This window comes from Fundulus heteroclitus, unplaced genomic scaffold, assembly GCF_011125445.2.
Source record: "Fundulus heteroclitus isolate FHET01 unplaced genomic scaffold, MU-UCD_Fhet_4.1 scaffold_206, whole genome shotgun sequence".
Lineage (NCBI taxonomy): Eukaryota > Metazoa > Chordata > Actinopteri > Cyprinodontiformes > Fundulidae > Fundulus > Fundulus heteroclitus.
The window spans coordinates 178,960-250,728 of record NW_023396618.1 but is presented as its reverse complement, the minus strand read 5'-3'; the positions used below and the strand labels follow the sequence as shown (position 1 = coordinate 250,728).

Sequence of the window (71,769 nt, the reverse complement as noted above, 5' to 3'; positions counted from 1 at the left end):
TCAGTGCCATCTAAGTGTGCCATGCAGTTCTGGGATAAACAGCTCGTTCCACTTGACCTTGTTGATATCCTAACAGACCCCCTGATGATGTGTCATTATGGCACATCACCAAAGATGATCAACCAGTGGAACGACAGCTCTCAGTCTGTCCCTCTCCCAGAACAGTCGGTCATTCCGTCCAGTCCAAGCAATCCAATCACGTCAGCTTCCGGCTTCCAGAGTCCATCCATCTGTGATCTCCACGGCAGTCGATAGTGCGGTTCAGTCTCTGGGGTCACACAGTCTCTGCTGGTGTGACTGAAAAGCACTTTGTAAAAACAGTCCAGTTGTCCGTTAGCCCCCCCTGTTGGTGTGCCCCAAAGGCACATCACAACGAAAATAGTTCCAAGAAAAGGGCCGGACAAACCACAATGGAAACATCTTAGCATCAATCAGCATGAATACTTCATAATTCAGCATTTTTTACTCAAGCCCACAGTCCAAGCATTTTATCTACAATTTAGGGTTCAACTATTCGAGCTAGGCCTGTTTTAGGTTCCTATGCGCACATTATTTTAAGTTTACTTTAGACTATATAAGCTAAAGATGTACCTTAATCAAGGCCAAATTCGTCTACTCTACCCCCACCCCAAGAAACCTCCTACTCGGTCCTCCACTCTCCATTCCTATGGACAACGATCCATCGCCTTCATACCACACAAATCCAAGAGTACCAGTAGGGGGCATCAGAGGGCAGGCTGAGTCTTCATCACAAAAAACCATCTCTAAGAAATGGCAAAAAAGTGATGGAGCCCAGTCTAGGGGAATCCCACTCTGGGCCAATCTGAGCGAGAAGACACCCTGTATTGAATCTAAAAATTAGCCTTACCGAGTAATTTATGGATCTGTGATAGCCATCAGATCCTGGTTCTCTATATAACAAAGCAAAAAGATTGCAAGAACTGTAGGTCTTGGTGTGTGTGTCTGTAACAGAGAGTTTCCATTCTTAGTCATAAAGCCATAGCGATCATCATAATGCAACATCACAGTATAAACATCATAACACATAAAATCAAACATGGTGATGGAAGTCAGTGGAGAAGAGAAAGGAAAAAATCAGTTTTGTGATATAAAAAGAGTCTGTACGTCAATAACGCAAAGTTAAGGAAGCCTTCAGGCCATTCAGGCACAAGGCAGAAAATAATCTAATCGCGCTTAGGGTCTCTTCAGGCAACTCCTCCCGTTGAAGAATAAGGAATCAGAGGTCTCTGGCTTCTTCATCCCCAGTCCTTTTCTTGGTTCCTCCGCATGGACAAAAACGATTTAGTTGGATGGTAATGAGAGTCCTGTCCTTTTTTAGGCAATAAGCATTTTATCCCCAGTAAAATGCTCTGTTGAGATGGTTGGCAGACACCAGGCCTTGTTTACTGTTGGATAACAGAAACAAGGTGTAATTAGTGTTCTTATCAAGACTCCCAATCCTTTTTACATTTACCTTCTTCAAACACTTTCACATCCAGATATTTCCGTTCACAATTATTGTGCTCTTAGCTTAACCTCCTTTACTGTAATCATTAGATCTTGCATTACTCTTATATAAAAGAAAAATCTGAAAGTTCAACGTTATCTGCAGCAGCATTTCTCTATAATTCTTTCCCATGTGTGTCTCACCTTACAATTGTCCAACAGTTGAACAATCTCTGCAATAGAAATTTATCATCATATGTTTCATGGCTACTGTGACTAGTTTATCTCAATTTATTTAGCACACAAGGAATTGTATTAAAACCTTTCAGAAACTTCTTACTGAACCAGCTGCAAAATACTTCACATTTTTCTAAAAAGTCCAACAGAAAAACCCTTAAGTTTGTAAAAGAAAGCTCCACTATATATATTTGCAGAATAATGTTGTGATATTAATAAGAAGCAGCCCTATGTACTTCTTGTCTTATTTTGAAAAGCTCTGCTAAGAGAAAGGAAGTGTGTGCATGCCCCTCGCCCACACGGAGTTGTGATTGGTTGCTATTCAGGAAGTGGGTGTAGCCCAGGGCGGAGACAGGAAGTAGTTCTGTGAATCACTTTCAGCTTGACGTGCATCAACCCAAAAGACTTGTAGTTGAATGCGCCCTTCACCTGACTCGAAGAGCAATTCTAACCCCATTAATTCTTGATTTTTTTAATCACTTCTGCTTGTTTTAACACACAGCTTTTGTAAGCGACCCTGGTTTTATCTTATGTCCCCCTGTTTGAATCTTGTTTGAAACAAACCTTTAAACTGTAATATGCTGTGAGCAGTAACTCATTGTTGCTTATTAGACACATCGCCCCCTGACCATGTAAGTAGCTCCATACTGCTCTAGGTCTTTAAACCTTTTTCAGTCTTTCAACATTAGTTTAATTGATAATACATCCAAGCATAATTTTATCCCCAAGTAAATCAACCCTTTAACAAGTATCTAGTTCTTGTTCTCATGTGTTTAGTTTATCCTTGAAAAACCTTAAGCAGACATTACTCCGAGTGATTTTCTTACATTCTCATACATTTATCCATTATTACTACTGTTGCTTTTTCTACAGTTTGTCCAAATTTAGGATCTGTGTTTTGTTAACTTATATCACCTAGTGATCTATAAATCCTTATTTTATGTTTGCACCGTCTTGTCCCAGCAGATTAAAAATTCCCATTCTAGAATTTGCTTTTTTGTTTCATCAATCACTGTCTGTTGTGATTATTGAAGAAATTGTGCAGTTCCTTTAAACCCTCTTAAATATTGACCACCCGTTGGTAAATGATCAGCTTTAAGTTTTGCCCTTCTTCTAATTCTTTGTTTAGCCTTAGTATCTGCACCTTAAATTGACGAATAGTGGAATTCTTTGTATAAACACTTCTCTATGTCCGTATTTGTTTTGGCCTCTATAATTTTGTTCTTTGCATTTTAAGTGTGAACCTGGTCAGGATAGAGAAAGTCATCTCCGATGCTCCTTCTGGCAACCCCAGCAAACCCAAACATAAAATTGTTCACAGTCAGTGTTAGGTTACAGGTAATCCCTGTGGGAACACGACGTCGTCTCCTTTGTTCCAAGCGCCTGGGTCATCGAAACACTCAACCACCTGCGACAAATCTCTGACATTTTCAAACCACAGCAGCCATTCCTGGGTGTCCCACACCCCCTGTCTGTGAAATGTCCCCTTGTCGTAAGCCCAGGCTTTCAGTTTCTCTCCTGTTAAGTGTCCCCCTTTAGAGCCCATTTACCCCAAAGAGTCCAAGAGTGTGTTTTAGGTGCGTTTCCTGAACGCCAACCTCTCCATGTCATGTTCGTGAAACCTTGTAGTTGAATTCCATCACCTGTGAAGCAAAGCAGTCATGCATAGTTCTTTTCAAGATTTTCTTTATCACAGCAGTAGTGTCACTGTCTGATGCCATTGCAGCTCTGATGTTCCTCAGAGCCAACCTTCATGCATTGATATCATGTTGGAGCTGTTATCCTCATCTTGTGTCCAGGAGGGCTTCTGCTGTCCTGACCAGATACCAAACGTCCAACTAATCTAATTGACCTCATTACTTTTCTGCATGTACAAGAGGACGATCGTTAGATTATCCTGGTCTAAAAGACCACTAGGTTAATAGATGGCTAAACTATGTTTATGTGTTCTTTTCTTCTGGATGTTTTAACATTTAGTTAAAGAACAACTATTGTGCTATTTTGTGTTCAAACAGATAGTTGTTAAGTCTCCTCACACCTTTTAGGTAACTGCGTACAATTCCAAACTATTTACATTGGTGCTTTAATCCTAATTTACCCAAGTTATTTATTAGAATAAGGCATTATTATTCTAAACTTCCCGTTTTATCCATTTAAGTCCTTAACCTTTGTGTTGCTTTACATCCTAATAATTAATTTCTTAGTTGCGCCTCTGCTTACTTTAAGATACCCAGTAAATGTTGTGCTCACAATTTATCCTTCGGTTGAACAAGGTTAAAAGGTTTAGAGTTTATTCTGCTTATATTGAAAAATTAGCTTGCTCACTCGTTAGGTCATTCGTTTATGCTATTAACTGTTGCTGTAATGCCTACTTTAACTTTTTCGCCCACTAGTTTTTTAATGATCATAATTATCGCCCATTGATGTAATAGCATACATTGTTCTTATCCACTTTCCTTTTACGTTTAGACGGCCCCTCTATGTAATTCCCTTACTGTAATCCCCAATATAAGTTGTCAAACCTTTTAGGTTTAGCATAATTACTTAAGCTGCTCTATGCTCTCATCCCGTAACTTAATATTTTGGTGCAAAATGGATGTCTTTTAGCGGTTCCCCCTATTTCTTCTCATGCATGATGTATTTTATGAAGCTTATTGTATCTTAAAGGTGCCTCTTTGAATCTTATTCAAAACCCCCTGTGGGGTTAATAAAATTCCAAAACATATCTATATGTACTTTAAATGATTTAAATAAAAACTTTGTTAGAAAAGTAAAAGAAAATCCCTCTTATTAGCGGCCCAAAATCTCTACCAGCTTTGTTTCCAGACCAGTACCACTTGTCCGAATGCGTTTGACCCTCTTATCGCTCGCTAATAACAGCTCTGACTTAAAACAATTAACATCCTAGGGGTTTAATAATAATCTTGATTGCTTTTAATCTGAAAGTTTTCTTCTAAGCGCATCCGCCAATGTGTATGTTTCTAATGTGTGTTTCGTGTTTTAATTATGTGCAGGAAAATCTGATGTGAAATGCAGAAGGGGTGTCTGCCAACTCATCTTTGTTTCGTGTTGCGGTCCACTGAAGGTTATCCGATGCCTCTGTCTTTTCCCCCGCAATTAGTTGTCCATTTTCAGTCCTCATGTCTCAGTTCAACAGCACAACATCGTTCCAGGACAAGCGCTGTCCATGAATATTCTTTCTTCAATCGTTGTGTCTGAAACCACAAGGAATTCTGCCAGCATTTTGCCAATATGGATTTTGTCCAAAATCAAATTTTCCAATACAAGAATTGTCTATCTTCATCCGTAGTGTAGTGTAAATAAGTTGAAAAGAAAAAATCAAAACAAAAATTACAAGAAAACTGTCTCAAAACAAAATCAACCACATCGTTCCCTCTGAAACAAAATTATTCTTGAAGTTTTTCACCTTTACCCCAGATCTTGATCCCTTAAAAATTTTTCCAAGCAAAATATTTTACAGACAGTTCAACCTCTTTGTATAAGTTCATTAATAAAAAACATTTCTCTTAACTTTGTAGCATCACATTCCCCATTAAACCTCTATGCAGCTTCTGCAAAAATTACTGATTTTTTTTTTTTTTTTTTTTTTTTGATTAAAAACTGGATTAGGCAGGAGTCAAGTACATCACCTTTTTCTCCTTGTCCCAAGGATCAGCCCCCATGGCACTGCGGCACTGTTTCTGTATTCTCTCGCATCTGAGAATGTCTAAAATGAGACTAAATCTCTATGTTAGCACATCCCTATCATATTGACCAGGTTTCTTTGCAAAGAAAAAGAAGCAGAAAGATAGAGCTGTTAATAGCAGAAAGCAACAAACAATTTTAAGACACCACCTTTCCTGCCGGAAGATCTCCTCAGTCAAAACTAAGTATAATTTAGTGTCCAAATCTGATTATAACTCCTTACCGCACTGTCTCCTCAGAGCCCCCCGTTGGCAGAAAGGTGGCGTCTCCTTTATTCTGAAAGCAATAACTCAGAGAAAAACAAGAGTGTTAATAGCATGTAGTTAAAACCCTGGTCCCCTTAGTGTCACTTTAACGTGATGTTGTTCTGCTGATCCTGGGAAATTAGATCTATTCCTCACCTTTCCCCTGAACTCCGTTCAGAACCCCTCCAACAGAAAGAAAACAAAAAACAAAAGAAATTAACAAACAAAAACAAACAAAATTGTCTTCCAAGGAGCACAATTATGTCTATTACAATATGACATAGGTTTTTGACGTACTTTTTGATATCCTTCTGGTCCTTTGACCATGTGTATTTGCTGTTAGTAATACTTTTATTCATATATAACTTTTCAATCTAAATTGGTCAAGGGTGAAACTTTAATCAATGATTTTCTCTTTTAGTTTTTTTTTTTTTTTTTTGAGCTTCTAGTGTTTTTCTGTAAATAAGTGTTTTCTCGTAAGCATATTGAGAAGGCTACCCAAAAACAAAGAGATTAGAAGTAGAATCCCTTCAAAAGCTGGCTTTATTTTATTTTTTCCCTCTGACATAGTTTTCGTGCCCCCAGGCCAGAACACACAGACCCAGCCTTGCCATAACATTCAGATGTTTACATCATGGTCAGATTTGTTTATCATATCTATTGTCCTGTTTCAGATTAAACTGACCCTCTGAGGCTTGCCTCAGCTCAGCATAACTAATAACATCAGATTCTTTTGTAACTGATGACATGCTTAATGTGGCCTTGTGATACTTCTCAAAATTTCTCATTAGCTGCATTCAAATCCCCAGTAAAAAGAAATAAAATAAATTAATACAGAACCCTTAGAAAAGCAACCATATTTAGTCCCATACAGTCTGTTTAAAGCAGTTTGTCTCATCTATTTAAATCAAAAATCATGTATATCTTAGTGCTCTTAAATTCTTCTTTTTAGGCAGCTGTAAAATCCTTTTCTCCCAAACATTCTCCCATATGCTCCCCATATGCCGTTTGCCATTTTATTAATGTTCTAAAATTACAATATAAAAGCTTTTTCTCTGTTATTATTTCAGCTGTCATGAATTCATTGACAAACACAAGCCAAACGCAATCTAATAGCATAACTGAATACAGCCCTAACGCCTCTGGTTGCTGTACTGCATATTTAAGCTCCAAACAACAAAAACTTTTATCCCCAGTCCCAAGTATTTCTTACAGCCCTGGGATATTTTCTGTTTAAGACACGTTAGCATATCTCAGTGTAACAATTTAATTTGCCCAGATATTTAATGTTAAAAAAAAACAAACTTTGTTATTTAAATCTCTCTTACTTTTACCTTTTTGTTAACCTAGTCCATGCTCAAAATGTCATTTGAATTACGGAGCTGCAGTTCTCCCAAAACAAATGATCATTTTGAAACCATGAACAATAATTTTTAACCGAATTAATTAATTCACACAGAAGAACGTTTAGTTACAAACGACACATACATACGTACAGTTACATACAGTTACATACATACCGATACATAGAAACTGACGACATTCAGACAAACAAACACACGCAGGCCTTTACTTCTGACAGGGAGGAAGGGCTGGTCAGATCCTAACGACGGTTAGGGCAGCTTCTTTCAAAATGCCCTGGGTAACCACACGTCCAGCACAAGGGCACATCATAACCTTTGGTTGGTCCCTTTCTATGATTTCTGTACTGCTGTGTATCTCTGCTGGGAATTTGTCCCCATGGAGGACTCTGATACATCTGAAATGGTACTTCTGGAGGGAGGGATCCCACAAACTGGTCTGAACCAAACACAGGTGTCGGGGCCATAACCATCTGAGCTTTTGCAACATTCTTCTTCTTCCTCCTCCTTTTACTTTGATTGTCTCTCAGCTGTTGTAGCTGTTCAGCTACGAGTTGTTGTTTTAAGTTCTGTATATCACTGCTAAGTTGCTTCATGTTTTTATCATCTATATCCAGCTGATGAACCAAAGCTGCCATCCATTGATCTAAAGGCATATCATAACTCGCAACCATTCTATACATGTTCTGCTTAACATCCTGTACCTGGCCCTTTAACATTGCTTGTTTAAAGAGTTGCTGCAGCGTGACTGATAACGGGCAAAAGCCTGTGTGATTTTCCCAAACTTTCAACATTCTGTTCACATATGCTGAAGCCGACTCCCCTGCACAACGTGTAGTGTCGTTTAAAAGGGCAGAATCCGTACTTACCGGATAAAACGCCCTCAGTGTGCTCCAAAGTTGCCGTGCCACCGGGGCCAGAGGGGCAGCTGTTCCTAGTACGTCCGTTCCAGCAGAGACTTCAACCGCATGTACCTCTTGTGGTTCCAGGTATGCTGATAAGCCAGTCCTCACATCACCAATAGCCAATACATACCCGCTTAAAATCTCCACGAATGCTTTGATCCAAAAGTGCGCCCCTTTTCTGGGATCAGGGAACATGTGCCTCAGATGAACGTTGTCAGCACATGAAAGAGGGCTGTAAACAGCTGCATTCACCTGTCCTGTAGCACTGTGAGTCTGAAACAATGGCAGTTGCACACTTTGTTTTGTTGCAGGTAAAGAAAGATCAGTTTCGCTAGAATGCAGGTTACATCTGGGTCTTACGTCACAGCTTATCTGTCCCCCACATAACACCATACCAGGCACCTGCACCGAAGGGTCTGATGAAGTCACCACACTCCTGGCCTTGGATAACAGTTCTCCCTTATCACCATGCAGATTGTTTTGCATAGTTGTGTACTTACCTTCTTGTTTGTTTGTCGAGGCCTGAGAAGCAAATGCTGAAATAATGTTCAGTTAGTTTTATCAAGCCTGCTATTTTGATTTCCTCTTTTTGGCATTTTTCTCGAGCAAACTCACCTGCATCACCCGTTTCTACTTGTGCTAGGGCTAATCTATTTTTTAACATCTGTAAATAGTAAGTGCACATTTTGGCCTCTGGTGGTGACCCTTCTGTATCACCAAAAACCCCGTCTCTCCTCATTTTTTCACACCACTCCTCAAATTGTTTTAAATGGTTTTCAGCATCTTTGTGTGGGAAGTTTGCCATTATGCTCCTTTTTCCTGTCTCCAGCAGTGTTCCTAAAGAACCCCCCTGGAGCTCATTTTCTGCCTGATTCTCAGCCATTCCAGCACTCGCACGTCTTGGCCAACCTGCTGGGACAGCGTCCTGACCCCGGTCCAATGAGAGCTTATTTTTTATCTCTCAGACACCAAAACTTATTATGTTCCTATATGCCTTATTATTGTGTTTTTACACGGCAGTTTCAATGAGCCAGTGTACTCAGGATGAGAAGGCCCTTACCCTTCACTTCACTTCCACGGCTCAATGACAATAACGTGTCTCACACACACACACACACACACATACACACTCACACTCTCTCTCGCCAATCTTTAGTTAACTCTGTAGGTACCTCCGGTCTCAATCTCATACGCGCTCGTTTTTCGAAAAAGGCTGCTTTTATATTACCGCAAAAACGAAGATTTTTATATTCGTCCTCGCGGAAAATAAGGGAGCTCTAAACCCACAATTTCTAGGCTACACGATGTTTTAGAAGCCACGCGTGTTCTCAGTCTCATACGCGCTCGTTTTTCGAAAAAGGCTGCTTTTATATTACCGCAAAGACGAAGATTTTTATGTTCGTCCTCGCGGAAAATAAGGGAGCTCTAAACCCACAATTTCTAGGCTACACGATGTTTTAGAAGCCACGCGTACAGGCGTGTCTGTCAGAATGGCCGCTTTTATGCTACGCACAGAGGAACACGTATTTTCCTCTGTGCCTAACAAGGGGACCTTTTAAACCCTAAATTCTCAAGGTGCACAGTATTTTCGGAACCCTGGCCAAGGATTCCCGGACTCTCACCTCTGTGACCGCACGCAAATCCCAAATTCTTATCGATTATCGACACGTTTGCAAACAATTATCCTCAACTTTTCTCTGCCTTTAGGAGTACAAAAAGTCGGCCCTCCAGGAAGAAAAAGACACTAGGAGATGAATGAAATCTCCTTACCTTTTTTGCGGCCGCGGGCTGTGTGTGTTTTTCTTCCGGAATGACGTCCTGGCCGGAAAACGGAAGGTGGTATGCCGCCTTTTGGGTCCGGGTGGAAACACCATTTTGTTACTGTTTCACCATGCCGTGACTACGGTGAAGCACCCTCGGTGGACCCAGTTCGTTTTACCCAGTCAGGCGACTCCCACTTACTTTTTACCTTGAATGTAGGACGCATAAAACAGACAAGTATGCTTTTAGTTATATTTTATCTAAGTAAAGACAGAGAAATAGTTACAGTCACACCAGCGCTGATGGGCCCCTGATCGGCAGGAGGCCTCGAGTGCTCATCACGCAAACATTATAAAGGGATCTCGGGACACACCTATACAAGGGCGGTACACATCCAAACTGTGACATCAGCAGGGAAGCTGCGTCACCTCCAGGGTGGTATCTGATAGATATGTGCCAATCTTTTGGGTCAGTGCCATCTAAGTGTGCCATGCAGTTCTGGGATAAACAGCTCGTTCCACTTGACCTTGTTGATATCCTAACAGTAGGGAAGGTGCACTCAGTTATATACAGTGAATCTTTATATATACAATGGATCAAAAAGAATGCCAAAAAAAAAATATACAAAAAGAAATAGGAATGGGCATATGATGTCTTATTTACATTCATAGTGGTCTATATATATATATATATATATATATATATATATATATATATATATATAAACATATATATATATATATAAACATATATATATATATATATATATATACTTATATATATACATATATCTATACGCCTACATACATATGTACCTACACGTATATATATGCATATACATTCGTGTATACATTTGTACATACATACATACATACATGTGTACTGACTTATGTTCAGGTGTTTATAGCAGCAGAAGTCACTACATCAGGATTATTGCACGAGTTGTAGTACAGTGTATTAAATAGATTATTGCACATTAGTTATTGCACATTACTTATTACAGTTATGGTCACAGTTATAGTGCAGCATTGTATAGTCTGATAGCAGCAGGAATGAATGACCTGCGGTAACGCTCCTTCTTACAGACAGGATGCCTAAGTCTGGCACTAAAGGAGCTGCTCAGCTCCTCTACAGTCTGTTGCAGGGGGTGGAAGGTGTTGTCCATGATGGATGTGAACTTGGGCAACACCCTCCTCTCAGACACTTCCTCCACTGAGTCCAGAGTGCAGCCCAGGACAGAAGTGGCCTTCCTCACCAACGTATTCAGCCTCGTTCTGTCCCGCTCTGCACTGCCAGGGGCCCAGCAGACGACAGCGTAGAGGAGGGCTGAGGCCACCACAGAGTCATAGAAAGTTTTTAGCAGAGGTCTACTTACGCCAAAGGACCTCAGCCTCCTCAGGAGGTGTCTGGCCCTTCTTATACAGGGCGTCGGTGTTGTGAGTCCAGTCCAGTTTATTGTTGACGTAAACACCCAGGTATTTGAAAATACCTGGGTGAAAATACCAGTTTCTATGTCCTTCCCCTGGATGTTCACAGGTGAGTGAGGTAGGGGTCTTCTCCTAAAGTCAATCACCATCTCCTTGGTCTTACTGGTGTTTAGGCAAAGATGGTTTCTCTCACACCAGTCCACAAAGTCCATGATGACCGACCAGTACTCCAGCTCGTTCCCCTCAGACACACAGCCCACAATGGCCGAGTCATCAGAGAACTTCTGAAGGTGGCAGCTGTCCGTGTTGTAGGTAAAGTCCGAGTTGTAAAGGGTGAAAAGAAACGGCGATAGAACGGTGCCCTGGGGGGCCCCGGTGCTGCAGAGTGCCACCTCTGACTGACAGCCGTGCAGCCGCACGTACTGAGGGCGGTTAGTGAGGTAGTCGATGGTCCAGTCAGCTAGATGTTTGTCCACCCCAGCATCCTCCAGCTTCCCCCTCAGCAGCACCGGTCTGATGGTGTTGAAAGTGCAGAAGAAAGTCAAAGAACATGACAGCGCTCCCGGTGGTTTCCAGGTGGGTGAGCGCCCGCTGCAGCAGGTAGATGATGGCATCCTCTACTCCGATGTTGGGCCGGTAGGCAAACTGCAGTGGGTCCAGAGTGGGGCTCACCACGGTGCGCAGGTGTGCTAGGATGAGGCGCTCCATGGTCTTCATCAGGTGGGAGGTCAGGGAGACTGATCTGAAGTGGGCCGGTTCCCTGGCGTGCGGCGTTTTGGGAACCGGTACCACACAGGAGGTCTTAAACAGGGTGGGGACCACCCCTAGGCTGAGGCTCAGGTTGTAGATGTAGCTGAGGACCTCACAGAGCTCATCTGCACAGGTCCTCAGCAGCCTGGGGGGGGGATGCCGTCCGGACCAGGGGCTTTCCTCTGTTTCAGCCTCGTCAGCTGACCTCTCACCTGCATTGGTGTGACTGTGAGGGGGGAGGAAGGCAGGACCGAAGGTATGGATGGGTCGGTCGTTGATAAGAGTGGCGGTGGGGGGGATGGTAGGTCTCTGGAGGGCTGGTGGTTGGAGATGTGTAGAGAGTTGACGGCAGGGAGGGGGCCAGTGTGGGGGGAGTCAAACCGAGTGAAGAATGTGTTCAACTCATCTGCAGACTTGGTGTCTCCATCTGCAGCCCTGCTGGTCCTCTGCCCGAAGCCGGAGATGTTCTTCAGACCTCTCCACACATCTCTGACGTTGTTCTGCGCCAGCTGCTCCTCCATCTTCTTCCCATAGTCCTTCTTTGCCGCCCTGATCATCCACTGGAGCTCCCGCTGGACTCTATGCTGCTCCTCTCTGTCCCCTGAGTAGAAAGCTCTCTTCTTCTGGTTCAGGAGGACTTTCAGCTCAGGGGTCATCCAGCGGGGGTTGTTTGGAAAGCATCGTAGCCATCGTGATGGCACAATGCTCTCCACACAGAAGTTCATGTAGTCAGTGATGCATTTAGTCAGGCTGTTGATGTCATCTCCATGAGAGCTTTGGAACATGCTCCAGTCTGTCATTCTGAAACAATCTCTCAGTCTCTCATTGGCCTGATCTGACCAAACTTTCACTGACTTCTTCTGTGCCTTTTGTCTTCTCACCAGTGGAATGTAGTGGGGTGGGGGGGGCAGGTAGACGAGGTTGTGGTCTGAGCGTCCCAGAGGGGGGAGGGGGGCGGAGGTGTAGGCGTCTTTAACACTGGCATAGAAAAGGTCCAGCGTTTTAGTGTCGCTTGTTTTACACGTGACGTACTGGGTGAGCGTGGGGAGGGTGGAACGGAGGGAGCCATGATTGAAGTCCCCTGTTATCAGCAGGAAGAGCGGGGGTGCTGTGTTTGCAGATTGTTTACAGCGGCGTGGATCCGCTCACACGCGGTGGCGTCGTCCGTGGAGGGAGGGATGTAAACACAGAGCATGATCACGTGGCAGAACTCTCTCGGTAAGTAATAAGGTCTCAAGCTCACTGCGAGAAGTTCAACATCCGAGCAGCATATCTGCTGCTTCACGTGAACATGCGCCGCGTTACGGCATGTATGGTTTGATGTGTGTTTGTTGCTTTTACCTATACTCATTTATACTCATTTTGTTTGCTTTTATACTCATATATGGAGAAATTTTTTGGCAGATTCTATGCTTGAGCTCTTTGGCTTTTAGATGAAGTATTTTTTTAGATTATGGACTACGTCGCTGCAGAAAAGCTCCATCTCCAGGCTCTACCTGGATCCTGAGGCTCTGTTAGCCCTAGCAGTCCAGCTACCATCTCGAGACTCCAGGCTCTAAACAGCCCAGCTACCACCTCCTGGCTCTGCTTGGATATTGAGGCCCTCCTGCCTCTCCAGGACCTGGCAGCCCAGCTTCCATCTTCTGGCTCTACTTGGATCGTGAGGCCCTGGTAGCCTCTCTAGGCCTTAGCAGTCCAGCTACCATCTCTAGGCTCCAGGCCCTAACAGCCTAGTTATCAACCTCCTTCTCTGGCTCAGCTCTAACCCTGCTACCATCTCTAGGCTTCAGGCCCTAGCAGGCCAGTTACTGTCTCTAGGTGCTGTATGGATCCTGTGGCCTTGCTGGCCCTTCCAGGTTTCACTTGGATCTTGGGGTTCTGCTGGCTTCTCGGGGCCCTGGCAGCCCAGCTAACATCTTCAGGCTCTGCGTGGATCCTGAGGCCCTGTCAGCTCATTCGGGTTTTGCAAACATCCTCTGCTAACATGGCTTTTCTTTTAATGCTGCTTTGCTCATTGTTTGTGCAAAATCTAAGATCAAGTGATTTACACTGGGTGAGTACATCTTACAACATTTATGGCTCTTTGGACGTAGCCTATGGATTCAACTGTTCAGCCTTTGTGCATTCCCCTCAAATGCCGAAAGAACTGGCAGAGGGCTTAAATTCAGCCTGGTTTCTACCCAAAGATATTCTTCAGCTTCAAAATCTCTTGATTTTAAATGACTATTTTGCATTTGATGACAGACATTTCTGGGACTCTCATTTTAAAAACTCTACAGATCTTTTGAATACTGATGGTAAACAGAGATGGTTAATATTCTTATTGCTGCTTTTGTCTGGCAATGTGCAGCCAAATCCAGGCCCTGAGTTGCAGTGTATTCCATTGCCATCTGATGTGAAATCCATGTCTGGTTTGAGTGTAATTCACCTAAATGTCCGCAGTTTGTTACCCAAAATGGATCTGCTTAGAATTTGGGTGAATTTAACAGATGCAGATATTGGTGTGCTGTCTGAAACCTGGCTGACAAAATCAATCATTGATACGGACATTGGAATGGGTGGTTATAATGTGTTTCGTACTGACAGAATAAGGAAGAGTGGTGGGATTGCTATTTATGCTAAATCTAAATTTAATATGAAGTTAGTCCATTCAGAATCAATTGGTAAGCAGCTGGAATTTTTGGCAGTGAAGGTTGGCCAAGGGCCTTTATGTTACTGTTGTTGCGTGTTATAGGCCTCCTTCTGCCCTGAGTACTGCTTTGCAGACTCTTATTCAACTCTTATCCAGATTGGACTACTCTGAAATTATTTTAGCAGGTGACCTAAACTTGGACTGGCTAAAACCTTGCTCAGATGAATTTAAGTCATTTTGTGATTCTGTCAATTTTACACAGTTAATCAACTCTCCCACTCGTTTAAATCTTAAGTGCCAGGAGAAATCCACTTTAATTGATTTAATTTTGACTAATGTCCCGCACAAATTTTCTGCTGTTGGTGTTTTTTGCAATGACCTAAGTGACCACTGCGTTATCACTGCTGTAAGGAATACTAAGTTGCCTAAAGGTAAATCTCGTGTAATATGTAAGAGGAATCTCAAAAAAATTTATGAACAGGGCTTTTGCCATGATTTGTTTAATTGTGATTGGAGTAGAATAGAGCTGATTCCCAATGTGGAGTCAGCCTGGATCTTTTTCCGGGATAGTTTTCTGCAAGTAATAAATAAACACGCCCCACTAAAGAGATTCAGAGTTAAGGGGCGGGATAATCCCTGGTTTTCCTCTGAGCTTGGAGATATTCTTCATGACCGCAATTTAGCTTGGGCCAAAGCAAGAAAAACGGGCTCTTCATATGATTGGCTTGTTTTTAGACAGCTAAGAAATAAATGTTCTTCTTCTATTAAAAAGATAAAATCTGATTTTTATCTGTCAGCCACTACTAATACCTTAAATGATCCCAGAAAATTCTGGAAGGCTATAAAATTACTTTCTCCTAACAAAGATAGTATTAATGTTCCTTCTTCTATTATGAAAGAGTTTGTAGTAGTTTATGACAAGCTGGAGATATTGAATCATTTTAATGAGCATTTTATTAAATCGGGTTCTTTGTTTGACACTGCTTGTCCTTATACTGTGACATCCTGTGGAGATGTACCAGTCACTACAAGTGTCTTCAATCTCGCTCCATTTTCAGTGGCTGATGTTCAAAAAGCCCTAAAAGGACTAGTTCCTGAAAAAACCCCAGGACCTGATCTTATAGAACCCTATTTCTTAAAAATAGCTGCTGATTGTGTAGCACAGCCTCTAACGTACCTTTTTAACCTTACTTTAAAGAGCAACACTATTCCCAAAATCTGGAAATCTGCATTTGTTTGTCCATTACTGAAAGGCGGTGACCCGTCAAACTTAAATAATTATAGACCAATTTCTAATTTGTCTGTTTTGGCTAAAACGCTTGAATCCCTGGTGAGTGATCAGATGAAAGACTTCTTACACGCACAGGATATTTTATCCCCAGTTCAGTCAGGTTTTAGGAAAAAACATAGTACCATCACAGCTGCAATGGAGGTGATAAATGATATCTCTGTTGCTCGTGACAAGAAGCAGCACTGTGCATCACTTTTTATTGATTTGTCAAAAGCTTTTGACACGGTTGATCATGATGTTTTGTAGGCTTCTTAAATCTGGGTTTTCAAAGAAAACTGTTTCTTGGTTCTCAAACTATCTTAGTGACAGAACTCAGTGCATTAAACATGATGGTGTTCAATCTGGTATTTTACCAATCTCTAAAGGGGTTCCACAAGGCTCTGTATTAGGCCCTCTTTTGTTTACTATTTATATAAATTATCTTAATCGGCATGTATCTGATGCAAACTTTAATTTTTATGCAGATGACACAGTTATTTACTGCTGTGCACCCTCTCTTAAACAAGCTTTGCACACTTACAGAATGCTTTCAATGTGGTCCAAAATACTTTGCTACAGCCGAAACTTGTGCTCAATGCAGGCAAAACTAAATGTATGCTTTTCACAGACCTTCGGAACAGGCCACTGAATGTTCCCTCAGTGGTTACTCTTGATGGACGTGAAATACAGACTGTTACAACTTATAAGTATCTTGGTATTGTTATTGATGACTGCCTATCATTTAAGCCTCATGTTCACTGTCTAGTGAGAAAGTTGAGACTAAAGTTGGGTTTTTACTTTCGAAATAAGCTGTGCTTTTCTTTTAATGTAAAAAAAACGGTTAGTGGCATCCACTTTTTTAACTGTGCTGGATTATGGTGATATATTATATATGCATTCATCTGCTCAATGCCTTCAGATGATTGACGCAGCCTATCACGCATCGTTGAGATTTATTACTAATTGTAAAGCTCACACCCATCACTGTGAGCTGTATTCTTGTGTAGGGTGGTCTGCTTTGGCTACACAGAGGCTTTGTCATTGGTATACATTTATATATAAGGCTATTCTTGGTGTGCTTTCATCTTATTTATGTTCACTTCGTATGAAAAAAAGTACTGGTCATTACTCTCTCCGTTCTCAGGCTGTTGTCTTGTTTTTTGTCCCACGTGTCAGTACTGAGCTGGGTAAAAAGGCCTTTGCTTACTCTGGTCCCTCTACGTGGAATTTGCTGCAAAACAACTTGAAACTTAGTAAATTGGTTCCTTTGAGTATTTTTAAGCTGAAAATTAGATGCTTTGAGTTGGACTCCCTCACATGTCAATGTTTTAAATGAGATTTTTATTGTAAGTGCATATTTGGCTTTTCTTGTGTGTGTCTTTGTACGTATGTAATGATGTGATGTAATTTTGATGCCTATCTTGGCCAGGTCTCCCTTGCAAAAGAGATTTTTAATCTCAATGGGTATAACCTGGTTAAATAAAGGATAAATAAAAATAAAAAAAATACACCATCTCTCATTCACCGACAGCCCTCCTCCTCTCTTTTTTCCGCTCCCCGCAAAAGTTCTGTCCGCGCGGATAAGTTTAAAGCCGTTCAGAGAGACCACTGAGTCTTGGACAGATCCATCTAACCACGTCTCCGTGAAGCACATAATACTAGCGTCTCTGTACCTACTTTGGAAACAGGTTAGTGCTGTGAGTTCTTTGATCTTGTTCCGTAGAGATCTAACGTTTCCCGTGACAACCAATGGTAAATAACCTTTCCTCCGCTTCGTCCGCCCGCCCCGACATCCTCTCCGCCTCCTCCGTATTTCTGCGGGGATGTGTAGTTTCTCAGCGTGGTGATGAGCGGGGCCGCAGCGCGAGGAGTCAAGTAGTCCGAGAAGCTGGTTCCTCGTGTAGATCAAGGGACGCTCGGCGGACAAAGAGGTCTCCACTCGCGGCATCGAAATGTGCCGAACGTAACAAAAAAATAATCACTAGAGTCCCAAAAGTTGGTTTCTTCAGGGCATCTACCCTCAGAATACCCGATCCGGTATTCAGTAATATACAAGCAATCCAGAAAACACAATAAAAAGGAGAAAGTAGGAAAAGAAGGGATACAGCCAATGTGACTGGCTGCTGCCTGTGCAGCGCCATCTTTGAAAAAAGATGGCGCTTTTACTTGTATTATGGTTTGCCTTTTATTTTTGTCGTGTTCAGTGAGGGAACTGATATTTGTTCAGACCATTATATTGAGAGGTATGGTTTTATTTTGAAAGGCTCACTTCCTGTCAAGCCGTATTGTGGAGAAAACTGTGAACTGACTGTTTAGACACGGAGCAAGACAGTTTTTGACCGTGTAGCTGTGTAGGAATTGGAAGAAGAAAAAACAGAATTGTAAAAAGATATCGACATTTTTGTATTTACATTTTTTCTACATCTTTTTCTAGATAAAGAATTTTTTTTGTTAAAAAGACACGGTTTCACGCGTCCTTTACTTTCCTTTAGTGTCTAAGGAATGACACAGATATTGATTCTGATGCCATAACATTAGTCAAAAACTGCTCCAAGAGGATAAAAGGACATTGAAGAAAGAAGGAAACGGAGCGGAGTAAGCTTTAAGAGGACGAGATGTTGAGAGCCATTCACTGGACTTGGATTGCCATGAGTAAATGACCAGCTAACATGCTAATGACGAAGCTAACTATGCTAACTGAGGGAGCTCCCATTTACCCTGCATAAGGAGCTTGCAAGAAGACATAAGAGATAGAGAAGATGTTTTACGTTTATGGACTATAAAAGCCTTTTGTAAATGTTTGACAGTTTGTCTGAAAAAAGAGAAAGAATAAATATTGGACATAGTTTGAGACTGAAGTATGGAGGAGAAAAGATAGTTTGTTGCCGCATCAGACGTAATGCAGGCAGGTGATCACAAGAGGGAGCCAAAATACACACAAAAGGCACTCGAGGAGAAACTTACCAGGCTTTTCAGTCAAAGAAGGACAAAAATGGCTCAGTTGGATTCAAGAACGTAAAAGACATGTTCAAAGTGAAGAGGAGGTTACTCCACACGACAGTGTTTCCTTGATAGCTGATATTCGTCGTCAAAGAAGTAAGAGCAGATCGAGTTCCAGGACTGGAGGTTCTTCTGTTGTGTCAAACACTAGTTCAGTGGCTCGCATTAAAGAGGAGGCTAAAAGAGCAGCTCTTCTAGCACAAGCTGAATCGCTAAAAAGGAAAAAGGCGATACAACTACAGGAAGCAAAGCTAAAGGCTGAGTTGGAGGAGCTGGAGATGGAAACTGCAATAGCAGCCTCTACTGCTAAGCTCAAGGTTTTCCAGAACCATGAAAATCCCCGAGACGCCATGAATGAATATGTGAAATACAGGTTGGAAGAACCTGCATCGGGTCTTCCAAGATCCCAGCTTGTACATGAAGTCCATGCTCCAATGACAGCAAATGATGAAGAGGAGGAAGATCATTCGATTGTTAATATGTCTGCTAGTATGACAAAACGTCCACCTCAGGCATATTTGTGTCATCAGGATCACTTAGATGGAGCTTCACCTACGGGTCTACGATTTATGAAGTGATGCATCATCAGAACCTGATCACTGAAATGTTGGTCAAGCAGCAAAGTCTGTCACTGCTTCCCAAGAGAGACAGTCCTGTGTTCTCAGGTGATCCACTCATGTATAGATCTTTTATCAGAGCATTTGACAACACTATTGACAACAAGACAGAAAATGAGAAAGAGAGCAGCAAAATCTGGTGAGAAGCTGTGAACACATGACCCCAGAGAATGGCTACAGAGAAGCTAGACAACTGCTTCATAAGCAATATGGCGATAATTTAAAAATAGCCATGGCTTACATCGAAAAGGCTTTAAAATGGCCACAAATAAGGACAGATGATGTTAAGGGCTTAAATGCTTATTCTCTCTTCCTGATTGGTTGCTGAAACACAATGCAAGATGTTGACTACATGGAAGAAATGGACAACCCAACAAACATGAGAGTCATTCTGTCCAAATTGCCATATAAGCTGAGGGAGCGATGGCGGAATGTGGCATTTGAAATGCAGGAGGCAAGAGGAAGAAGAGTAAGGTTCACACATCTGGTAGATTACATTGATAGACAAACAAAGATCATCTCAGATCCATTGTTTGGTGATCTCCAGGAAGTCAGTCTATCTACAAAACAAAAGGAAAAAAGCTGTTTTGTGAGAAAAGCAAAGGAAAGTACACCAAGAAGTAGCAGTTTTGCTACAAGTGTTGACACAGAAAGACAGACATTTTCACAGTCAAAACAAATCACAAAGACTGATAATGGCAAAGCATCTCAAAATAACGGTTTGTACTGTGACAAGAATCACAATCTTGACAACTGTGAAAAATTCCAGAAGCAAGCACACAAGGAAAAGATTGAATATTTGAAATCTAAAGGTTTGTGTTTTGGATGCCTTGTTCCAGGTCATTTGAGTACAGATTGTTCAAGAAGACTGACATGCCAGTTATGTTTGCGGAAACATCTAAGCATCCTACATGTATAAAGAGAAGAAAAGTCATCACCTAAAAAAGAAAGAAACACCACATCTGAAACTCAGACCACTACAGCTGTAAGCCAGGAGATGTGTGGATACACTGGGGCCGGAAGCAAAGAAGAAGTTTTGGACATTGTTCCGGTAAAGCTCAAGTCCAAAAAAGGCACACAGATAATTGAGACATATGCCTTCATAGATACTGGCATTTCAGCTACGTTTTGCACAGAGAAGATCAGGAGAGTACTGAACTTAAGAGGCAGAAAGACGGACATTTTGCTCCGAACTATGGTACAGGAGAAGCTTGTTCATAGTCACATCCTGTCAGACCTGGAAGTCAGTGGATTTAAGGAAGAAAAATACATTGACTTACCTTCAGTGTTCACACAACCTAAAATTCCTGTCAAAAGGGCTCACATTCCAGATCAGAAAGACCTTCGGAAGTGGACATATTTGGATGAGGTTCATCTTCCAAGTATCAAGGCAGAAATTGGTCTGTTGATCGGTGCTAATGCTCACAAAGCAATAGAGCCTTGGAAAGTCATCAATAGCCAGGGAGACGGTCCACACACAGTGAAAACATCAATTGGATGGATTGTCAATGGTCCTGTGAAGGGAGAAGAGCATGTTCCACACTGTGACAACGAGTTGCCAAGGTTAACTGTGAACAGGATTACAGTGGCAAGCATTGAGGAATTGCTGGCACAGCAATATAATTCGGATTTCACAGAGCGTAGCTGTGAAGACAAAACAGAGATGTCACAAGATGAATGGCAGTTCATGAAGGATGTGGAACAGTCTTGTCAGTTCATTGATGGACATTGCTGTATAAGTCTCCCATTTAAGAACAAGTCTCTGAAGATGCCCAATAATCGCAGTCTAGCTGAGCAAAGAGCCATCAACCTCAAGAAAAAGCTCATAAAGAACCCTGAGTTTCATGCTGACTATAAGGCTTTCTTGTCTGACATCGTAACAAAGGGTTATGCTAAAAAGGTGCCTGCAGACAGCCAGTGCAACAACAGAGAGGTGTGGTACATCCCACATCATGGGGTGTATCATCCAAAAAAGAAGATCAGAGTTGTCTTTGACTGCACTGCAACATATCAGGGAGTTTCACTGAACAACCAGTTACTTCAAGGCCCAGAACTCACAAATACTTTGATTGGGGTGTTGACAAGGTTTAGAGAGAAGATTGCACTGATTGGCCGATATAGAGGCAATGTTTTATCAAGTCAGAGTACCACCAAAGGACTCCAATTTCCTGCATTTTCCATGGTGGCCTGATGGAGATTTGAACGGAAAGCTGGAGGAGTATAGAATGACTGTGCATATTTTTAGAGCCACGTCATCTCCAAGTAGTGCATGTTTTGCCTTAAGAAAGACAGCTGGGGCCAAAGAAGGTGAGACAACAGCTGAAGCAGCTAAAACCATCAAGAGAAAGTTTTACATGGATGATTGTTTGGCAGCTGTGGCTTCAGAGGACCAAGCAATAGCACTTTTACAATCTCTGAAGGCTCTATGCCTGCAGGGTGGATTCAACCTGACAAAGTGGGTCAGTAATAGCAGAAAGGTTCTGTCATGTATTCCTGAAATCATAAAAAGATCATAAAAAACAACAACATCAGCTACCATAACTATGCAGACGACACACAGCTCTACATCACCATGTCACCAGGTGACTATGAACCCATTCAAGCACTGAGTAAATGGCTAGAAGAAATCAATACGTGGATGTGCCAAAATTTTCTTCAATTGAATAAAAACAAAACTGAAGTAATAATATTTGGACCAATAGAGGAGAGATCAAAAGTTAGCACGCAGCTTCACTCGCTTCAGCTAAAAACCACTAATCAGGCCCGAAATCTGGGAGTAGTGATGGACTCAGACCTGAACCTCCAAAAGCATCTAAAGACAGTTACAAGGTCGGCTTTCTATCACCTGAAGAACATTTCCAGGAATAAAGGACTGATGTCTCATCAGGATCTGGAAAAATTAATGCATGGGTTTATATTTAGTCGAGTTGATTAACTGTGTTTTCACAGGTCTGCCTAAAAAGTCGATCAGACAGCTGCAGCTGATCCAGAACGCTGCTGTCCGTGTCCTCACTAAGACTAAGAACGTAGAGAACATTGTTATGGGAGTTCTGAACAGATAACTGACTTCCCTGAGTTACTGAAGAAGGAGATGGTGGAGTGATACAGTTCCAGCACTTTTATTGAGAAACAGAGCAGAGATCACATAGATGGAAAGTAATCGCACCCCACGGTTCCGTTGCGGTCTGCGTCTGCCCTGTCTCTGCCTGTCTCACTTTTCGGCTCCCCCTAATACTGCACAGTGGCCTTTCCATGAGACAAAACAAAGACAGTCTATCGTAAACAATCAGTATCCCTCAGCAGCTGCAGCATTTGGCCTTGCAATCAGCAAACAGTGGATCTTATACACAGACATCAGGTCTCCAGGCCTCCTCTGTGCGAGTGGTGTGAGACCATACTGACTTCAGAATAATAATTCTTAAAACATTCCTCTTTTTTTTTTTTGATGATGGCGTCAGCATCAAGACAAAACAAGATGACCCATCATATGAAAATGTGAACAAAACACAGAGGAACCATTTCTGTAAACTCTTACAGTGGGACCCAAAGGGTTCCCGTGTTGGAACCGGGTAGTGCTGGAACTTTTAGTACAGATCAACATGAATGCTTCATAGAGGTTTAACACATCAAAGGTTTAGCTTTTATCTACAATTTAGGGTTCATCTAATTAAGTAAGGCCTGTTTAAGGTACCTATGCGCACATTATTTTAAAATTACATTAGACTAGGTAAGCTAAACCTGTTCAGTAAACAAGGTCGAATCCGTCTACTCTTCCCCAACCCTGTCAAACCCCACTTGGTTCTCCTTTCTCCATTCCCACGGACAATCATCCATCACTTTCAGACCTTATAAATCCAGGAGTGCCAGTGTGGGGTATCAGAGGGCAGGCCGGGCCCCTTTACACTTCAGAAAACATAATCCTATCTAAAGGATGATAAAAACTGACGTGACCCCAGGTGAAATCACGCTCTCGGCCAATCTGAGCAAGAAGTACCTGCATTGAAACTAGGAGTTACCATTCCAAGCTAATATTAAGGATCTTCAGAACCAATCAGATCCTGGTTCTTCCTATATCAAATCAAAAGGTGCATCAACTTTGGCTGACTTCCTGTTTGTGGTAAGGCGTATTGTGTCACTTCCTGTTGTTGCTGTGTGAATGACGGATTTTTGCTCCAGGCTCTCTCGCTTTTTATCTTTAAACCTCTTTGCTGTAACATCTGTTTCCAAACATAAGCACTTTTAAAACATTTTGTGTGGCTGCTCATCACGTTTGGGAACTCCTCGTGTTCCACACGGTTTGTTCTTTGGCGTGATAACAGGGGGCTAGCCTAGCTTTAGCCTAGCTGAAAAATAGGGTTTCTATTTGCTAGTAGGAACGTTCAGATCGCTGCGGTGAGTCCGGTTAGAACTCCGAAGAAAGCAGAGTCGTACTCCAACTGGTCTAATTTGTCCTTGCAGTTTATTTACTAATTGCCGTGACAGTGCATATGGTTTTTCTAGAAAGACAACAATAATACAATATCAGTGTCTGAATAATCCTCCACAAATAACTGAACTAATATCTCACACGAAAACTGCAATATTAATAGTTACAAACATCTTTCCTAAATAAATACACGGCAGGAGGAAGCAAACAGCATTACTTAGCTCTTAAGTGTGCACGTGTACAAAACATGTCTTAAACTAAAAGCAAACTGAAATACTCTGTCAAACAAACAATGTCACCGACTCCCAACATTACTTACTTGCATTTCACGCACACACATTGAAAGAAGGCGGCAACAAACTGCAACAGCTTGACGAAACCCACAAACCACGAACGGTAAACTCTACAGCTCCTTTCTTCTCTCTCTCCTTTTCAGTCTGCATGCTACCCTCCGGTACCTAAGCCCCGCCCCTTAAAGGGCTCTACACAGTAAACGTAAGGCAGCCTTTTTCACAGCCGCCCCCGTATTCACCTGTGAATACGAATAACAAAAAAAAGGCTGTATAAGAAAGATTAATCGTCCTTAGGCAGGGCAGGTAGGCTAACAAGCCTGGCCACGGGTCGAACATAAGATCGTCCTTTCACAGTCACTTCAGCTGATCTGATCCGAGTATCTGGTCCAGGGAAAACTTGAGAAACTTTACCCACGGGCCAGAGGGCTCGCGGAAGCTGGTTGTCCACAATCATGACCACATCTCCTACTTGTAGATTGGCCGACTCAGTCTGCCACTTCTGTCGAGCTTGGAGCCCTGGCAGGTAGTACTTCAAAAAGTTCTGCCAGAAATGGTCGGCTAGAATCTGGCTATGCCTCCATCTCCTCCGTCCAAGAATTTCTGGGCTGTCATAGATTACTTGCGGCAGCGAAGCATCCCGCCGGCCCATGAGGAGATAGTTGGGGGTCACCGGGTCAGGATCCGCTACCTCAGATGAGGTATAACCTAGGGGTTTTGAATTGAGCATTCCCTCAATTTCAACCAGAACGGTGTGCAGCACCTCTTCAGAGACGATCTGGGCTCCGATGACGACTTGAAGAGCAGTCTTCAGAGAACGAATTTCACGCTCCCAGCAGCCTCCAAAGTGTGGGGAACCAGGAGGATTGAAAATGAACTTGATCTGCTGACGAGCTAACTGCTCTCTGATGTTGGGATGAAGAGCTTGGAATGCTACCTGCAGCTCACGTTCTCCTCCCCGGAAGTTTGTCCCCTGATCACACAGGATCTCTTTAGGTTTCCCACGCCTGGCTATGAAACGTCTCAGAGCCATTAAGAATGCATCGGTGTCCATACTGGGAATCAAGTCAAGATGTACTGCTCTTGTAGTTAGACATTTAAACAGTATTCCCCACCTTTTCTCATTACTGCGTCTGATCTTGATGCTGTATGGCCCAAAACAATCTACACCTGTGGAATAGAATGCCGGCTTGAGCAGGCGCAGTCTGGCTGGAGGGAGATCCGCCATCCGGGGTGTGTTAGGGTGACCTTTCCACCTCTTGCACTCAACACAGGATCGCTGATAACGACGTACTGCTTCACGTCCACGTAGCACCCAGTATCTCCTTCTGATCTCAGCAAACACTCTTTCTGGCCCGGGATGTTGGAGCTTACTATCATAATCTTGTATGATGAGTCTGGTCAGAGCGTGTCTGGGATCCAAAACAATGGGGTGAACTTCATCAACAGCCAGATCAGGATTCCAGCGTAAACGGCCTCCTACTCTGATGAGCCCTGTTTTCTCATCATACTCAGGTGCCAGTAAAAGAAGACGACTGGATTTGGCGATAGGTTTCCCAGCCTTTAACTGGGTGATCTCCTCCAAGAATGATTCACTTTGGGCTCGTTGTAGAGCTTCTATCTCAGCAGCAGTGAGAGGAGAGTTGGGGTCAGCCGCCCCGTAAAGCTGATGAGCGATGGCCTCTAAGTAGCTGTTCCAGGTTTGGTGCTGGCATGGATCTGGAACACTAGAGCTGGACGTAGTCAGACAAACAGCTTGTCGTTTCAGCTCACCTTCCGGATCACTCTGGGGTGGGGTTGGCAGATGAGGCCAGCAATCTGGAGCTAGTTTCAGGAATTCAGGTCCATTTGTCCATCTGCTGCCTTTGCTGATGTCTTGGATGGTGAGGCCCCGAGTGATGTCATCTGCTGGGTTGTCTTTCGAGGGCACAAATCTCCATGTGGAGGTTCCCGTCATCTCTTGTATTTCCGCCACTCGAGTACCCACGAAAACCTTGTATCTGCAGGAGTCTGAACCCAACCAGGTTAGGACTGTGGCTGAGTCAGACCACAAGATGCAGCTGCGTATGGGAAGAGTTAACTCAGAGCTGATAACCTTGTAGAGCTGAGCACCTGTTAGAGCAGCACACAACTCTAACCGAGGAATAGATTGTTGCTTCTTTGGAGCAACACGAGACCGAGCGGCAAGGAAGGCAACCTCAACTTCTCCATCAGGACTCTCTGTCCTGAGATAAGCCACCGATCCATATGCCTGTTCGGAGGCATCACAGAATACATGGATATCTCTCATACAGTTGGGCTGGTCTAATCTGTGACTGGTGTAGCACCTAGGCAGAGTGATCTTGTGCAGCTGTTCCAGCTCTGCTTCCCATGCATACCACTTCTGCAGGGGGACCTCAGGGAGCTGTGGGTCATCCCACCCTCTTTGTTTCTCCCACAGGTGGCGTACAATAACTTTGGCTCGGGTGGTATAAGGCACTATGTAACCAAGAGGATCATACTGGCTGGCTAAAACTCTATAGATGTTCCTCATAGTTGCCACTGAGCAATCGATGTGTCTGCGTTTGTAAGTGAGGGTGTCAGACTTACAGTTCCAGTGTAGGCCCAGGGCTGGCTCTTGGATGTCGAACTGACCTTGACTGAGCCACAGCTCACAGCTGGATGACCTGAGGTCTGGAGGCAAGTGTTGGATGACATCTGGATCGTTACTGGCCCACTGCCTCAACTCAAAACCCCCATCGGCCAGGAGGTGGCGCAGTTTGTCAACCAATGTCTTGGCAGCTACTGGACATGCAAGACTCTGTAAACAGTTGTCTACATAAAAAGACTTGTTAATGGCAACATGAACATCTTCTTCTGGTTGACTATGGTCCATGACGTGTTTCTGCAACGCGAACGTTGCGCAACAAGGGCTACAAGTAGTTCCGAATGGAAGTACCTGCCACTCATAGACGTCAGGGGGCCTGTCTCGGTTCATGTCCCGCCACAGAAACCAAAGCAGGGGTCGATCTGCAGGTAGGAGCCTCACTTGGTGGAACATGCCACGAATATCACTGCTGAAGGCCACAGTATGTTCTCTGAAACGTAGGAGCACAGCTAGCAAGGGTGGACCGAGAGTGGGACCTGGTAAGAGGAGTTCATTTAAGTTGTAGCCTTGGTGTTGGAATGAACAGTTGTAGACCACCCGGTTCTTCCCATTATGTTGAACCATGTGATGGGGTATGTACCAAGCTTCATCACTGGTCTCAGATTGATGATCCATCAACTTCACTACATAGCCAGATGTTACAAGCTTCTCTATCTCCATCTGATAAGCGGCAGCTTGTTCTGGCGACTTAGCTAGACGCTTCTCTATACCTCTCAGGAGGGGCAACACTGCATCTGGTGTGGCTTTCAGAAGAGGCATGTTCTTGATGCGAAGGAGGGGTGTAGCATAACGCTCAACACCGCTGACATTAACTCTCACTGTCTGTTCTTGCAGGAGCTTAACTGCCTCTTGATCTTGTCGTGACCTAACTGCTAACTTCTCACTGCGATAAGGGAGCACATCCATCTGCCATAGCTTCTCTACACAGGAGAACAGCTCTGGGGGTGATGATATAGATGTGAAGAGGCAGTGACTCACCCTTGTGATGGATTCAATGGCTTGAGCTGGTCCCTGTAGCGTCCATCCAAGGAGAGTTTTCACAGCTGCCGGTCCACCAGGTGGTCCTAGTCTGACTGGCTCCACAGGTGTAATGAGGTGTGTGTAATCAGCGCCAATCAGCAGCATGGGACGAACTCTGTTTAGAGGAGGCAGAGGCAAACCTGACAGATGTTTATACTTCTGCTGGAGTGAGACAACTGGGTGGGAATGTTCTGCTAAACTCAGTTGCTCGGCTGTAAATGCATTCTGGATGCTGTACACTTGGTCTGGGTTGGCTACTGGAGAAATTGTGAAAGACACAGCCGCCCCGTGGAGCTTCTCCACTTCCTGTCTGACTGTACGAAGAGCCAACACCTCTTTACTTCCTGTAAGGCCCAACTGTTTGGCAGCAGACTGAAGCAGGATTGTCCGCTCAGATCCATCATCTAAGACAGCATACGTCTCAAGGGACTTGTCACCATTTCTCAGGAGTACCTTACTGATCTTCAGTAGTACCTTGCAGTTGTAGACTGGCCGGTCGACGCACACAACTTTGTTGGCAGTGTTCACAAGGCAGCTTTCTGCTGAAGGTGGAACTGATGCTTGTTCCTCCTCCGCTCTCTCATTCACCTCATGCAGCACTAGCAGATGTCTCCTACCGCAGGTTTTGCAGGGAGCTCTAAGTGTACACTTTGCCGCTTGGTGATTACGTCCACAACGCCAACACTTGTTATTCGTTTTAATCCATGTTACCTTCTGTTCTTTGCTCAAAGTCTTAAAGTTAGAACAGTTGTTCAGGAAGTGCTTTTCGTTGTCGCAATAGGGACAGTAGGCCGTAACCTTCTCCTTTTCCTTTGACTTGTTGACAGCATGTCCAGGTGCAGGTGGTGATGCTACTCTATTGGTCCCAGAGACCTTCTCAGTGCTCAGGAAGATAGTAGCAGCCTTACTTGAGGGCTTGGGAGTGCGTTTGGTATCAGGCTTCTTGTTAAACGACTCCTCTCTCCTGGTGGGCTCCATGCTGTCTCCCTGAATTTCTAGCTCGTATTCCAGCCAATCAGCGAAGTCGATAAGGGTAGGGATGGTTACTCTCAGGGGGTGGATAAATCTCTTAAAGCTGGCATTAAGCTCATAGGGAAGTTTACTTAAGAGCCTTGAAACATGAGAGCCGCACACTAACTCAATCTGACCTCTTTGCCCTAGTTGTTCTAACATGCCGACCAGTGACCGCACGTTGAGGGCAAACAGACGAAAGCTCTTAACATCACCACTGCGTATATTTGGACCATCCATTAATTCTGCAATCCGTTGCACTGCAAGCTTGTGAGGCTGTCCATACATCTTTGTGAGAGCCGACATTGTATCGGTATAAGGGTGCCTTGAATTGCAGTATGAGTCTGCTACAAGTGAAGCTTCTTCGCACTGAAGGTGATCAGTGAGGATCTGGTACTTATATCTTTCAGTGGCATCGACTGGTAATAAATTCTCTAAGGCAATCTTCATGCGTGCAAACTCTCTGGGATCTGGTGATGTGAATCTGGGGATAGTGGGCTTCGGTCCTCTGTATGTGGTCTCTCTCTGTGGCTCAATACAGCTGGGAACTTGGAAAAATGTAGGATCTCTATGTGAATAGGAAAATGTGCTCTGTTGTGGTGTGTCTGCATAATACAGACCATGAGGTAAACCACCTGATGTCTGAGGAACTCTAGGTTTAGTGAAATCTAATCCCAGATTTCCTTGGGAGCTGTATGTTGGATATTGCTGCTGTTGGTATGCTGGAGAATTGGTATGGGGTTGGTAAGGTCCATAACCACCACTATAAACACTTTGAGGTGGAGGAGGAGGGAATAGAGGCTGATGGGGTGCTGACTGGGACTGTAAAGCAACCATCAAGCTCTGAAACTGTTTACGAAGCTCAGCGTTTTCTTGGCGCATCTCTTTGAGAGCAGCACTAAACTCAGAACCTTGGCTGGTCTGCTGCTCCCCGGTGACTTGCTCCATAGATTGACAAAGCTCTCGTTCTTGCTCCTCGTCATCCTCCATGTTCATCATGTTGGAGCTCTGACTAATTGGTGGTGATGGGGATCTGTTAATTGGACATTCTAGTGCCCTTTCCTCCACTGATAATTCCCCTGCATTTGCTGTCCGGAATCTACTCTGTGCTCCAGCTCCACTTAGGTCATAATCTGACAGGTATGAAGGAACTGACGTTCTTCGTTTGGGTCGAGTGTCCAATGCCTTTGACTCTGGGTTCTGCATCTTTAAACAGCAACCTGCTATCCGGCTCGAAGGACCATTGAAAAATAGGGTTTCTATTTGCTAGTAGGAACGTTCAGATCGCTGCGGTGAGTCCGGTTAGAACTCCGAAGAAAGCAGAGTCGTACTCCAACTGGTCTAATTTGTCCTTGCAGTTTATTTACTAATTGCCGTGACAGTGCATATGGTTTTTCTAGAAAGACAACAATAATACAATATCAGTGTCTGAATAATCCTCCACAAATAACTGAACTAATATCTCACACGAAAACTGCAATATTAATAGTTACAAACATCTTTCCTAAATAAATACACGGCAGGAGGAAGCAAACAGCATTACTTAGCTCTTAAGTGTGCACGTGTACAAAACATGTCTTAAACTAAAAGCAAACTGAAATACTCTGTCAAACAAACAATGTCACCGACTCCCAACATTACTTACTTGCATTTCACGCACACACATTGAAAGAAGGCGGCAACAAACTGCAACAGCTTGACGAAACCCACAAACCACGAACGGTAAACTCTACAGCTCCTTTCTTCTCTCTCTCCTTTTCAGTCTGCATGCTACCCTCCGGTACCTAAGCCCCGCCCCTTAAAGGGCTCTACACAGTAAACGTAAGGCAGCCTTTTTCACACTAGCGTTAGCCAAGCCTTAGCAAAGCCTTAGCCTCATAATGGCTTCTCCGTCTCTGACTAAGTCTCCTATCTGCTGCTCTCTGTGTCAGATGTCCAGTTATTCCTCTGCCTCCTTTAGTGATAATGGTACATGTAATAAATGTAGTGTTTTTGTAGCTTTGGAGGCGAGGGTGTCAGAATTGGAGACCCGGCTCCGTGCTGTTGAAAAACCAGCTGATAGCCGCTCCTTTGCTAGCGCGGAGCCACAAAGAGTAACTTCACGTAGCCAACCAACAGCCGCACTCGAACAGCCGGTTAAGCAGGCCGGCTGGGTGACGGTTCGTAGGAAGCATAGCTCTAGATCCCAGCCCCCAGATCACCACCAGTCCATCTGCGTTTCTAATAGATTTTCACCACTCAGCGACAGTCTCGCTGAGGAGCCGACCTTAATTACTGACAGCTCCATAATAAGAAATGTGGCACTGAAGAAACCAGGGACCATAGTTAAATGCCTACCAGGGGCCAGAACGGGCGACATAGAATCCTACCTAAAACTACTGGCTAAGGATAAGCGTAAATACCGCAAAATTGTTATTCACGCTGGCGGTAATGACACACGGTCATGCCGATCAGAGGTCACCAAAGTTGGTGATCCTTCGGTGTGTGAGTTTGCTAAAACAATGTCGGACTCTGTAATTTTCTCTGGTCCCCTGCCTGATCTGACCAGTGATGACATGTTTAGCCGCATGTCATCATTCAACCGCTGGTTGTCTAGGTGGTGTCCAGAAAACGACGTGGGCTATATTGATAACTAGTGAACTTTCTGGGGAAAACCTGGTCTGATCAGGAGAGATGGCATTCATCCCACTTTGGATGGTGCAGCTCTTCTTTCTAGGAATCTGGCCGGATTTATTAGTTCTCCTAAATGCTGACAACCCAGGGTCCAGACCAGGAAGCAGAGCTGTAGTTTAACACACCTCTCTGCAGCTTCTGTACTGTTACCCACCCATTATCCTATTGAGACGGTCTCTTTCCCACGGCCAAAACTTAACAGATCAAAAACTGATCTAAAAGGAACAAATCATAAAAATCTAATACAAATCCATACGGATCACTTTGAACCAAAAAATAAGAGAATTTAATGTGGTCTATTAAATATAAGGTCTCTCCTACCAAAGACTTTGTTAGTTAATGAATTGATTTCTGATAATCAGATTGATTTGTTTTGTCTCACAGAAACCTGGCTACAAGAGGACTACGTTAGTATAAATGAGTCAACCCCCTCCAGTTATTCAAATTTCCACATTCCCAGATCTGTGGGAAGAGGAGGAGGAGTGGCAACCATCTTTCAGTCTGATTTATTAATTAGTCCCAGGCCATTTAATAACTACAGTTCTTTTGAACATTTAACCCTCAGTTTCCCTCATCCAAACTGCAAAGCAAAAAAACCTCTTCTGTTTGTTGTTTTGTATCGTCCACCAGGCCCTTACACTCAGTTAATGGATCAGTTGTCAGATTTCTTATCCGATTTGGTGTTAAATACTGATAAGGTTATCATAGTGGGTGATTTTAACATCCATGTTGACACTGAATGTGATAACCTTAGTGTAGCCTTTAAAACTATCCTAGATTCAATTGGTTTTACTCAAAATGTACATAAACCGACGCACTCTCGGCTCCATACTTTAGACCTTGTTCTGACATATGGCATTGATTGTGAAGAATTAACAGTATTCTCTCACAACCCTGTCCTGTCTGATCATTTTTAATAACATTTGAGTTTAATCTAACTGAGTTCTCCACCCCCAAAGGAGGGTTCCATTATAGTAGATCTTTATCGGATAATGCTGTATCATAACTTAAAGAGTCTGTCCCCTTTTTAATATCCTCAGTATTGCAGAAATACCCTGTAGATGGCAGCAATGCTGTTTCTTCCCATTCACAAATCGATACCTTTGCTAACAGTGTGACTTCCTCATTGCGTTTTGCATTAGACAATGTAGCTCCCTTGAAAAATAAGGTGATTATTCACAGGAAGCTGGCTCCTTGGTTTAATTCAGAGCTGTGTTCCTTGAAGCACAATGTTAGGAAATTGGAGAGAAAATGGCGCTCTACACACCAAGAGAAATCCTACTTAATCTGGAGGGACAGTCTATTGTTGTATAACAAGACCCTTCGCAGAGTTAGAGCAGCATATTTTTCATCATTAATTGAAGAGAATCAAAATAATCCTAGATTTCTCTTCAGTACAGTTACCAAACTTACCCAGAGCCACAGCTCTGTTAATCCATCCATTCCCTTAGCTCTTAGTAGTAATGATTTTGTGGGATTCTTCATAAATAAAATTGATGCCATTAAAAATAAAATAATTGGCATCCTCCCAAACATGAATACCTCGTCCTCAGTAAGTGAGGCAGCATTGGATGAATCTTTAGAACCTGCGCAGTGTCTGAACTGTTTAGAAGCAGTAGAGCTTTCTGAGCTATCTAAAATTTTTGCTTCATCTAAACCTTCTACCTGTATGTTAGACCCAATCCCAACCAAGTTGTTTAAGGACATATTCCCTTTGATCAGTGGCACTATTTTAGACATGAATAATCTGTCCTTAGTAAATGGATATGTACCACAGGTTTTTAAAGCTGTTATTAAACCTTTACTTAAGAAACCTTCTCTTGATCAAGATGAGTTAGTAAACTACAGACCTATATCTAATCTTTTTTTCTTATCTAAAATTCTTGAGAAAGTAGTTGCTAATCAACTTTGTGAACATTTACAAAGCAATGACCTACTTGAGGAGTTTCAGTCAGGCTTCAGAGCTCATCATAACACTGAAACAGCTCTGGTGAAGGTCACTAATGATATTCTCATGGCCTCAGATAATGGACTTGTGTCTGTACTTGTCCTGTTAGATCTCAGTGCTGCATTTGATATAGTTGATCACAATATTCTCCTACAAAGACTTGAACATACTGTAGGGATTAAGGGGAAAGCATTAGGCTGGTTTAAATCTTATCTGTCGGACAGATTCCAGTTTGTTCATGTTAATAATAAATCTTCCTCAAACTCTAGGGTCACCTGTGGAGTACCACAGGGTTCAGTCCTTGGACCAATTCTCTTTACTATATATATATATATATGCTTCCGATCGGCAAAATGATCAGACAGCATGGGATTAATTTCCACTGTCATGCTGATGACACTCAGCTATATTTATCCATAAATTCTGATGAATCCAATCAATTACTTCGACTGCAGTCATGTCTTGATGACATCAAAAGCTGGATGACTTTAAATTTCCTGCATTTAAATTCTGACAAGACCGAAGTTGTAATCTTTGGGCCAGAGTCCTCAAAAAATAAACTTCTTAACCAATCACTTAATCTGGGTGGCATTAACTTGGCCTCAGGTAATAAAGTAAAAAATCTTGGTGTTATTTTTGACCAAGACATGTCATTTAAATCCCATATTAAACAGGTTTTCAGAGTTTCTTTTTTTTTTACCTCAGGAATATCGCCAAAATTAGAAACATTCTGTCCAGGAGCGATGCTGAAAAACTAGTCCATGCATTTGTTACTTCAAGGCTGGAATATTGTAATTCTTTACTATCAGGAAGTCCACAAAATGCAGTTCAAAGTCTTTAGCTGATCCAAAATGCTGCAGCAAGAGTTCTGATGAAAATCAACAAGCAGGATCATATTTCTCCAATTTTAGCTTCCCTTCATTGGCTTCCTGTTAAATCAAGAATAGAATTTAAAATTCTTCTTCTAACGTATAAAGCCCTTAATAATCAAGCTCCATCATATATCAGAGCTCTGATTACCCCGTATGTTCCTAACAGAACACTTTGCTCTCAGACTGCAGGTCTGCTGGTGGTTCCTAGAGTCTCTAAAAGTAGAATGGGAGGCAGATCCTTTAGCTATCAGGCTCCTCTCCTGTGGAACCAACTTCCAGTTTTGGTCCGTGAGGCAGACACCCTGTCTACTTTTAAGACTAATCTTAAAACTTTCCTTTTTGACAAAACTTATAACTAGAGTGGCTCATGTTACGCTGAGCTACCTTTATAGTTTTACTGCTATAGGCTTAGGCTACTGGAGGTTATCATGTTCTAATTTTCTCACTCTATAGAGTTCTACTGTTCTTCAATTATGCATTACGTGTTGTCATTTCTGCTTTAACTTTCTGTTCTCTCTCTTTTATCTTTATAGTAGGTACACCTGGTCTGGCGTTCTGTTAACTGTGACATCATCCAGAGAAGACGGCTCACCCGCTATTACCATCTAATGTAGAACAGATTACTGGATCAATGTGTGCTTCTGTGCTTTCTGTGTCTCTGCTCTGTCTTCTCTAAGCCCCAGTCGGTCGAGGCAGATGAGCGTTCATACTGAGCCTGGTTCTGGTTCTGCCAGAGGTTTACCTTCCCGTTAATGGGGAGTTTTTCTTCCCACTGTCGCTTCATGCTTGCTCAGTATGAGGGATTGCAGCAAAGCCATGTACAATGCAGACGACTCTCTCGGGACTTTGATGCAATCAACTGGTTTCCTTATATAGGACATTTTTGACCAATCTGTATAATATGATTGAACTTAACTTTGTAAAGTGCCTTGAGATGACATGTTTTATGATTTGGCCCTATCTAAATAAAATTGAATTGAATTGAATTCAACCATAGATCTTTGTGTGTCTGAAGCAAACAATTTCCATTTTTTCTATAAACCCATATTGATCAACATGATGTAACATTAAAGTGTAGATCTCATAACACAAAAATAATCAAACATGTGAGTCAGTGGAACAGAGCAGTTAAACACACAGTAACAAAATATGAGAAGAGTCCTAAACGTCAAGAACGCAAAGTTAAGAAAGCCTTCAGGCCATTCAGGGCACAAGGCAGAAAATAATCTAATCGCGCTTAGGGTCTCTTCAGGCAACTCCTCCCGTTGAAGAATAAGGAATCAGAGTTCTCTGGCTTCTTCATCTCCAGTCCTCTTCTTGGTTCCCCCTCGCAGGCTGGACGATTGAGCTGGATGGTAATAAGTGTTCCGTTCTGGATGGGGCATGAGCATTTTTCTTTTGCATTTCTTTCTAATAAAACACTTTGTGAAGATGGTCTGCAGACATGAGTCCTTGTTTCTATTGGGGAACAGAAACAAGATGTAATTAGTGCTCTTATCAAAACCCCCATTCATGTGTCATTTATTAAAACATCCTCCAAGCACTTTCACATTCAAGATATTTCTGTGCACTATTATTTAGCTCCCAGAGTTCTGCAATTTTATTATTAATTAAAAGAGTAATCTTTACGTTCAAATGTATCTGCAGTAAATTCATAGTAATTCTTAACAGAATGCTTTCAATGTGTGTCTTAACTGTTGTTGTCTGACAGTTGAAGTTCTCTGCAAAATAATTTCATCAACATATTTGTTTCATGTCATTTCCCGTTTTATTTTGAAAACCCAACTAAGAAAAAGAAAGCCTCTCCATGTGAAAGCCTTTTCCCTCCTTCTCTCTCTTTTTTTTAAAGAAAGAAAGTGAGGTGCTGTTCTGCACAGAAAAGACAAAATATTTACACCATGCTGTTACTGTTCAAGGATGCCAAGGTTCTACACAACAAAGCAGTGAGCAGAAGAGAACAGGAGCTTTTTGAAAACGTTCTAACATTGTTGAACAACCAAAGCTACTTAAGCAAATCAGAATTAGTTCTCAATTTAATCCTAAAATAGTGTAAACCTTACATTGTGTACATTGTGATTATTTATTTATTTATCTTCTTAAACTGAGGATTAAGGACTTTGATTAAGAAGTTCTTGGATGAACGCGTCTCTGTGTTCCTATTTGTCTAGGCCTCGGTAATCTAATCTATGTTTTCTGAGTGCCTGGTCAGGAAAGGTTAAGGTTCTCTGAAGCTTTCTGTTTTCAGCAACCCTGAAAACCCAGAACCCTTTAAAGTCAGTGTTAGGTGTCAGGTAACCTGTGGGACCACCTCGTCGTCTCTGTGGGTCCAGCCTGGTTCCACCAGCTGTGACAAGTCCACAACAGCTCCAGACCACAGCAGCTCGTCCTGGGTGCCATGCCCCTGGGGTCTCCACACCCCCCTGTGTGGAACGTCTCTCATTGTAAGGATCTCACCTTATGTCCCGTTCAAGATGTTCTTTACACAACAGGAGTTCCAATGTGGGATGTCTTTGCTGCTTTGATGTTCCTCAGAAAAAACCTTCATTCATTGATATCACCTTCAAGCTGTTACCCTTTTATCATCACAACCTTTCAGCAATCCTGACCAGATCCAAAATGTCCCCATAATTTAATCTAATTAAATTAATCTTACTAATATTTACTTACTAATATTTTCTGTATGTAAGACGATAACCATTAAATTATCCTGATCTAAAAGCCCTTAGGTTAACAGTTAGCTAAAACTCTGTGTTATTTCTTTTTCCCTTAGGATGTTTAACTGGTTAAAAATACTATTGAGTTATTTGTGTTCTAGTTGAAGGATATTAAATCTCCATAAATATGGTAACCATTTTACCCTGATGCTTTAATCCTAAATTTACCCGTGTTAGTTAGTAGGATGTGTCATTATGCTAATTTTATTGCAACCTTATCCATTTTAGCCAGTAACCTTTTGTTACCGTTTTATTGATGCCTGCCAGAGTAGCAGAAATTAGCTTACTCTAAGATGTTCATTAAATGAAATGCTATTTAAAAGTTCACATTACTCTACCTATATAGTGAAAACTAATTAATTCATTTATTTGTTTAACTGTTGATATAATACCCACTTAATTTATAAGTTGCTCTATGATTCCATCAAGCTGCTTCTTTAAAAGTTTTCCACCTTTACATAATCTTAATGTGTTTCGTAATGTGTGTTTTGTTTTAATTGTGTACGAAAAAATCTGAAGTGAAATGCATAAAGTCGTGTCTGCAGAACTCATCTGTGTTTGTTGTCGAAGGTTGTCCGATGCCTCAGTCATAGTCCTTCAATGTCCTTTTTCAGTCCAATGTCTGAGTTCAGCAGCACAACATTCTCCTTCCCTTCAAGAGTCCATCCTATCAGTCCTCACGCCTGCAAACAGAATGAATTCTGCCAGCATTTTTTGCCAAAGAAAACGCTCCATAGGTTGAAAAGAAATTACAGCAAAACAGTCACAAACATTTTAACTGCTGTGTTCCCTCTAACATGACAAACATAAAAGAAATAAAAGGATAGAAAAAAATAAAACTCTGTCTCTGACAAAATAAAACTCAAAACTGGATCAGGCTGAAGTCAATGACATCACCTGTTCTCCTTGACCCAAGGATCAGCCCCCACGTCACTGCGGCACTGTTTTGGTATTCTCTTGCATCTGAGAATGTCTAAAATGGGACTAAATCTCTATGTTAGCACATTCCTATCATATTGACCAGGTTTCTTTGCAAAGAAAAAGAAGCAGAAAGATAGAACGGTTAATAGCAGAAAGCAACAAACATTTTTAAGACACCACCTTTCCCGCTGGAAGATCTCCTGGCTTGGTTAAAACTAAGTATAATTTAGTGTCCAAATCTGATTATGACTCCTTACCGTACTGCTAGCACTGTCTTCTCAGAGTCTTCTGTTGGCAGAAAGGTGGCGTCTCCTTTAATCTTAAAGCAATAACTCAGAGAAAAACAAGAGCGTTAATAGCATGCAGTTAAAATCCTGGTCCCCTTAGTGTCACTTTAACGTGGTGTTGTTCTGCTTTTTCTTGCTGATCCTGGGAAGGTATCTATTCTTCACCTTTCCTTTGAAACTCTGTTCTAAACGCCTCCAAAAGAAAGAAAACAAAAAATAACCAAAAAAACAAACAAAAATGTCTCCCAAGGAGCACAATTATGTCATTTCCAATAAGACATAGGTTTTTGACTTATTACAAACTTTTTTGATTTCTTTCTTGTCCTTTGACCATGTGTATTTGCTGTTAGTAATACTTTTATTTATATATACCTTTTCAATCTAAATTGGTCAAGTGTGAAACTTTAAAGCAATGATTTTTCCCTTTTAGTGTTTTTTTTTTCAACTTCTAGTGTTTCTCTATAAATGATAAGAGTTTTCCCCGTAAGCACATTGAGAAGACTACCCAAAACAAACCAAGATTAGAATTAGAATTTAACCCTTCAGAAGCTGGCTTTATTTTGTTTTTCCCTCTGACATAGTTTTCGTGCCCCAGGCCAGAACATACTGAACCCAGCCTTGCAATAAACATTCAGATGTTTACATCATGGTCAGATTTGTTTATCATATCTATTGTCCTTCTCAGGTTATACTGTCCCTCTGAGGTTCGCCTCAGCTCAGCATAACTAATAACATCAGATGATTTTGTAACTGATGACGCGTGTAACGTGGCCTTCTGATCCTCTGACGCTTTTCAAAATTTCTCATTAGTTGCATTCATATCCCAAGTAAAAAGAAATAAAATAAATTAATATAAAACCCTTAGGAAAGCAATTGATATTTAGTTCCATACAGTTTGTTCAAAGCACTGTTTTTTCCCATCTATTTAAATCAAAGATCATGCATTTCTTAACTTCTTTCACATGGACTGGTTTGTGATGAATCATTATTATTATAAGAAATGAGATCTCAGTAATTTTAAATTACTTTAGGGCTAAAAAACAAGTGATAGGATCTCTGCCTAAATTTGTAAAACAGTAAACTTAACAAGCTTATGTAAAGCTTATTACTGTCATGGTTTAGTTTTGATTCAGCTTTTGTTGCCATTGGTTTTTGGTTTTTCCACCTCGTTTTAGTTTTAGTTAGGGTTTGACTTTATTTATTGATTTTAGTTTCTCCGTCCCTTCACTTCAGCCTTCCCTTCCACTGCAGTTAGTCACACCTGCCAGCCACTAATTAGCCTGACTCACTTCACCTGCCAGCCTCCCTACTTAAGCCTCACTCTGCTGTCACTCGTTTGTCGGTCCGTCATCATTCTACACCCTCTCCATGCCAGTCCCTCTGTAAGTCTTTGTATTCTGCTGCTCGTTTTTGGAGAAGCTTTGCTTTTTGTCCAGGTGTCTCCTGTGAACTGCTAACCTGACAAGCTGCTCTGGAGAAACTCCGCTCTGTGCCCTGTTGTCTTCTGTGAACTGCTAACCTGACAAGCGGCTCTGGAGAAGCTCTGCTCGGTGCCATGGTGTCTCCAGTGATCCGCTAACCTGACTAGCCGCTCCAGTACCACCTCCTCCAGTCCAATAACAGACTTTGGTTTTCCTCTTCCAGCACTCCTAACTTTCAATAAACTGTCAAAACGTGCTCTGTGTGTGTGTGCTCAACCCGGGTTCAAAAGACAAATCCTGACAATTACCATTTCCAATTTCTAACAAAGCTGAAATATTTCCGTTCAAGCCATGTTAATCTCTCAGTGTATCAATTTAATTTGGATATTTAATGTGGGAAAAACAAACTTTATGTTATTGGAGTCTCTCTTTTCCTTTCCCTTTTAGTTAACATTGTCCATGCTTAAAATGTCATTTGAATTACGGAGCTGCAGTTCTCCCAAAACAAATGAACACCTTGAAACCATGAACATTAATTTTAACAAAATTAATTCACACAGATGAACGTTTAGATGCATACATACGTACAGTTACATACAAACGATGACATTCACACAGACAAACACGTGCAGGCCTGCTTTTTTCACTATCTTAAATAGTTCTGTTTTTCATAATTTTTAAACGTCTATGGCAACGCCGAAAGATGCTTTCAACGTGTTAAGTTCCAGCTTAGTTTAAAAAGGGGAGTGCGTGCGCTGGCTACAACCCCCGAATGCTTCGTCCACACGCGGTTTTACGCTTCAGCCCTGCAAGGATACAAATCTGTGTCTCGCAGACACTTGGACGCTTACCCATTTTTGAAAGCTATCCGTCGTTATTAGCAGTTCAAAACACTTTTATCCATAACGGAAGTGTCTCTTGTCAGTCCCCCTGTAAACGCTTCCCCGGTACAACGCTCTTTTAGTTCCGTTTCCGTTTTCTGTTGTTATTAATTTTATTAAAGTTTCGCTTTTCTTTTTTTTCTCTTGATTTTATTTTATTATTTAGTAGCAGTACTGCAATAAAATAAAATAAATAATAATAATTATAACCCCTATGTGATAAATCTGCATGTTTAATCAAATCATTTATGCATGTCATGCTTCTGGGCCCCTACTTTTCCAGCATGAAATCGAACGTCTCACCCTGGGGCAAGGCTTGACCCTGAGAACTCTGCCTTTGACCCATTACACAGACTCTTCTGCATCCAGACTTTTTTTTTTTACTTTTTATTTATTTTATCCTTTTTTTGTTTTTATTATTACTTTCTACTTGTCCTTAGCACGATCGACCAACTAAAATGAAAGGCCTCATCTGATGTTTGGCTTTTTGGTATAATGGTCGGGGTCCCCACTTATCAAAGCTGCGAATGTCTTCGCAACAGTCAAGGACTTAAGCATCCCTGCCGCTTTCATCCACAACAGAAGTGGACAGCCTCTTGTACAAAACCAAGACAAGAGGACTTTAATTGACCAGCTGCAAACTGCTCAGCCGGTCACCCGTTCTCCAGGTGAAAATCACTCTGCCCCTCCTCCTCCAAGCATGAGAGCCGTATTTCAGCTGAAAATGTATTTTAATTAAATTTTGAATTTTAGTTTAATGTTAAAACCTTAGTCACTGTTCTGTATTGCAAATCCTGTTTTATATAAATATAATTAATTATTTCTACCAGCTTTTACTTTTACTACCTTTTAGGTTCACAGTTTAAAAATTTTAAAATCTCTTGAGGTATTCTTTAAATGGGGTTTAAATTTTAAAAGCTTGCAAGCATTTTTGAGCAATTGCGTTTTTTAAAGAGCTGGAAAATAATCCTCTTACCGTCTCATGAAAGAAAGGTTCGGATCTTCGCGCCGACGCCCAGAGACACTCCGAGACCAGGAGCTCCTCCACATCCCTTGAAAATCCATTCGGCTTACCAGAGGCCGGATAACCTCTCCGGGCTGGCCAAAGCTGCTCTTGTCCTCGGAACCCCAACCCCCCCCCTCCTGCTCGTCGGTCAGAGATCTTGTTCGTTTACGCCAAATGTTATGGGAGTTTTGAACAGATAACAGACTTCCCTGAGTTACTGAAGAAGGAGACGGTGGAGTGATATAGTTCCAGCACTTTTATTGAGAAACAGAGCAGAGATCACATAGATGGAAAGTAATCGCACCCCACGGTTCCGCTGCAGTCTGCGTCTGCCCTGTCTCTGCCTGCCTCGCTTTTCGGGCTTCCCCTAATACTGCACCGTGGCCTTAGTTTGAGACTTAACAAAGACAGTCTATCATAGTGTTATGATCTGAAAATGGAGGACCCAGAAGACAGCCGAAAACGTTAGTGGCGTTCGAACACGGACTTTATTCACACAAAGAACTCGGGCGCTCAACAGAGCAGCCGTCAGTGACTGGAACCGGAACTCCTGGAGGCAGAGACAACAGGTTAGTGATCCGGATTAATCCACGGTCCAGCTTGTTTTGAAAAAGACGAGATCACTAACCTCAGAGGTGTGTTGGTCCGTGCTGCCGGCGAGCCAACGTAAAGGCTTGAAGGGGCTTTCCTAAATCGTTATTCCAAAAGGAGTCCAGATCAAAAACAAGGGATCAGAGGTCCGATGAAAATCCGAGGGGCAAATCCAAGGCTTGGTCAAGATAGTTTCCAGGTTCGTAGATCCGAGATAGGTAGTCCAATATCCGGCAGGGGTCGAGCAAGATCGGGGTCCAGGGGCGTAGCGAGTCGGGGTCCAGGGGGGCGATCCAAGGTCAAAAACGGGCAAGGCTGGCTCGAAGGTCCTAAGGTAAAAACAGGTCAAAAAACAGGAAGGCACACGAGAAATGGCTGGACTTGTCAACGAGGTAGACACAAGACAATCTGGCGCTCTCCTCAGCTCAGAAAGCTAGTTATATAGTGATGAGAGCAGGTGGGTCAGATGAGTGAAAATGAGACTAGGGCGGAGCTGCGAAATGAGGAGAAGACTAAGTGTCTGCCAAGATTATGACAGAACCCCACCATCAAGGGCGGATTCCAGACACCCTCTTGGACTGGTTAGGATGGGTTCTGTGAAAGTCCCTAATAAGGTTCTTGTCAATGATGAACCTAGAAGGAACCCAGGAATGTTCCTCCGGACCAAAACCCTCCCAGTCTACGAGGTACTGAACGCCTCTGCCCCTTCTTCTGGACTTGATAATGCGCCTGACCGTGAAGACGGGATTACCATCGAGTAGTCGGGTGAGTGGAGGGGGTCTGGGGGAGGGTGCAAATCTTGACGCCTTGACAGGCTTAATCTGGGATACATGAAAGGTGGGGTGAACCCTCATAGTACGAGGTAATTGTAGACGGATGGCCACCGGGTTTACCACCTTAGCAACCGGGAATGGGCCGATGAACCAGGGAGCAAGCTTCTTGCTTTCGACCCTTAGTGGAAGATCCCTGGTGGAGAGCCAGACCTTCTCTCCCACCCGGTATCGGGGAGCTGGGATTCGCCGACGATTAGCAGCTTTTGACTGAATTCAGGACATGTGACAAATGGCCCTTCTCGCCTTTCTCCAGGCACGGTGGCACCTCAGTGCAGACATATGTGCCGACGGAACCTTGGACTCTCTCTCCTGGATGGTAAACATAGGGGGCTGGAAGCCATAAACCACATAGAAAGGAGAAAGCCCAGTGGTGCTTGATGGTGTGGAATGTATGGCCTGCTCAATCCATGGTAAATTCTGAACCCACTTAGTGGGGTCTGACTCGCATAAGAGGCGAAGCTTAGTCTCGACTTCTTGATTTACTCTCTCAGTTTGCCCGTCTGTCTGAGGATGGAAACCAGACGATAGACTGACAGAGATCCCTAACAGAGAACAGAACTCTCGCCAGTATCGGGCAACAAACTGAGGACCCCTGTCTGACACTATGTCAGAAGGTAGCCCATGCAATCTAAAAACCTCTCTAGCCAAGATATTACCCATATCTTTGGCGGAGGGAAGCTTGGATAACGGGACCAAGTGGACCATCTTAGAGAATCTGTCCACCACTGTGAGGATCACAGAGTTGCCCTCAGAGACAGGCAGACCGGTAATAAAATCCATGGAAATTTTGGACCAAGGACGAGAAGGTACCGGAAGAGGACGGAGCAGACCAGCAGGAGGGCGTCGAGACACCTTGGCCTGGTTGCACTGAGTGCAGGCTGCCACAAATTCCTTAACATCTGAGGACAGAGTTGGCCACCAGAACTGGGACTGGACGATGCTTAAAGACTTCCTGACCCCAGGGTGACAAAACAGGCGTGAGCTATGGCAGAAATTGAGTACCTTCTTTCTTAGAGAGCTTCGAACAAACAGCCGGTCCTTGGGGCAGGAGCTAGGGATAGGGACCCTCCCAAGAGACCTCCTGACCTCCCTCTCCAAATCGAGTATGGTGACGCCGCACCTGACAGCTTCTGGGAGAATGTAATCCTCCTCTCCACCAGAGCTCTCCTCTCCAGCCTCATGCATCCTGGACAGGGCATCAGGTTTGATGTTCTTGGTTCCGGGTCTGTAAGATAAGGAAAAATTGAACCTTCCAAAAAATATAGCCCACCTGGCCTGCCAGGGATTAAACCTCTTGGCCGTCCTTAAGTACTCCAAGTACTTAAGGACATACTAGAAAAGGGAGTTTAGACCCCTCCAGCCAATGCCTCCATTCCTCCAAAGCCAGTTTTACTGCTAGAAGCTCTCGATCACCCACAGCGTAGTTCCGTTCCGCAACAGACAAATTTCTTGAGAAGAAAGCACAGGGATGCATACGGCCATCACTGGATTCTTGACTAAGGACCGCCCCTACCCCAGTACTCAAGGCATCGACTTCGACAATAAACTGCTTCTCTGGGTCAGGGGAAACTAATATGGGGGCTGAGGTGAATAAGACCTTAAGCTTCTTAAAAGCCTTCTCCGCCTGATCGTTCCAAACAAATCTGACCTTGTGTGAGGTAAGGGCATGGAGAGGGGCTGCAACCTGACTATAGATGCGAATGAACCTGCGATAAAAATTAGCGAAACCCAAAAATCTCTGAAGCTGCTTCCTATCGGTGGGGGTGGCCCACTCAGTGACTGCAGTAACTTTGGCTGGGTCCATGGACACTTGGCCTGGAGAGACCACAAACCCCAGGAAGGATACGGTGGACACGTGAAATTCACATTTCTCAGCCTTAACAAATAGCTGATTTTGGAGCAGCCTGAGGAGAACAGAACGGACGTGTTGCTTGTGGGTAGTAAGGTCCCTAGAATAAATAATAATATCATCCAAATAGACAAAAACGAACAGGCCAATCATGTCCCTTAGGACATCATTAACCAGACTTTGGAAGACCGCTGGGGCATTGGTTAACCCGAACGGCATTACCAAATATTCGTAATGGCCAGTCGGTGTATTAAAGGCCGTTTTCCACTCATCCCCCTCCTTTATGCGAACGAGGTGGTAAGCATTCCTAAGGTCTAACTTGGTGAACACCCCAGCCCCCTGGATCTGGTCAAAAGCAGTGTTGATAAGGGGAATTGGGTAGCAATTCTTAACAGAAATGTCGTTCAGTACCCTATAATCTATACAGGGTCTTAGGGACCCGTCCTTCTTGCCTACAAAGAAAAATCCAGCGCCAGCGGGAGAAGAAGATGGACGGATTATGCCAGTGTTGAGAGCATCATTAATGTATCTCTGCATGGCTTGTGACTCGGAAATTGATAGAGAGTACAGGCGGCCTCTAGGAGGAGTAGTTCCCGGCAATAACTCAATACTACAACAAATGGTCGGTGAGGAGGCAAGGCGGTGGCTTTGACCTTGTTAAAGACTTCTTTCAGGTCATGATAGTCAGACGGAACCTTGGACAAATCCGGATACACTTCATCAACCTCGTTCTGGGGAACCTGAAAAAGTTGGGCAGAGTGTAAACAGGTCCCAGAGCAAGATGGTGCCCAGCCCAACACCTCAACCCTTTGCCAGTCAATCATGGGGTTGTGTTTCTTAAGCCATGTCACGCCTAAGATCACGGGTGCCTGTGGAGAGTCGATAATCACGAAAAACAATTTCTCACGATGATTACCTCCGATAAGCAGTTCAACTGGTTCTGTGTCGAGGTGGGAATGGTTTAGCTGATGTCCATCCGAGGAGAGAATTCTTCAGGGTGATGACGACGGGAGAAGTTTAATGCCCAACCTCCTGGTGAGCCCCTCATCCATGAATTCTGTGTCTGCTCCTGAATCGACCAGAGCGGAGATGTTATGTGACTTGGCAGGGCCACAGGTAGCATAAGGTCTGGGGAGATGCATAGTTTTGTTTGGCTCAGTAGAAATTTCCCTGCTTCTACTTAGCCAAATCTTTTGCTGTACAGGTTTGAACACGGTGTCCTTCCCCTCCGCAATACAAGCAGAGGTTGAACTGGAACCTGCGTTGTCGTTCCTCCTTGGATAACCTTGATCTACCGACCTGCATTGGTTCAGGTTCGGGATGGCGGTTAGAGGAGGGGCCCACCAAAGGCGCGGATGGAGAAACCCGTGGGGTGTGTGAAACAGTGGCCAGGCGGCCCCTTCTCCTCTCCAACAACCGGAGATCAATTCGGGTAAACAGGTCCTCCAGTTTTGTTAATGTCTGAGGAAGGTCACGAGTCGCTAACTCGTCCTTGATCCTTTCACTAAGACCATTAATAAACACGTCCATGAGAGCATCCTCGTTCCAGCGGCTCTCAGCAGCCAGCAAATGGAAGTCAATAATATAATGTGCTACAGTCTTATCCCCCTGCTTCAAGGTCAGAAGCCCTCTGGTGGCCTCTTTACAGGGTAGCACAGGACTAAAAACTCGGGACAGTTCCTGGGAGAAGGCGTGAAACGAGTAGCAAATACGTGAGTCGTTTTGCCACTCGGAGGTCCCCTATAGCTTTGCCTTGCCAGCTAGAAGGGAGATCAAATATGCAACCCTGAAGCGTTCAGTAGGATAAAGTGATGGTTGCAGCTCAAAGTGAATTTCACACTGAGTAATAAACGCTCTACACTGCTCGGGATCGCCACGAAACAATTCAGGCGGGGAGAGGCGTGGTTCGGGGAGAGCCAACGTCACTGGTCGTGACGTGATGATGGGAGGGTCTGTTTGCGGAAGTTGCGGAGGCGCGTCCGCCTGGCTGCGGAGATGCGCCAAAATCTCCCCGACCCCCACTTCCAACTGCGAAATGGATTTCTCCACCCCAAGCCGCCATTGATCAACTGCCGATGGGTCCATCTTAACTGGCCAGATTGTAATGTTATGATCTGAAAACGGAGGACCCAGAAGACAGCCGAAAACGTTAGTGGCGTTCGAACACGGACTTTATTCACACAAAGAACTCGGGCGCTCAACAGAGCAGCCGTCAGTGACTGGAACCGGAACTCCCGGAGGCAGAGACAACAGGTTAGTGATCCGGATTAATCCACGGTCCAGCTTGTTTTGAAAAGGACGAGATCACTAACCTCAGAGGTGTGTTGGTCCGTGCTGCCGGCGAACCAACGTAAAGGCTTGAGGGGGCTTTCCTAAATCGTTATTCCAAAAGGAGTCCAGGTCAAAAACAAGGGGTCAGAGGTCCGATGAAAATCCAAGGGGCAAATCCAAGGCTTGGTCAAGGTACTTTCCAGGTTCGTAGATCCGAGATAGGTAGTCCAATATCCGGCAGGGGTCGAGCAAGATCGGGGTCCAGGGGCGTAGTGAGTCGGGGTCCAGAGGGGCGATCCAAGGTCAAAAACGGGCAAGGCTGGCTCGAAGGTCCTAAGGCAAAAACAGGTCAAAAAACAGGTAGGCACACGAGAAATGGCAGGACTTGTCAACGAGGTAGGCACGAGACAATCTGGCGCTCTCCTCAGCTCAGAAAGCTAGTTATATAGTGATGAGAGCAGGTGGGTCAGATGAGTGAAAATGAGACAAGGGCGGAGTGAGGAGAAGACTAAGTGTCTGCCAAGATTATGACACATAGACAATAATCATTCTACGCAGCATTCAGCCTTGCACTCGGCAAACAGTGGAACTTATACACAGACATCAGGTCTCCAGGCCTCATATGTCCGAGTGGTGTGAGGCCATGGTGACTTCAGAATAATAATTCTTATAACAGAGACACGCTGGCTGGAAGGAGACAGAATTATCTGCATTAGGATGGAGAAACTGTTAAAATCCAAAAGGTTCTGAATGTTTAACCCGATCAGAACCATTACTAAACATTCTGGTGGGAAATAAACTTTAATTCTAAATTAAACGGTGACTGTGGAAAAACTGGGAAAGAGATGAAAATTATAACTGGGTCAGATAAAGTCCAACATCCTGTGACCCGTAAACTTTGAATGGTGGTTCTGATGGACGGCGTGGCCATCAGAACCAGGAGGTCCAAACAGAGCCGAGTTTTACACAGCAGCTTCCCACTGAGAAAGAAAGCCGAAAAGGTCCGAATAATCCAGAACATTTGGGAATCGGATTAATCTAGAACTTTAGTCGGGTTAATTAAATCCTCGTCTTCTGGGCACCATCCTCCATCCAGGATCAAGAAATCCTGCTTTAATCAATAAGTAAAGCTTCATCTCGTCAGTTCCTCCAGCAGTTAAAAGTTTTATTTCTGATTAATTTCCTCTGAGCGTCTCTGATGTTTCTAACCTGCTTCCTGTACTTCCTGAGCTGGATTTATTTCTGAACGGGTTTCCTGGTTCTGATGTACGGTTTGTCTCTGATTGACTCCAATCTGACGGCTTCATTTGCGTTTTGGTTCCTGTTTGGCTTTTTTATTTTACCCTGATTAGGTGTTAATTAAGAGACTTTGGACACAGGTTGCCTCCAGAGGATGATGAGCATTTTCAGTCTCCGGTTCCGTCTGATTTGAATGTTTTAGTCGTTTTTTGTTTCAAGGCAAACAGAAAACTCGGCTGTTTTGGGTTATTTATGCTCCGGTCACATTTAAACTTTATCTGATGACGTTTCTGTTAATGTTGATTTCTTCTCTCACTGCTGAGGAGTTTGATCTGAAATGAAGCGAAGAACAAACGGTTCCAGTTCTGTTGATCGCAGTAGCTTCATGACTTAATGTAAAAATATGAATAAGCAATAAACACCGGACCCTTTAATAAGGGCTGTCAGGTCTCTGTACGACCGGTGTCAGAGTCTGGACCGCATTGCCGGCAGTAAGTCGGACTCGTTTCCGGTGAGAGTTGGACTCCGCCAAGGTTGCCCTTTGTCACCGATTCTGTTCATAACTTTTATGGACAGAATTTCTAGGCGCAGTCAAGGTGTTGAGGGGATCCATTTTGGTGGCCTTAGGATTGCGTCTCTGCTATTCGCGGATGATGTGGTCCTATTGGCTTCATCAGGGCGTGATCTACAGCTCTCACTGGAGCGGTTCGCAGCCTAGTGCGAAGCGGCCGGGATGAAAATCAGTGCCTCCAAATCCGAGACCATGGTCTTGAACCGGAAAAGGGTAGAGTGCCTTCTCCGGGTTGGGGAGGATGTGCTGCCCCTAGTGGAGGAGTTCAAGTATCTTGGGGTCTTGTTAACGAATGAGGGGAGGATGGAGCGGGAGATGGACAGGCGGATTGGTGCAGCGTCTGCTATGAAGCGGGCGCTGTACCGATCCGGTGTGGTGAAGAGAGAGCTGAGCCAAAAGGTGAAGCTCTCGATTTACCGGTCGATCTACGTTCCTAACCTCATCTATGGTCACAGGATTCCTCCGGAGGAGCTGGCCCAAGTGGCCGGGGAGAGGGACGTCTGGGCCTCCCTACTGAAGCTGCTACCCCCGTGACCCGACCCCGGATAAGCGGAAGAAGACGGACGGACGGACGGATGGAATAAACACGGAGTGGTTAAATGAACCGGCTTGGACTGTTTAATATTCAGCAGAACGTTTGTTAAAGCAGAGCAAAGTTTGGACACGAGTCAAATGGTATAAAGAAATGATAAAAATCGACAAATTTTTCCTAAAAAAGTTTTATCTCAAAAACGTTTTACCTTAAAACCAACTTTTATAAATCTAATCTTTGTCATTCAGCTTTTCATATTCATTTAGGAAAACAAAACATTTCTGCAGCATCTGGAAAATTTGTAGTCTAATGGGAACTTTAACTTAAAGTTAATTGCTGGGCACATTCTTACCAAAGATTTTTTATTCATCAGACAGTTTAATCTGTACCATCTGAATATTTAGCAGGTAAATCAAGCATTTTGTGTCCTTCCTGATTTGTTTCTGCAACACCAAACAGCTGAGTTCACATCTTTTTTAGAGTTCATTTTTATTTTGTTCATCTGACCGCCACTAGGTGGCAGTCTAACATTTTCAGCTGTTATTTTCTACAAGTCCTGTTTCACCTCAGCTGGAGCACAAGGTTGCGCACACACCCTGGCATCATAATCCAATATGGCTGCCATCTGTAGCACTGTAGGGACCATTTCTCCAACCGACTCAGTCATTGTGTTTTTGAGCAAGACTGCTTTGCCTGCCGCTGGTGATTAGAGGGCTAACCCCCCCACCCCCCCAGCATGTCAATGAATGGGTGAATGTGGTGTGAAGCACTTTGGGGTCCTCAGGACTTTATTTAGGACATAATTAGTACAGAACAGCATTATTGAAACTGTCATTCCTCCTAAAAATACAGTAACCTTAAAAATAATCAGATCAGGTGAATCCCATTTTACATCATGCAATCACAGTTTAATGCAAAAAAAAAAAAAAAAACACAAAAACTATTAAGTATTTAATTAAAGCAGCAGAAAGGCCGCATTAACAGACATTATGAAGCTTTTTTTCCTTGTGGTCTATCAACGGCAAATTAAGGTTTTAGCAGCTTGGGTTCTTGTTTAAATATAGACCTTTATGGTTTAGATCTGCCATTTTTATTAATATAAAACTTCATTATTATAATTATATTATTAATTATTATAAGTATTGACCTTTTTACTATTATTTGGGGTTACACAGTGGTGCAGTTGGTAGCACTTGCTGCCTTGCAGGAAGAAGGTCTTGGGCTCAAATCTTCGCCTGCATGTTCTCCCTGTGCATGCGTGGGTTCTCTCGGTACTCCGGCTTCCTCCCACAGTCCAAAAACAGGACTGTTAGGTTAATTGGTCTCTTTAAATTGTCCTTATGTATAACTGTGTGTCCAGGGTGTCCCCCCACCCCCACCCCGCCTCTCGCCCAATGATCACTGCAGATGAACTCCAAACATACGAGAAGATAGGCCACATTACACACACTTTCCAGCCTTCTTATTTTTCAGATTAGTTATAGGATTTATATATACATGTATAGAAAAAACATTAAAGTTAGGTTTTCGTTCAGCTCATTTCATATTGTGTATATGACATTCTTATTATAATAAGGAAATTAATTACAAAATATACATCACTCTCCAATTTTCTATAGCGGTAGATACACACATCTCTCGCATTTAAAATTATTCACTGACCAGATTTTCTAAAAAAATAATTTTGAACATCAATCCAATAATATTCTACAACACATTCAGTCAAAAAACAGGTCAATAAACGTCTCTTTGGTGCGGAAGTCGCGGGAATAGTTGATTTTTACTTTAAATCGTTCCAGGATGTTTTGCAGGATAAACTCTGTGACGGATTTTAAAATAAGCATTTTTAATCTCGTTATTAATGCAATATGCATCAGTGACCCGCCACAACTTCCGTTTTTCAAGTAGTATATGACGTCATAGAGTTCCAGATTCCGAGAAAAGCCGAACGCAGCATCGTTTCTGTGTTTGGCCCTCGCCGTCCTCCGTAGTTGTAGTGCCGCCTGCTGGTTGTGAAGGCGGAAGTTCCAGCAGGCTAACTTCCCTGTGTCTAGTTATTCATTACCGGTTATTTGGAGGGGGACAGTAGAAGGAACACAGCTTTACCTGCTCAGACATGTCTTCTGCCTACAAGAACAGGTGAGTTCGCCTCCATAGGAGGTGTTCAAAGGCAGAAAAAAGATCCTTTAAGCAGCACAAAAATCAATAAGCTAAGGCTAATAGCTCTGCTAACCAAACAAAGGCTAACTCCACGTTTAAGATCTAATAACTGACTGTAATCAGTCTCTATTTTAACAGAATTTATGTCGGTTCAGGTGGTCTCATTTTAAGCCACGAATAATGTCTCTAGCAGCGTTTTACCGGCTGGAACAGCTGGCTGGCTGATTAGCCACATTAGCTCCAGTTGCTAACTGGGAGCTAACGTGGCTAACTGAGTTAGCAGATCAGCTGACCGGGTCCAGCTGCTGACAGCAGGAATCTGTCAGAGAACAGAGGCTCCAGTCTGCTGCTGGAGCTGTAAACCAGATTAACTCAGATACCTGGTTCAGTTCACTGATACATGCTGGTTAGTCTGGGTTTTCACAGCACTTTGATATATTTAGTATGTTCGTTTACTTTAGTTTGACAGAAAGCTGCATAATAATTTATTTAGGAAGCCTTCAGGAATATTCATAACATCACATCATCATCAAGGCTCTTTCCAAAGTCAGCTTCCATCAGATCCTCCAGGTTGGTGAGAAAGTTTCCTCTCTAAGGAAACCCAGCAGGTTGCATCAAGTCTCTCCAAGCAGCATTCACTCCTCCTGAAAGAGCGTAGAGCCACAGTGGACAGTCGTCTGCATTGTTGATGGCTTTGCAGCAATCCCTCATACTGAGCATGCATGAAGCGACAGTGGAGAGGAAAACTCCCCTTTAACAGGGAGGAGAACCTCCAGCAGAACCAAAACCAGACTCAGTGTGAACGCTCATCTGCCTCCACCCACTGGGGCTTAGAGAAGACAGAGCAGAGACACAGAAAGCTCAGAAGCTCACATTGACCCAGGAGTACTTTCTATGTTAGATGGTAACAGCGGATGATCTGCCTCCCCTGATGATGTCACAGCTAACAGAACGCCAGACCAGGTGTACCTTCTATGAAGAGAAAAATGACAGAGAACAAAAAGTTAAAAGCTGAAATAACAACAAACAATGCAGATTGGAGAGCAGTAGGAGAACTCAGCAGAGAGAGAGAAATAGACCCTGATGTCCTCCAGCAGCCTAAGCCTATAGCAGCATAACTATAGAGGTAGCTCAGGGTAACATGAGCCACTCTGACTAGAAGCTTTGTCACAAAGGAAAGTTTTAAGATTAGTGTTAAAAGTAGACGGGGTGTCTGCCTCACGGACCAAAACTGGGAGTTGGTTCCACAGGAGAGGAGCCTGATAGCTAAAGGATCTGCCTCCCATTCTACTTTTAGAGACTCTAGGAACCACCAGCAGACCTGCAATCTGAGAGCGAAGTGCTCTGTTAGGAACATACGGGGTAATAAACCTCCATCTGAGATCGGGTCCCTGGGGCAGCAGGTCCAGGAGGGAACCCACCCACACCCTCCACAGCAACATCCTCTAGCTCATGCTGGGGGACCCTCCAGGAAGTTCTAGGCCTTCCCGAGTCTCCTCCCAGTGGGACGACACCACAGCAGATCGGATCAGCGCCGGCGTTACTGCCGATGAAGCCCTGATCCGTCTGTTCATGTCATCTGAATGAGCTGATGAACGTTTCCTGAATTTGGCTCCGGACTGGATAACCGCTCCATGGTTCTGCTTCTGGTTCTGCTTCCTGTCTCTGTTCTTCCGTCTCTCATGAATTATGAAATCAAACGTGTTGACGGCTCGGCTGCAGATTCTCTTCCTGGTCCAGTTTTTAGACCCAGCGGGGGGGGGGGGGGGGGTGTGGACGACACGTTTTCGGCGGAGCGGGGGGGGGGGGAGTTAAAACACGTTTTCCGCGGACATACTGGCGGAGCGGGGGTATCCATGTGTTTTTTCCCTGCCATTCACGCACGCGCAATACCAACAACAACAAACCGCGTGTTAACGTCACTTTTTTTTTTTTTTTTTTTTTTTTTTTTGGAATGTTGGCGTGGCGGTAGCGTGAGTTTGGCGTGGCGGCCGCCACGCCAAGATAGCGCTGCGGGAAACACTGAGACCTCTAGCCGGTTCTGATCCGGTCTCTGATTTAACCCGGATGTGATGCCAACTACTTCCTGTTTCCTCCAGGATCCAAGAGTTCAAATCAGCGCTGGGGGAGAACAGCATCAACCTGACGGCTCTCAGGGAGCTCAGCTTCAGCGGTACCCTCTTCCTCTTTCTCCTCCTCTTCCTCTCATTCTAACCTCACCTTCATTGTTTTTATTTGTCTCTATTTGTCTTTATTTACCTCAGGAATCCCTCATGAAGAAGGAATCCGCTCCCTGTGCTGGAAGGTGAGGTTCTGCTGGACGAGATACTTTGACCCAAACGGCGCCGATTCTCCTTCCCACTGGATTTAACCCGGTCAGCCAGAACATTATGACCACTTGCAGGTCCGGTCAGAACTTTCTGTCCTCAGCTTGAGAATCTGATTAGAACCTGAACCTGGTTCTGGGTCAGAACATCTCCACAGCTGCAGCTCTGCTGGATGTTCCCAGTCTGCAGGAACTGGACCTTCTGACCCAGTAGAGTTGCTGAAGGGGCTCCTGTTGGTTCTGATGGAAAGCCCTCAGAACCAACAGAGCAGCCTGTTGGCAGGATAAAGTTCTGTCCCGGTCTGCTGAGGTGGTACCAGAAGGCTCTGAGACACATGACCCGTTTCAGGTGTCCAAAAGAGACCGGGAGGAGATGGTTCTGATTGATGGTGGCGGTAGTAAACGTCAGACTGTGGTCATAATGTTTTGCTCCTTTCCAACATTTCAGGTTTTTATAGAACCGGTTCATCTGTTCTGGTTCAGTACAGAACAGATGAACCGGTTCATTTGTTCTGGACTGAACCAGAACAGATGAACCGGTTCAGAACAGATGAACGGTTCATCTGTTCTGGTTCAGTCCAGAACAGATGAACCGGTTCAGAACAGATGAACCGGTCCTTCTGTTCTGGTTCCGAACAGAACAGATGAACCGGTTCATCTGTTCTGGACTGAACCAGAACAGATGAACCGGTTCATCTGTTCTGGTTCCGTCCAGAACGGGTCAAACGTAGAACTTCTGCTTACCGTCTGACACGAGTCGAGCTTTTAAGCTCATGAAACCCGTATTCTGTCCTGACCCGGTCCGTTTATCAATGTGTTCTGACCCGGTCCGTTTATCGCTGTGTTCTGACCCGGTCCATTTATTGCTGTGTTCTGACCCGGTCCGTTTATCTCCGTGTTCTGACCCGGTCCGTTTATCGCTGTGTTCTGACCCGGTCCGTTTATCTCCGTGTTCTGACCCGGTCCGTTTATCTCCGTGTTCTGACCCGGTCCATTTATTGCTGTGTTCTGACCCGGTCCGTTTATCTCCGTGTTCTGACCCGGTCCGTTTATCGCTGTGTTCTGACCCGGTCCATTTATTGCTGTGTTCTGACCCGGTCCGTTTATCTCTGTGTTCTGACCCGGTCCGTTTATCGCTGTGTTCTGACCCGGTCCGTTTATCTCCGTGTTCTGACCCGGTCCGTTTATCTCCGTGTTCTGACCCGGTCCATTTATTGCTGTGTTCTGACCCGGTCCGTTTATCTCCGTGTTCTGACCCGGTCCGTTTATCGCTGTGTTCTGACCCGGTCCATTTATCGCTGTGTTCTGACCCGGTCCGTTTATCTCTGTGTTCTGACTCGTTCCATTTATCTCTGTGTTCTGACCCGGTCCATTTATCTCTGTTTTCTGACCCGGTCCATTTATCTCCGTGTTCTGACCCGGTCCGTTTATATCTGTGTTCTGACCCGGTCCGTTTATCTCTGTGTTCTGTTCTGACCCGGTCCATTTATCTCCGTGTTCTGACCCGGTCCGTTTATATCTGTGTTCTGACCCGGTCCGTTTATCTCTGTGTTCTGACCCGGTCCGTTTATCTCTGTGTTCTGTTCTGACCCGGTCCGTTTATCTCTGTGTTCTGACCCGGTCCGTTTATCGCCCTCAGATTCTGCTCAACTATCTGCCCCTGGATCAGACGCTATGGGAGTCTTTCCTCAAGAAGCAGAGGTGGGTCCGGGTTATGCTGGTTCTGCTGGTTCCGCTCATGTTGGTATCAGTGAAGCGTCTCCGGTTCTGTTCGGACTTTCAGGTCCAAATAAGCCCGTTTGTCTGCAGGGAGGTCTACGCTCAGTTCCTCAGAGAGATGATCATCCAGCCCGGCATCGCCAAGGCCAACCTGGGTCTGTCCAGAGCCGACGTAACGCTGGAGGACCACGTAAGTCCTGGTGCCGACCACACGGGTCCGGTTCTGGTTCTGGTTCTGGTTCTGTCCAGATAACTGGACTGTGTTGGTATCGATTGGATCACATATTGGACCCAAATGTCCTCCTCTATGGACCTCTGTCTGATTGGACCTGCTGAGGCTGATGAGAAAGGATCAGCTGGTTCTGGAGGTTCTGGTTCTAAGTGGGATCGGTCCAACTGGATCAGGCAGAACCACCGATTGGTGCTTTCATGATAATCATCGGGTTGTTTGCTCTTTGAATGCCGGTTCTGGACTGGGTTGGCAGCTGGTACTTTGTTTTGGACGGTACCAGTCGGTTCCGTTGGACCTTTTATTTAAATCCTTCGTTTAAACGATGAAGTGTCAGAACCTGCTGCAGAAGCAGGTTCTGACACTTCATAGTTTCTGGTATTGGACCCGATCCTCGGGTTCTGGAACTCTGGATCCAGGTTCTGCTGAGTCAGCACAGTCCAGTTCTGTGAACATGCAAACATTCAGAAATAGCTCTACAGAACCAGAACTTTTTGGTCTCACTTTGCAGTCGGTTCTGTTTGGACCAGCTCAGGTTGGTTATGACTGGTTCTGTTTGAAGCGGTTCAGATTGGTTCAGATTGGCTCGGTTCTGATGGGCCCAGCTGGACCTGCTGTGAGGCAGACGGACACTTCTGGGTCTGATTGAAGCTTTTTTGCTGTAACTTCTGCAGTTTGTGTGAAACCAGAACCCATCCGTGTCTGTTTGGGTCCAAAGGTCCAAACGGGCTTCTTAGAACCAGCGCCACGATGATGTTTGTTGTTTTTCAGCCTCTGAATCCGAACCCAGACAGCCGCTGGAACAACTACTTCAAAGACAACGAGATCTTACTGCAGATCGACAAGGATGTGAGGTAAGCTCCTCGTCCCGGTTCCGGTTCTGCCAACATCCCACGGTCAGAAAGTTCTGACCCGAGTTGAAGGAGTCGGGTCTTCCTGCAGGCGGCTGTATCCGGACATGGCCTTCTTCCAGCGGCCCACCGAGTATCCCTGCCAGCTGATCCTGGACCCGCAGAACGACTACGAGACGCTGCGGCGCCGCGTGGAGCAGACCACGCTGAAGGCCCAGACCGTCCACCGGAACCGCAGCGGCGTCACTAACGTGAGTCCCGGTACCGCCGTCGCTAACGCGAGTCCCCGGTACCGCCGTCACTGACGCGAGTCCCCGGTACCGCCGTCACTGACGCGAGTCCCCGGTACCGCCGTCACTGACGCGAGTCCCCGGTACCGCCGTCACTGACGCGAGTCCCCGGTACCGCCGTCACTGACGTGAGTCCCGGTACCGCCGCGGGGGGCGGAGCTACAGCAGGGACCGCTTAGAGCGACGTTTAAGAGATTAAAGAGTAAAATCAAACATTTAAAATTAAACATTAAACATCTTATTGCCACATTGCTAGACAGGACACTGGGGGAAAAAAAAAAATTAAACATTGTTAGAAAGTTAAAAACTTCTGATTTTCTCATTTTATGCGGGAGCTTTATTTAATCAGATGTTTTCAGTGTTTTTATTGTGTTTTCTTTTACTTTATTAGAATATTCTTTGTAACAAACAAAAAGCCATAACACAAAGAAAAGTGCAATTAAGTACAAAAGATGTTTTCAGTGTTTGTTTTTTTTTGTTGCTTTTTTTTGTTTTGTTTTTTAGATAAACTTTATTAGAATATTTTTTATAACATGCAAAAATAAATAAGTACAATTTCTAGTGAACAGTGGCCAGGGGTTTGAACAAAAATAATAATAATAAAAAAATAACTGAATAAAAGTAAAGATGGTAATAAAGTAAAGTTACACGTAGCAGCATGTAAAGGGATTACATAAATACTTTGAATTTAGAGCATAAAGATAAAGTTTTAATAGCTTTTTTGTTATTGGAGGAGGAAAATGTAGAAAAATAAGTTGTTGCTTCCTTTAAAAAAGACACACATGAGGGTTTAATCATAATAGTTTTACATTTGTGGATATAAAACTTGGCCAACAGTAGCAAAAGATTACATAAGAAGAAATGGTCAGAAAGTTTTTTTCTATATTTTGTGATTCCAGATAAAACATCCTTAAAATAATTTGTCATAAATATTGTCCAGAATGAAGCAACAAATGCCTCACCATAGATGCCTGGTGTGTTCACAGGACCAAACAGGAGAGAGTCAGAGTAAATGTAGCAGAAAGTGTACATGAGTGTCAGCTGGATCAGGCAGAGGTCTGAGCCTTCAGAGAAACATGTCATCAGTCTCTGCAGAGCTCCTTCAGCTGTGACACAAGCTGCCGCTGGTTTACCTTAGGGGGCGGGGCTAAACTGAAGGCCCCTTCGTGGACCCTCCGTTTTTCTGGTACTCGGCATAAAATGAGAAAACCATCATAAGTTTTTACTTTCTAACAATGTTTAATTTTACAATCTCTCATTTTTTAATGCCAAATCTCTCTTCCATGTCGCTGCAAGCTGTCACTGTTTCAGCTCTATAGCGGATGACCAGCAGAGGGCGCTGTTCCGTTAGTCTAGAGAGAGATAAATCACAACATTTTATTCATTTGTTGTTTTTACCTTTAAATAGTTTTTGATCTTAAATAGAATTTTTTTTTCAGTTTAATTTTGTTTTTTACTTTTTGTTCGTGTTGAAATTTATGAATAAAATGAAAAATAAAGTGACCTGCAGAGAAGATAGAACTATAAAATAATATAAGATACACATTTTAAATTGGGAGAGAAATTATAAATGAATTTAAAATAAAAAAATTAAAAAAATTATAGAAACTTTCTGTTGTTTTTTGACTCGTTTAGCTTCAGCTTAGAAAGCAGGAACCCTCTGAAGGTTCTTTAGAAACCCAGTAGAACTGGTTCTGGGTCTCATTATGTATTCAGAACCGAGGACTGGACCAGGACCAGGGTCTCTGACCCACAGGTCGTTTCTCCTGGAGCTGAGCAGTAAAATCAGAGGAAGTTCTCCCAGGTTCTGCTCGTCTTTGTGTTCTTCCTCCACGAGGTTCCAGAGAACAGAACCAAAGCCGGATTCAGTCGGGTCGCAGCTGCTGCCTCGGCCGGTTCTCCTCCAGAACCGGGTGTTTTCCCACCATCTGAGCCCGTTTTCTCGTTCCAGGTGAGCTCTCCTGGGAAGGCGCTGAACCTGTACCCGTCCAACGAGTACGAGGTTCTGCCCAGCGGTACCGAGGCCCACTGGGAGGTGGTGGAGCGGATCCTCTTCATCTACGCCAAGCTGAACCCGGGCATCGCCTACGTTCAGGGCATGAACGAGATCGTGGGGCCCATCTACTACACCTTCGCCACGGACCCCAGCAGCCAGTGGAAAGGTTCTGGTTCTGCTCCGTGTTCTGGTGGCGGCCCTGTAGAGGTTCTGGTGGTGCTGACTCTGCCGCGGTTCTCCCCGCAGAACACGCCGAGGCCGACACGTTCTTCTGCTTCACCAACCTGATGTCGGAGAACCGGGACAACTTCATCAAGAGTCTGGACGACTCGCAGTGCGGCATCACCTGCAAGATGGAGAGCGTCTACGCCATGCTGAAGGACAAGGACCCGCAGCTCTTCCTCAAGCTGGTAACCGGATCAGAACCGCCGGGCCCAGAACCCCGCCGCTCCTGGCCCGGTCAGGGAGAGAGTCGCCTCTCTGATCGCTTTGAAAGGTTCTGGAAAAATGTTGGATCCTTCTAGGAACGTTTATCCAGAACCTTGAAAGCAGCTTTTTCCTCGTCTTCAGAACCTCAGGTGGTTCTGGGTCGGCGCAGAACTAAATCTGATCAGCAGCTTCTGATCCTTCAGAACCGGACCTGTGGACCTTGACCCGGCCCGGGTTAAAATGCCAGAACATTTCGATAGAGCTGCACAGAACCTATGTTGGCCCAGAACCGTCTGGACAGCAATGATTAGGTTATTTAAACACTGTTGGTTCTGGTTCTGCAGGACCAGAATGTGTTTGGAGCAACTTTATCAGCAGAACCGGGTCAAGATGGAACCTTTTTTAATTGCAGGAACTTCAGACATCAGGTCAGGTTCTAAAGAACAAGCATTTAGGGTCAGAACCAACGGTCGTCCTGGTTCTGGAACTGATCCAGATTTAAACACAGTGAACCGGACCAATACCGCAGTCTGGAACCAGTATCAGAACCGTGGTCCGGTATTTATGAAACCATCAGATTAGATGAGTGTTTGGTTCTGAACTGCCCAGATTGTTGTAGGCGTTCGGGTTATCCCTCAATCCTCATAGAATCCTCATAGAACCCAGCAGAACCCAGCAGAACCAAGTAGAACCCAGCAGAACCAGGCGTAATTGGTGTGAGCAATCAGCTTCCTGCTAGAATCCGTCTGGTGTTTAAACACGTTGAGACCAGGAACCGGTTCTGGTGTCGTTTGGGAAAAGAACCCGTCCCTCTCTGTTCTGGTCCAGATCCTCTGAGCAGCAGCTGGGTCTGATCCGAGTGGTTTTCCTCTAACAGGCAGCAGCGCCGCCTCTCTCTGTTCCCTAAAGTTCTGCTCTGACCCGTATGTACCGGGTCGGTTCTGTCCGTGCAGGAGGAGCAGAACATCAAGCCTCAGTACTTCACCTTCCGCTGGCTCACCCTGCTGCTGTCCCAGGAGTTCCTCCTGCCGGACGTCATCCGCATCTGGGACTCCCTGTTCTCCGACCAGGACCGGTTCCACTTCCTGCTCCTGGTCTGCTGCGCCATGCTCATGTGAGGCTCCAGGTTCTGGTCCCGGTTCTGCAGCAGGTCCGGTACCATCCCAGCAGAATCGTGACCCGTCTCTCCTCTCTTCTGTTCAGACTCATCAGGGACAGCTTACTGGCCGGAGACTTCACCGCCAACATGAGGTTACTGCAGGTAGGTTCTACTGGGCCGCCGGGACCGGTCCGGTTCTGATCAACGTTTGGGCTTTTATTGCATTAATTGAAGTGTTTCTTTTTTTTAGAGTAAAACAGAACAAAAGCTTTAAGTGAAAACAGCCGACCCGGTTCTGTTGGATCTTGGATGTTTTGCTCTGAGCTGGATGAGAAGTTCTGATGAGGTTCTGCTGTTAGCAGCATTCAGTGGCTATGGCTACAGGACTGGTTCTGGTGACTTATTGGACCTGCAGCACCTTCCAGTCCCGGGCTGATTAGCAGAACCGGTCCCAGATTTGGGTCGTGGGTATAAGATGGTGAACAACGTGGTTCTGGTTTGTTCATTTATTCTGAATCTAGCGGTTCTGGTAGAGCAGCACCTCCAGAACCTCTCCACTCCTGGGCTTTTGTTCAGTTCAGGGATGTTCTAAGAACCATGGAGAGAACGTCTGATTTGTTCTTTAACGACCCGTTCTGCTGCAGAACCGAAGCTGGGATGAAACCTAGAGCAGCTTCTTGGTTCTGGTTAATCGGGTCTCGATGTGAGAGATCCGGTTTTATTATCTAAGTTTGGGTCAGATGGTTGAAACTTGGACCCGTTTGGGTTTTCCGACCATGACCAGAACTTATTGAATTGGGTTCTGGTTCTGTTGCAGGATTATCCGATCTCAGACGTCCACACCATCCTGACCAAAGCCAAGGAGCTGCAGGAGAACTCCTAACCAGAGACCTGCTGCTGATGGTGGGTGGAGGTCCAGACACGGACGGACACCACAGAACCTGCAGCTGGACCTGCTCATCTGACGGGAGAACCCTGGAGGAGGCGCTCAGGAGGAGGAGGCGTGTCCTTCTTCATCCTGCATCATCTTCCTCCTCCTCTTCCTCGCAGCCGTTTCCCCTTCGCATCAGGAAGTGATCAGGAAGTGACGTTTTAATTGATCATCTGGAGAAGGTCCACGACGATCCAACACTACAGGAGGTCCAGCAGATCTGATCAGTTTTAATTTTTCACGTCAGAACCATTTGGTCCGTTTCTGAAGCAGGATGCTGCGTTCAGGGAACCAGGAGGTCCACATGTTCGGTGTTTTATCATGAACGTCTTCAGAGCTCTGCAGCAGGGAGGACACCATGATCCGTTTCTGGACCTTCCAGTCTGATTTTCTTTAAATGACCAGAACCGTTCTGCAGGTAAAGCTTCAGTGAAACCAGCAGCAGGTCCGTGGGTCGGTGTGAAAACTTTAGTAGCTGCTGATGGAGCTCCAGGCTGAGGTTCCTCTGGAGGTTCCTGGCTCTCAGCGCCAACCGATATCTGCTGAAGCTCAATTATGTTGGATATGGATCCTCGGTACCGCCGCACCTGTGTTGTGTTCTCTGCTGGTGGACCAAGAACAGACGGTGGTTCTGACCCAAGGAAACAGGAAACCTGTAGACAGTGTTGTGCAAAAGTTTTAAACCAGCCTCTCAGTTCTTCCTGGTTTCCTTCCTGTGATCCAGTCTCAATGTTTCTTACTTCTCCGGGCTTTTCCCACTCGGTTTCAGTCCAGATTCAGCACCTGGGAAGGTTCTCCAGGAAGTGGAACATGGTTGAAAGTCATATCTAGAACCTTCCTTCTAGGTAACTTTCCATGAGCTGCCAGAACATCCGGGCCTGATGACTACCTGAAGTCCAGTTTAGTTTTTGATGCACGTCAGAAAGCAAGCTGCCGTTAGCCGCGCTAGCTGCCGTTAGCCACGATAGCTGCCGTTAGCCGCGCTAGCTGCCGTTAGCCGCGCTAGCTGCCGTTAGCCGCGCTAGCTGCCGTTAGCCAGCTAAGGATGATTTGGTGGTCCGGGTTAAAAACATTCCTCTGGAAATGGAGCGGTGCTGGACTGGAAATGGGTAAAAAGGAAGCCTGATACGTAGAAATGTTCTGGGTCTCCAGTTCTCCAGGTTTTCTGAAGGTTTTATAATAAAAGTACAGGAAGGTTCTGGATCTGGGAAGGAAATTATAGGAATTGACGCGGTTTGGTTTTGGATTGGAAGTTAAAAAACACCTGAAGATCCGTTCTTATTCATGTCGTTTATATGAAGTGTTTGCTTTAAAATCCAGAAGGTAACAAAAACAAAAGCTTAAAAACTCATTTTTTCCTAATGAGCCAGTAGTAATTTTATTTAAAAAAATGGAGTCAGTGTTTATTTGCAGCCTTAAGCCAGTTAGAAATTCCCTTCAAAGGTTGTTTTGTTTTTATGACACTAAATGCTTGTCTGACATTTAGCTAAAACTTTTATTTCATTTTAAGAAGAAAAGTATTTTAACGGATTTATTTCCACCTCAGTGAGGACCTCATACTGCAGGATCACCTTAAACCTCTTCCTTTAAGACGCATTTAAAAACAAAGTATTAATAGATTTGTTTCTGACTCAGATTCTACAGAATTATATTTTCCTTGTTCTGCTTCAAAACTGCTGCAAGATCATGTTTAAGTGCAATCTAAAACTCAGCCACTAGATGGCGCCACATAACCAGGATATGAGGAAATTAACTAAGATGATGTGATTCAACATCTGGACCTCTGACATGATTCTGTGGTGGAGTTTCAGAACCGTCGGCGCTCTCAGACCCAGTTTTAGATACGAAGAGCGACCACCTTCATCATGTGATCCAAAACCACCAAAGTCTTGTTGGAGAACCCTCCTAATGAATGTTAATGTTACCAGAGCCTTTTGGGTCAGAACAAATTAACCAGAATCTGTGCTGGTTCTCCCAGCTGTGGTCCAAACACGGACCTCTTCAGTTTCTGGTACCGTTTGCAGGATCGGTTGCTTGTTAGTTGAAGAAATGTAGAAAGTTGAAACTTTTCCTTTTGGGGGAACCGTTTCAAATCTTTGCCGAAGCTCAACTAATGAAAACTTTTTGCGACGATCATTAAAAGCTTAAACTGTCTGTTTTAAATGTTCCTCATTAAGACCAAAACAGACACACTGAAGGTATTTTTAACGTTTTTACTTTGAGGGATTTTCACCATCAACCTCCTTCCTCGGTTTAACGTGTATTTATTTTTCTCCTGCGCGGTTCTCTGTGTTTGATGAATAAATGTTTTTGTCTCTTATTTGCATGATTTACATTTTGTAAACAAATGATTTTTGTAATGTTCTCCAGTTTTTACGTGTTTGCACATGTGAAATAAAACCAATAATTGGGTAAAAATGTTTGACCATCAGATTCAGATTCACTTTATTAATTTTACAGTTGTGTGTAAAACAACTAAACTGAGACTAAGAAAATACTGAAAAATAAACATGAAACATGACACAGAGATGAAGTGGGGGTGGGGGGGTAGTTTATCTAACCTGATCCAATTAGGAAAACGAAATGATGTTGGGGGGCCACCCAGAATGAGTTCAGGGACCACAAATGGCCCCCGGGCCGCACTTTGGACATGCCTGCTCTAAGCCGTGCAGGAGAGAGCTGACCTGGGAACAGACTCACTATCCAGCAAGAGTGCAGAGACCCGATGCTGCAATTCCCTGCCAAGGCCTGAGACACTTTAAGAGATTATGAGACTGGACTGCAAAGTTGGTTGCCATGGAAATTACAGATAAACTGACTCTGAAGGCAAAGTGTCTGACATGCTTGGACTGGACGGAATCACTGTTATGGGTGATATGTGTCAGCAAGGACGTCTGACTTACAGATCTCCACCAATGGAACGCTGATATCATACTGGGAACGCCCTGAATGGGTGGACACATGCTTGGTATTTATTGTAACTAACGAGGTTATCAGGGACCGGTTACGTACTATCTGTAAGCATTGCTCTGCCTTTTAGATTGAATATGGAAAAATATAGTTACGGTTGGAAAAGTATTTTTATTACTACGGAAGTCTACAACATTGTCAGATAAAAGTACCAGGGGAGGCCGAGAGCAGTTGAACAACACGCATGAAGGACCCGGGAGCCGCCTCCGGGGATCACATCACATTTCAGCTAGCAGCATAGCTGCCTGCCCGCTGGTCAGACAATCATTAATTTATTATACATTGATGGGATTATGATGTTTTTGTTTTCCAGGGTGCTCATTATGGCTAAATTGACTTTAAGATCTTTTGAAATTAGCGATGAATGTCCGCTAGCATAATGCTATTAGCTTCATGTGCTATTAAGATTCGTACTACCACACAACTTCGGGTTATTTTAAACATAAGATTTGTTTCGTTTCACTCTGCCATCGTTTGATAGTGCTGTGAGCTTTAATATGGAATATTAATGTCGACGTGATGGTGTTTTTGTATAACTTTAGGATTAACCCATTTAGCGACTGATTGCTACAGCAACCCCTAGCCTCCTAAACATGGGTGTAGGTTTCATAGGGACCATAGGAACATTATTCCCTACCAATAATATGATGTGAATAACATGTTTATAATTTACAATACAACATTTCTGCTGCATGGTTTCTTTTTCTCTCGTAGCTCCGCAGCCCGCTGGCCGCTGCTGCTCTGCCTGCTTTGTCTTTCCTGTCTCTTTAAATCTGCAGCACACGTGACTGTGCGCTGTGGTATCTAACTCCACTCTCATTGGTTGTACTGCCTTAAATCCCGCCTTCCCTCCTTCTAATTGGTTGTTTTGTAGTGCGTGCGTGTGCGTGCGTGCTTGGAGCGCGAGATTTAAATTTCTTTCATACTGGCATACTGCGGTTACTACGATTAATATTAGGCTACGAAACTAGTCCTAGTTAAAAACTAAATATAGGTAAAAGCCGCTGAGTGCAGTTCTGTAAAGAAGCAGGACAGAGTTTTGATTTGTGGAACTTAAAAAAATGTAAGTAACCAACCTTAGCATCTCAAAATAGCATCTAATTCTGAAGTATAATGCATTTTAATCAACAAAAACCTAATCTGTTTTAAAACTCAATCTGTTGTCAGACAGGAGTTCTGAAGACTGCTGGAAGGATTGAAGAGCAAAGACTGAAGGCTTTTAAGAATTCAGATTCTTAGCCACAGCCGTCTGAAAAGGAAAAGGTGAGGGTTTCACTTTTTACCACTATTCCGTTGTTATTGTTACTTTCATTGATTGTTGACCCCTTGATGCAGTTCAGGCATAAATAGCAGGTTTTATTTATTTTACATGATATACAGTATAAGAACACTAGATGCCACCTAAACAACTGCTATTTTTTGACTAGGCTTTTGCCTAGTTATAATAGCATGATTAGAGTTCCACAAAATAATAGTGCTATTTATTTTACTATTTCTACTTGTAGAATTCATCATTACGAGGGTAATTTGCAGACCTCTCAACTTTTATCAAAAGTTAGGAGTGAGATTATGCTAATTCGGGGGCGGGGCTTGTTTGGGGGCGGGGCTAACCGGACCCTGGAAGAGCCGGTGGAGTCAACTCCATCTCATTTTTATCCCACCAGACAATGAAGTAGACATGTATTACTTGTGTTAAAAAGAGAAAGAGACATATTAATACTTAATGATAATAATACTTAATTAATTGTTCAGTTAATGGATTAAAACATAAATACACAATTGTTCAAATAATACTGAATAAAATTAAGTAGATTTTAATTATTGACCGAATTATTTTACTGTTACACATTCATCTATGGGTTGTTTATCATTGTAAATCTATAACCTGATTGGTGATTCAGGCTGAGTTTCATCAAGTCTTTATGGTCAACAGTTTCCTCTCAGCAGCAACACTGAAGCACACAGAGGTTCACGCTGCGTCTTTACGCACGATCCAGCTGCTGATGTCTCCCTCCTTTCAGCTCAATGCACTTCTAGACTGTTACAGTTTGTAACATTCTCATCACCTTTCACAGCGACAGGTTTCTCAGTTAGTCGCCGCGCTGACCAGACAAATCTCTATTGCTCTCGTCAGTGCGCTCTGGGCGCCCAGAAAGCACCTGCTCCGAGGGAAAGGAGGGGAGGGAGAGGAGCAAGCGCGGAGGCACAGAAATACGGTGCATGTAGTTAAAAAATGCAGAATTAATAAAAACGAAACTTATAAACTGACCAAGTGGCGTTTTAAACTGCATCTGGTTAGCAGAACTGTTTTTATGATCAGCGTGCAGCCATGACTTGTTCTGAATGAACCGGTCATCTTGCAGCAGCTCCACCCCCTCCCCTCCTGTGTACGCGGTACAGGACCTTACCGGCTTACTTTCACCACTGTTAAGACTAAAATTATTCATAACTCTGATCACTCTTCCTGCTGCTCTGTTAACATGAACTGCAGCAGGAATTACTGATGGCCACAAGCTGTGAAAGAAGCAGAAACAGCTCAGCAGAAGGCGGAGTTTTGTCGTCCGCAGCCCAGAGGGGCTTTGTGATTTTTATGCGTGTGAAATGCCATGTGTTGCGTGTGAGCGTGTGAAGTTAGTGAAATGCGTGTGTCACACGGTCAATGAGTGAGAGTTGAGAGCTTTGGTAATTTGGTACACCAAAAAAGTAGAAATTATTTAATCTGTTGATGTGGTCGCAAAATAAATTTAATATAGGCCTTTACATATTTTAAAGTTTAATCTGCTGTTCTTTAATAGTCGTACTAGTATACAGTGGCGGCTGGTGCTAAAAAAACTGAGGGGGGCGCACACAAACAAACAAATGAAAAACAAACAAAGCAAATCTTAAAAAATAGCACTATTTGAACATGAATTTTGCCCTCCTTTCCTTATATTCTTAATTGTTAAAGTCAGTCATCTTTGTGACTAGTCTTTTCTCCATTGACAACATGGCCAATGCATTCAGCCTGTCCTGAGTCATTGAGTTTCTCAGAAAAGTCTTGATTCTTTTCAGAGTTGAAAAGCACCTTTCAGCTTCTGCTGTGGTCATGGGTGTGGTGATGAGGATCTTCAAGAGCGTGACAGTTTCTGAAAAGACTTCTTCTAGATTGTTTTCCTGATTTTAATAAAATTTGCTGCCATTTTTTAAGGCTGTGTTATGAAATGTGTTACAGCATTTTTGTGGGACAAGATTATACAAAATTCAGTAACCAAATGTTTTATTCCCCATTACCCATAAACTTCAGTACAACTTAAATAATAAAATATCTTGCTGACAAACATTACATCAACATACCTACACAGCATAGACACAACTAAAGGTATTTCTAACTACAAAGCACATCTTCCTAATATATTAAATAACATTACAATAAACCAGTGTAACAGTGATTTTCCACAACAACTCACCTCTGCAGCAATCCTTTCATGGTCTTCTACACTGAGTGTCCGACGCTTCTTCACTGGCTGACTACTACCTACACTGCTTTGTCCAACCATGGAGTGGAGAGATCACTTGCCTGCTGCTGAATTTGTAAATTAAGACGATCCGGTCCGTGGATCCTGCGCTGGTTTTATTCAGATTGAGTTAAGGGGATTAGTGGGAGGAAAGTTTGTTTTCTTTTTGTATTATATGCACTAGGGTTTTGGAGTGAGTGTGTTTTTGTTGGGGAACACTAAGGTGTATTCAGTTTGTGTTTTGTAGTCGTCGTCGTCCCCCCCCCCCCCCTCCCAAGGGATCTACTTAATTCAACTGGGTTTTTAACTTTTCTTCACAGTTAGCAGGATTCCAGACCAGCATAGGTGCTCACGTTCAAACTAGTTAGTTTTTGTGTACAATAAAATACATTGATTTCTGTTTCTTGGTACCTGTATATTTAATAAATTATATATTTAATGGGAAACTGTGCCTCTGTTATTCCTTGCAACCTCCTTGACCTGGTACAAAGAGGGTCTAACGCATAGAAACGGTACCTGAGGTTATATATATATATATATATATATATATGTATGTGTGTGTGTGTGTGTGTGTGTTTAATTTATTTAGCTGTTCAAGTAAAACATCAGAATGACCAGTTTTCAGAGATCTGGAGCAGAGGACAGAAAACATATTAAGAGAACATGAAAATCAGAACCATGAGAGATTTTAAAAGTAAAACAAAATCTGGGAATGGTACTGGAACAAGTGCAGCAGTACAGCAATTGCAGGTGAATGATGAGCAACCAGAGCCATGCTGGTAAGAAGCAATGAAGGTAACGCTAACAGTGGAGCTGTTATATCACAAGCAACTAGAGTAAAATACAATTTAAAATACATTAAGATGTTACAAGCAACTTGACTAAAAAATAATATAAAACACAAAAGATGTAAGAAACCTGAATACAATCAATAAGATTGTATTGAAGCCGCCACCTCGGCTGTGCTCTAGGGCAGCGGCTAAGCATACAGCTCCGTCCACTGGCGGACATTTTTCGTAAAAAAATGCCGCCAAACTCGCTAGAAATGACTCATCTACCCAGCCGGAAACCCAGCAGGTTGGATCAAGTCTCTCCAAGCAGCATTCACTCCTCCTGAAAGAGCGTAGAGCCACAGTGGACAGTCGTCTGCATTGTCCATGGCTTTGCAGCAATCCCTCATACTGAGCATGCATGAAATGACAGTGGAATCAATTTTATTCATGAACAATCCCATAAAGTCATTACTGCTAAGAACTAAGGGAATGGATGGATCAACGGAGCTATGACTCTGAGTAAGCAACTGTACTGAAGAGAAATCTAGGATTTTTATTCTCCTCAATTATTGATGAAAAATATGCTGCTCTAACTCTGCAAAGGGTCTTGTTATACAACAATAGACTGTCCCTCCAGATTAGGTAGGATTCCTCTTGGTGTGTGGAGCGCCATTTTCTCTCCAATTTCCTAACATTGTGCTTCAAGGAACGCAGCTCTGAATTAAACCAGGGAGCCAGCTTCCTGTGAATATTCACCTTCTTTTTCAAGGGAGCTACATTGTCTAATGCAAAACGCAATGACGAAGTCAGAATCAGAATCAGACATACTTTAATAATCCCAGAGGGAGGTCACACCGTTACCAAAGACATCTATTTGTGAATGGGAAGAAACAACATTGCTGTTATCTGCAGGGTATTTCTGCAATACTGACGATATTAAGAGGGGGGCAGACTCTTTAAAGTTTGATGCATCATTGTCCTATAACGTTCTACTATAATGGAACCCTCTTTTGGGGGTGGAGAACTCCGTCCATCCGTTCGTCCGTCTTCTTCCGCTTATCCGGGGTCGGGTCGCGGGGGTAGCAGCTTCAGTAGGGAGGCCCAGACGTCCCTCTCCCCAGCCGCTTGGGCCAGCTCCTCAGGAGGAATCCCAAGCCGTTCCCAGGCCAGCCGGGAGACATAGTCCCTCCAGCGTGTCCTGGGTCTTCCCCTGGGCCTCCTCCCGGTGGGACGTGCCTGGAACACCTCTCCAGGGAGGCGTCCAGGAGGCTTCCTGACCAGATGCCCGAGCCACCTCAACCGGCTCCTTTCGACGTGGAGGAGCAGCGGCTCTACTCTGAGTCCTCCCCGGGTGACTGAGCTCCTCACCCTATCTCTAAGGGAGAGCCCAGACACACTACGGAGAAAACTCATTTCAGCCGCTTGTATCCGGGATCTCGTTCTTTCGGTCATGACCCAAAGCTCGTGACCATAGATGAGGGTAGGAACGTAGATCGACTGGTAAATCAAGAGCTTCGCCTTTTGGCTCAGCTCTCTCTTCACCACAACGGATCGGTACAGCGCCCGCTTCACAGCAGACGCTGCATCAATCCGCCTGTCGATCTCCCGCTCCATCTTCCCCTCATTCGTGAACAAGACCCCAAGATACTTGAACTCCTCCACTAGGGGCAGCACATCCTCCCCAACCCGGAGAAGGCACTCTACCCTTTTCCGGTTCAAGACCATGGTCTCGGATTTGGAGGCACTGATTTTCATCCCGGCCGCTTCGCACTCGGCTGCGAACCGCTCCAGTGATAGCTGTAGATCACGCCCTGATGAAGCCAATAGGACCACGTCATCCGCGAATAGCAGAGACGCAATCCTAAGGCCACCAAAACGGATCCCCTCAACACCTTGGCTGCGCCTAGAAATTCTGTCCATAAAAGTTATGAACAGAATCGGTGACAAAGGGCAACCTTGGCGGAGTCCAACTCTCACCGGAAACGAGTCCGACTTACTGCCGGCAATGCGGACCAGACTCTGACAACGGTCTTACAGAGACCTGACAGCCCTTATTAAAGGGTCCGGTACTCCATACTCCCGGAGTACCCCCCACAGGATCCCCCGGGGGACACGGTCGAATGCCTTCTCCAGATCCACAAAGCACATGTAGACAGGTTTGGCAAACTCCCATGCCCCCTCAAGAATCCTGCTGAGGGTATAGAGCTGGTCCAGTGTTCCACGGCCAGGACGAAAACCACACTGCTCTTCCTGAATCCGAGATTCAACTATCCGACGGACCCTCCTTTCCAGAACCCCTGAATAGACCTTACCAGGGAGGCTTAAGAGTGTAATTCCCCTGTAGTTGGAACACACCCTCCGGTCCCCCTTTTTAAATAGGGGGACCACCACCCCAGTCTGCCAATCCAGGGGAACTGCCCCCGATGTCCACGCAATGTTGCAGAGCCGCGTTAACCAACACAGCCCCACAACATCCAGATCCTTTAGGTACTCAGGGCGAATCTCATCCACCCCCGGGGCCTTGCCACCGAGGAGCTTTTTAACAACCTCGGCAACCTCAGCACCAGAGATGGGAGAACCCGACCCAGAGTCCTCAGGCTCTGCTTCCTCAATGGAAGACGTGTTGGTGGGATTAAGGAGGTCTTCGAAGTATTCCGCCCACCGACGCACGACGTCCCAAGTCGAGGTCAGCAGCACACCACCCCCACTATAAACAGTGTTGGTACTGCACTGCTTCCCCCTCCTGAGATGCCGGATAGTGGACCAGAATCGCTTCGAAGCCGTACGGAAGTCTTTCTCCATGGCCTCTCTGAACTCTTCCCACGCCCGAGTTTTTGCCTCGGCGACCAGCCGAGCCGCCTGCCGCTTCGACTGCCGGTACACATCAGCTGCTTCCGGAGTCCCACAGGCCAAAAAAGCCCGGTAGGACTCCTTCTTCAGCTTGACGGCTTCCCTCACAGCTGGTGTCCACCAGCGGGTTCGAGGATTGCCGCCGCGACATGCACCGACAACCTTGCGGCCACAGCTCCGACTAGCCGCCTCAACAATAGAGGCGTGGAACATGGTCCATTCAGACTCAATGTCCCCCGCCTCCCTCGGGACGTGTTTAAAGTTCTCCCGGAGGTGGGAGTTAAAGCTCCGCC

The 71,769-nt window shown here is 44.1% G+C and overlaps 2 protein-coding genes across 3 annotated transcripts; one reads left to right on the top strand and one right to left on the bottom strand.

The window, feature by feature from the left end:
• Nucleotides 1-26,708: 26,708 nt before the first annotated feature.
• On the bottom strand, nt 26,709-30,582 carry LOC118559034. Of its 2 annotated transcripts, none has more exons than XM_036129720.1 (2): nt 27,698-30,582; nt 26,709-27,149 (listed from the first exon to the last, which is right to left on the bottom strand). In XM_036129720.1, exons 1-2 carry the CDS (start codon nt 29,954-29,956, stop codon nt 27,123-27,125), a joined length of 2,286 nt encoding a protein of 761 aa, XP_035985613.1. In that variant the 5' UTR covers nt 29,957-30,582; the 3' UTR covers nt 26,709-27,122. The 2 variants fall into 2 exon arrangements, with proteins under 2 accessions (XP_035985613.1, XP_035985614.1); XM_036129721.1 differs by lacking the exon at nt 26,709-27,149 and having other exon boundaries at nt 27,220-27,854; nt 28,214-30,582.
• Nucleotides 30,583-51,381: 20,799 nt separating this feature from the next.
• On the top strand, nt 51,382-63,467 carry LOC105924934 (TBC1 domain family, member 13). Its single transcript, XM_036129718.1, has 12 exons — nt 51,382-51,498; nt 53,619-53,692; nt 53,784-53,824; nt 55,485-55,546; nt 55,655-55,754; nt 56,565-56,647; nt 56,736-56,895; nt 58,886-59,096; nt 59,177-59,340; nt 60,313-60,473; nt 60,563-60,620; nt 61,276-63,467. The coding sequence occupies exons 1-12, from the start codon at nt 51,476-51,478 to the stop codon at nt 61,339-61,341; spliced, it is 1,203 nt and encodes a 400-aa protein (XP_035985611.1). The 5' UTR covers nt 51,382-51,475; the 3' UTR covers nt 61,342-63,467.
• Nucleotides 63,468-71,769: the final 8,302 nt, after the last annotated feature.

Bases quoted from the DNA above. Each gene is read 5' to 3' on its own strand.
- LOC118559034 (XM_036129720.1), bottom strand. From the start codon at position 29,956: ATGCAGAACCCAGAGTCAAAGGCATTGGACACTCGACCCAAACGAAGA. The intron at 27,150-27,697 runs GTGAGTCACTGC...CCTACGTTTCAG, and splicing joins CCATTGAATCCATCACAAGG to AGAACATACTGTGGCCTTCA.
- LOC105924934 (XM_036129718.1), top strand. From the start codon at position 51,476: ATGTCTTCTGCCTACAAGAACAG. The intron at 53,825-55,484 runs GTGAGGTTCTGC...TATCGCCCTCAG, and splicing joins TCCGCTCCCTGTGCTGGAAG to ATTCTGCTCAACTATCTGCC. The intron at 56,896-58,885 runs GTGAGTCCCGGT...TTCTCGTTCCAG, and splicing joins ACCGCAGCGGCGTCACTAAC to GTGAGCTCTCCTGGGAAGGC.